At 36.8% G+C, this 57,849-nt stretch overlaps 2 protein-coding genes across 3 annotated transcripts; both read left to right on the top strand.

The window, feature by feature from the left end:
* The first annotated feature begins 16,865 nt into the window (after positions 1-16,865).
* Positions 16,866-36,045, top strand: LOC122055698 (inter-alpha-trypsin inhibitor heavy chain H4-like). Its single transcript, XM_042617250.1, has 13 exons — positions 16,866-17,429; positions 19,186-19,335; positions 19,436-19,648; positions 19,733-19,822; positions 22,167-22,283; positions 23,395-23,664; positions 23,827-23,983; positions 24,618-24,695; positions 25,910-26,010; positions 29,568-29,738; positions 30,840-30,914; positions 34,321-34,413; positions 35,534-36,045. Exons 1-13 carry the CDS (start codon positions 17,031-17,033, stop codon positions 35,855-35,857), a joined length of 2,238 nt encoding a protein of 745 aa, XP_042473184.1. The 5' UTR covers positions 16,866-17,030; the 3' UTR covers positions 35,858-36,045.
* A 3,801-nt stretch (positions 36,046-39,846) lies between these two features.
* Positions 39,847-44,532, top strand: LOC122055697 (protein DEEPER ROOTING 1-like). Of its 2 annotated transcripts, XM_042617249.1 has the most exons (6): positions 39,847-41,735; positions 42,188-42,526; positions 42,602-42,680; positions 43,297-43,817; positions 43,889-44,042; positions 44,140-44,532. In XM_042617249.1, exons 2-6 carry the CDS (start codon positions 42,521-42,523, stop codon positions 44,157-44,159), a joined length of 780 nt encoding a protein of 259 aa, XP_042473183.1. In that variant the 5' UTR covers positions 39,847-41,735; positions 42,188-42,520; the 3' UTR covers positions 44,160-44,532. The 2 variants fall into 2 exon arrangements, with proteins under 2 accessions (XP_042473183.1, XP_042473182.1); XM_042617248.1 differs by having other exon boundaries at positions 39,847-42,526.
* Positions 44,533-57,849: the final 13,317 nt, after the last annotated feature.

Below are 57,849 nucleotides of genomic sequence, written 5' to 3'. Positions count from 1 at the left end.
AACGAGTTAGGCTCGTTAACTTTGATAATCGAGCTAATAACGAGCCGAGCTCGAACTGTTCGCGAGCTTGATAATTCTAAAACGAGCCAAGCTCGAGCCTTATGATAAAAGCTCAATTCAAGCTCGAGCCGAGCTCGAGCCCGAATATAACTTAAACGAGCCGAGCTCGAGCCTAATACTGTTCGGCTTGGTTTGGCTCGTTTACATGCCTAGAAATAGGGCACTACCACACCAAATGCCCAAGGAAGAGAGGGCTCAAAAAGTTGGGGCATTTAAGGATGTGGGAAAAGAAGTGGAGGAAGAATTCAGGCTCATGTCAAGGGGGAGCTCCAAAGGTAAAGGGTAAGGTAAACCCTAATTTAAATTTGAAGTCAAATTTAAATTCCTCCATGCATGCTAGAAATAATTCTTATTATTTACCCATGCAAAATTTTGGTTTCAAATATCATGATAGGAATAGGGTAATTGTAGATCATAACCCTAAGGTGTCTATTCATGATAAATCTAGAAATGGTAGACCTAAGGAAACCCAAGGCATTAATCCCAAGAAGGGGAGACACATGCCTAGAAAGGGCAGGTCTAGGAATGTCCATGGTGGACATGTTGATTCTAGGGTTAGGAATCTAGAAAGGGAAAATTAAGCTTTGAAGGCAAAGCTTGATAAGTTGGAGAAAACCCTAGAAAGATTCAATGTTGGATCTAAGGGTTTAGGTATGGTGTTGGGTAGCCAAAGACCCAACAATGATAGATCGGGTTTGGGATACCGATCTAGTGTCTCCAAAGCTAAGGGAAAGTCTTATGCTAGGGTTGCATATGATTATAGCAAGGAGAAGCCAATAAATGGAAAGGGAAAGTCATTTAAAGGTAAGGAGAAATTAACCAAGGACAAGGTGTCCAAGGTTAAGAAAGTTAGATTTGTAGGCCAAGTGTCACCGGAGGTGCACCAATGTGGCCTAGCTATTGTGGATGAGTCACCTAAGGATGTGGCTAAGATTAAGGGCTCTAGGGGGAGGTCTAAGAGTCAAGTTCGGACCCATGACCAATGGATTTCAAGTGGGTTTTACTTGGGAGTCTAGGTTGGGTCATGGAATGTGCCAAGTGGTTTGGAGACCGACTTGAGTCTCAAACCTAGGGATTTAACACAATTGGTTTATGTTTCATACAAGAAATATGACAATTGGGGTCATATAGCATGAAAATTGGTTTTGGATGTATAAATGCCATATAAACCAATGCTAGCGATGCATTATGGGTTAGTATGGGCAAATACATCAAGAGGAAGCCAAAACTAGGACTTTAGGTCAAGGTTCAATTGAACCATTTAGCTAGTTTTGGGTTTTGTGTCAATCTTAGGATTGGTGATAGATATATTTTTGGATGTATTTTTCCCAAGTAGACATGGGTAAAACAGACCTCTCCACAAAATTTGAAGATTTTTGGATGTCTATGGAATATTTGGTGCATTTTTGAATTTGGGTCAAAAATGTTGAAAAGGGCCGAAACAGTGCGTCAGTCGACTGGTAACAGTAAAATCGAACACAGAATGGTTTTGTGTGCTGTTTCGATGAGGCCAGTCGACTGGGGCAGTCGACTGATACCAGGTTGATTCTGCTTTTAGCTTTGATTTTGACCAGGTCAGCTCATATATGTGTATGAGTTTCATGGGGGATGAACACAAGTTTAGAGTCAATTTGGATGATAAGTTTTCAACAATTGGGATATTGTTGGAAAGCTTTTTGGATGTTAGTCAAAGGGGGAGAAGTAAGGTTTAGTTGGGAAAACCTGAAATGCCTTTGCGTAGCGGGAACCTTGGGATAGGTTCTTAAAAAACCCTATGGTAAAATCCTAGCTCAATGGGGAGCTTAGGTGTAGGGGGAGCCTTGGATAGGTTCCAATGCATGGTGCATTGTTTCGGCAGTGTAAGTCTAAGTGTGTAGCCTTGGCAACGTAAGTCCATGCGGCAGTGTAAGTCCAAGTGTGTAGCCTTGACAACGTAAGTCCATTCGACAGTGTAAGTCCAAGTGTGTAGCCTTGGCAACGTAAGTTCATTTGCTTTAGCATATTTATTTGCTATTATATTTTCTCTAACTTAAACGTATTGCCAAACATCAAAAAGGGAGAGATTATTGGAGCAATCCCAATGGTTCGCGAAACCATGTGTTTTGGTGTTTGGGCAAAGGGTTTAAGTTAGGTTCACCCTTGTATTTGATATGTGTACTTGAGTTGTGCAGGACTGCAGGATACACATGTGACTCAGGTTGATGGCTTCGGGTCCGGTGAAGGATGGAGCATCCGAGGGACCGTGGACAAGGCAGCGAGGACAAGAGCCGAGGGAAGCGACTTCGAGGCATACGCGAAGGATGACATTGGGGACGAGCCGCGGGTTTGTATGCATCTGAGGGACGAGAGCCAAAGAGGAAGTAGGCTTGAAGGCAAAAGGTCAAGGCTGCAAAGGAAGTGTCAAATAAGTCGTAAGGGTGAGCGTCCGAGTGCTGTGAGAGAATGTACTCGGTACCAGTCAACTGCATGTTTCATCAGTCGACTGGCGCAGTCGACTGGGAGCGAACAGAATGCTTCTGTTCGCTTAACTAGTGTGGAGCAGTCGACTGCTAGTTTTAGCAGTCGACTGGTATCGAGCCGTTGGGATGTAACAGTCGAATTTTCACAGAGGGCAGTCAACTACATGTTTTGGAAGTCGACTAGTAGGCGGGGTTTTCAACCCGCGGCCTATATAACTAAGGCTTGGAAGCTTGGTTATCTCTGACGAAATAGAGGTGGTTAATCTCTATTAGTAGTCTACCTGTGCCCTATCTTGTAAAGAGTCCTTGGTGAGAGTTGTGGTGAGGTTTCTCCACCCACAAGGAGCTATGTGAACTAGCCGGAGGTCTTCCGGGGAGTAATCCACAGACGGATAGGGATCGTCCACCTCAAGGACACGCTGTGGAGTAGGAGTTTTATCTACGAACCACGTAAATGATCGTGTAGCTTGGTTTGCATTCTTTCTTGTCTCTAGTTTAATTTCCTTTAGCTTGTTTGTTTTGTATATTCCGCTGCGCATACTAACAAGTGTAGGAAGATCAATCGATTTGGGGGTGTCGTCTATCCAACCCCCTTCAAGTCGGCCGACCGATTCTCAACACATTCTTTGCTTCATTCACTACTTTCTTAGCCTCTTTCTTGACTATTGTATATTTTGTTTAAGTTTTCCTCGCTCTTATAAATATATAATTATTTATAAGCTATTCATTTTTTCTTCACTTTTTTTTATACTTTCTCATTCGACCACCAAGACTCCTTACTTAGTGGTACATATCCCTTTGACTCACCAAGTAAACTCTTAGCTACTATTTTCAATTTTGATATCATTTTATCTTATGTCATATTAGAGTCACCATATATTTCACCTAATATTTGTACTCCTATCTTCTCCTTAAATATATTTTACTTTCCATGCTTTAACTTTCACCACTTAATTTTAGGAGTCGTATATATTTTCTTTCTATTGATATGATACTTGATGTGTATATCCAACACTAGTAACATATGTTGGATAGTTAAGTTTTCTCCAAAGATGACCTTATAATCTTTACAAATCTTTCTATCATTCTTCCTAATCATAAGAAAGTCAATTTGTTGTTTATTATTCTCACTTTTGAACGTGATTAATATTGGTGCAATTTTCCTATGTCAAAGTTGACTAGGTTGTCTAAGCTTGAATTTGCTCAAGCTTGAGCCTTGGTATTTGAGCTTTGATGTTTGAAAATATATAGAGATTGTAGGTGCAATCGTCCATTTGGGGAGATTAGTAGAGCAATTCTCCTCTAGTCAATGATTGACCAGTTTGATGCGAAGAAGAGTCAAGTAGGTCAAGATTGACCAAATACTTGATTGGGAAGTCCTAACTGAAAGTTAGGCAAGAGCAAGTCCAACGGTGAGGTTGGCAGATGATGAAAAATCAAGCATGTTGATCAGACACTTGGTGTGGAAAGTCTTGGTGAGTGAAGCTAGAAAGATGAAAAATCCTAGTGAGTAAAGCTAGACAGTTGGAAAGTCCTAGTGAGTGTAACCAGATAAAAGACCTAGTGAGCGAAGTTAGACAGTGAGAAAATTCTGGTGAGTGAAGTCAGGTGAAAGACCTAGTGAGTGAAACTAGGCAAATGAAAAATCCTGGTGAGTGAAGTCAGGTAAAAGACCTAGTAAGTGAAGCTAGACAATGAGAAAATTATGGTGAGTGAAACTAGGTGAAAGCCCTAGTGAATCAAGCTAGGCAGTAAGAAAGCCCTAGTAAGTAAAGATAGACAGCAAGAAAGTTTTGGTGAGTGAAGTTAGGCAGGTGGAAATCCAAGTGGGTCTGAGGTGACCAGACACCTGATGTTTGGAAGTTCAAGTGGGTCATGGAGGACCATACACTTGGCACGAGATGGTAAGTCCAAGTGGATCAAGGTTGATGGGACACTTGGCACAGCTAGAAAAGTTCAAGTGGGTAAAAGGATTGACCGGACACTTGGTAACGAAGTCCCAGCAGGTCAAGGGTGACCAAATGTTAGGCACGAGCGAGTTCCAACAGGTAACAGTTGACCAAATGTTGGGTTTGGGATCCTAGACTTGAGTTAGTCAAGTTAAGATTGGTCAATTGATCAGTCGATCGATTGAACCAGAGGGCTATAATTATATTCCTTGTCTAATTACTCCTATAACTTGATCCTTTAACAAACTATTTATTGGGACCTTGATGCCTGGCTAGAGGGGGTGAATAGATGGTCACCCTTTTCGATCGCTTCCTACGTTTGTTAGTACAATGAAATACAAAAACAAACAAAAGACAACTAAAACCTAGAGGCAATTAACAAAATAATCAAATCTCTAACACGTTGATTTACGTGGTTCGGGGATTAAGACTCCTACTCTACGACTGCCCATAAGGTGGGGATCCCTCAATCCGTCGGTAGATTAATGCTCGGAACTTCGGCCAGCTCGATCCTTCTTCTCGATGGAGAAACCTCGTCACAATCTATTAGTACCCCGATATAGTTTTGATGTGATCAACCAAATCAAGTTAGGTCCTGTTATATTTTGATGCCCTATGTCTAAGTGAACAGGAACTTAAAAGCACAGGAAGTTGAGCGAAAGATGCAGCTAGCGAGAAGGACGACACGAGAGAGAGTCGACGGGCTCAGTGCGTCCGAGGGACGAGGTGCTGCGGAAGAGTATGCTGGCAGACGAGAAGGAGGTGCATGACATTTCCAAGGGACGAGAAGTCGTTCGGTAGGTTGCTTGAGAAGGTCAGAAAATGAGTTAGGGTAAGCCCTATTTCGAATGGCCGAAATCACCTAAGTGAGCGAAGCTGGAGCGAAAGATCGGGACCCAAGCGAGCGAAACTGGAGCGGAAAATCTAGACCAAAAAAGTCAATAAGAGGTTGACTTATGGGTTCGGGCACCCGAATCACTTGGGCGCCCCCAGGGCGCCTCACCTAGCGGGAGCCGGATCGAACCCGTCTAGGTGCATGAAACCCTTTCGGGCACCCGAACCATGAATGTTATCGAAACGCGGGCTACTGCGATTCGGTATGACGAGGATAAAATTATATTCACATCTAGGCACCTGGAACCTTTCGAGGCGCCCAATTAAGACTATAAATACAACCCTGATCCCAGAAGCTAAATAGAGCACTTGTAATCGATCCTAATTGAGTTTAGCTTTGTAGTTGTGATATTTGACTGCTGTAAGATGTTTCTTCGCCTGAATGAGACATTAGTGAGCTTTCAAACATCTTGGATTAGCAATCCCCAGATTGCAAACCAAGTAAATTGTCGTGCCTCTTTTTCTTGTCTATTAATCAGTTTCTTTTTATACAAGTGTTTTATTTCCAAAGTTCCGAGAAAGGTATTTATTTTTATTGTGCAGGACTCTTCACCCCCCTCTGGCTTACTACAAGGGACCAACAAGTAGTATCAGAGTGAGGATGCTTCATAAGAACTAACTGCCGACCGAAGCACTAGAGATGGCCGGACCGAGTATCTACCCACCGAAATTCGAGGGAGAATTCACGAACTGAAAGGAAAAGATGGAGGTATTCTTTAAAATAGATTTTGATTTATTACTAATTATGAAATTTGATTTTGTAGTACCAGAGGGTAAAGAACAATACCAATGGACGAACAAAGAGCAACCCGACTTTGTGGCAAACGGCAAAGCAAAGTTTCATTTGCTTAACATTTTACCACCTCAAGAAGTCAACCGAATCGGAGCCTACGAGTCAGCCAAGGAGCTCTGGGAGAAATTCCTAGAACTACGAGACAAGATCTGCTTCAGAACGAGATCAACAACCTCTTATTAGAAGAAAGCGAAACTGTTGCACACCTTCACTCAAGAATCAAGGAACTCTTCATCGGACTCACGAATTTCAAAGAAAATGTAACCAATCGAGATTTGCTTGTTAGAGTGTATACTAAAAGCCTAGCTTTTGGTATGAACATTTATCTAGAAATAAGAATAAAGGTAAGATGCTACCACTGTAATGAAGGACACGTGAAAGATAACTGCCCTAAATTAAAGAGCAAGGACAAGGATAACAACAAGGATAAAAGACCAGTCCATACAAAGCATCGAAATCTAAAGGCGATGTGGGACGAAACATCGTCCAAGTCAGAGATTGAAACCATCACCGGACTTGTGCTAGTGGCAAGTCACCAAGAAGATGAAGACGAAGTAAGCTCATCCGAAATAAGTATCGAGAGCATCGATAAAGGGGGAGCAACATCAGAAGGAAGCATCACTTTTGGGGGAGTTTCAGATTATGGGATCGACAAGGTAAGTTAGGTATGGTCTCTACCTCGTGATAAGTTATTTTAGTTTATAAAAATATTATCAAAAAATGTCTGTAAATTAGAAAAAAATGAAAAGTTAAAATTAACCTTAGCAACATTTTGTCGACTAGAGGATTTCGACAAGATAAAAATTGAAAGCAAAAATTAACAATAAAAATAGATGACCTAAAGAATTCTGCATGTTCAAATATAGCTATTTCTAATTTTAAAAATTATCAAGGACTAAACTGGCAATTTAGATATCATAAGGGCCAAATCAAAAAATTATTAACAAAATATATCCCTAAGAAATTTTTTATTAACTTAATTGAAAGGAATCTATATTGAATTCCAGAATCATGCTTAAATTGAAAAATCATTATGCATGTTTTATTTTTAATTTGATTTCATATTCTTGCTTAGAATTATCAAATTGTTCTGCATAATTTCTGTTAGAAATTAATTAAAATTAATTTTTTTCGAGAAATAAAATTTTATTACTCATCTATAGAAAAAATTTCAAATTGTTTAACCATTGTATTATTTTTCTATAAACTTTTTAACAAAATTCATATTCTTCGATTTAAAAATATCTTGCAGTACTATTTTTTACAAAGTTATTTGTATATGAACTTTATTTTTTTCTCTATCTAACAAAATTGGCCCGAAATTTTTTGATTGTTGGTGAATTTTTTTATAAATTATTTATCCAAATTAAAAATTTTAATATTAAAAACTCTTGAAAATTCAATTTTTTATTTTTTTTTCAAAGTTACTTGCTACTATACATTCTCAGAAAATATTTCAAAATTTTCAAGGTTAATAACTATTTTTAAGTATTTTTTAAAATATGTCTTTATGCAGAAAAGAATTTATTTTTGCTTAAAATAATATATATTTTTAAAAAAAAAATATATATGCTTTATTTATGACTTTCAACTGTTATAAAATTTTTTAAAATTTTTATAAATCTATTTTTAAATTTTCTAAAAATAGTTTATAAATTGGAAAAATCTAGATTTTCAAAACTTAACCTACTTGATTTTTTTGGATGATCGTCAGTTTAGTTTTTTTTCCCCTTAGACTCTATTTCATGTTATTTTCATGGAAACCCCCTATTTTTAATGAAATCAAAGGGGGAGAAGTGGAGATGAAGTTTAGGGGTAGGATAATTTATCTAATTTTTGCATTTTGTACTTACAAAATTTATCACCTTATTGTTATTTGTTTCTTGATTTACCCAAACTTAGCTTGGGATTGGTCACATAAAAAAGGAAGAGATTGTTAGTACCCTAAGGTAGTTTTGATATGATCAACTAAGTCAAGTTAGGTCTTGTTATATTTTGATGCCTTGTGTCTAAGTGTGCAGGAACTTAGGAGCACAGGAAGTCGAGTGAAAAATGCAACTAGCGAGAAGGACGACATGGGAGAGAGTCAACGGGCTCAGTGCGTCCGAGGAACGAGATGCTGCAGAAGAGTATGCTGGCGGAAGAGGAGGCACGCGATATTTCTGAGGAACGAGAAGCCGGAGCGGAAGGTTACTCGAGAAGGTCAGAAAATGAGTTCGAGTGAGCCCTATTTCGGATGGGTGAAATCACCTGAGCGAGCGAAGCCGGAGCGGAAGACCTGGACCCAAGCGAGCGGAATTGGAGAGGAAGACCCGGATCGAAAAGTCAACAAGAGGTTGACTTTTGTGTCCGGTCACTCGGATCACTTGGGCGCCCCCAGGCGCCTCGCCCAGCGGGGACCGGATCTAACCCGTCCGAGCGCCTAGAACCCTTTTGGCGCCTGGACCAGAAATGTTATCGAAACGAGGATAAAATTATATCCATGTCTAGATGCCTAGAACCCTTCGAGGCGCCCTGATCAAGGCTATAAATACATCCCTGATCCCAGAAGCTAAATAGAACATTTGTAATCAATCCTAATTGAATTTAGTTTTGTAGTTGTGAGCTTCTCCGCCTGAAGGAGACATTAGTAAGCTTTCAAACGTTTTAGATTATAACAATCTCCTGATTGTAAACCAAGTAAATTGTTGTGCTTTTTTTTCTTGTCTATTAATCAGTTTCTTTTTATACAAGTGTTTTATTTCCAAAGTTCCAAGAAAGATGCTTATTTCTATTATGCAAGGCTATTCACCTCCCTCTAGCCGGTCGCAAGGTTCTAACACAATCTTTTGATCACACACAAGGATCACACTGAGATATTTGGAGACTCTAATAGGCTTTAACTAAGTCTATTGTCATCACCCAAATCAACCATCCTAAGCTCCATTATATAGATCTTGAGGGAAAACATTTAACCTATTTTCCTGCTATCAGTTGTCTGGTAGAATCATCAGTCGATTGACCTCTGTGATAATTCGACCGTTACACCCCAACGGTTTGATACTAGTCAACTGGTCCACTTCGGTTGAGAAAATTGAAATATTTTATTCGCTCCCACCAGTCGACTAGTAAAGTCATCAGTCGACTGGTAAACCCTAAACCTAGGATTTTACTCTAAGTATAATCTCTCATGTACTCGTCCTCGCTTGCACAACCTCGACCTTGCCTTCTAGCCTCCTCCATCAGTCTTGTGTCTCTCGGATGCTTCCCCATCCTTTATGCCTTGCCTTCAAGAGCTTTGTTTAGCCTCATCCTTTCTTATCGGGTCTTCCATTGCCACGAGCTCCTTGCTCCGGGACTTCATGTAAAATACCGAAAAAAAAAGTGAATATTAATAAGGGAATTTTACGGAATTTTTGGAAATTTTTCGGGAATTTTTCGGAGCTCGTACGGATAAGTTCACGGGGTTAAAAACGGGGTCTGGAAAAGCCTGTTTAGGCTACCCTGTTTTAATGAGGAAAAGATTTATTTTTATTTTCCTTTTTCTTTTTATTTTTCTCTTATTTCTTTCCCGTGCACCCGACGCCGAAACCACCCGCGCGCCCAACTTCTTCCCTTGCCCTAACCGGCGCCGACGCCTCACTTCTCCTCTCCTTTGCCTTTCTCTCCTCCTTGCCCTAATCGCCGACGCCCCCTCCTCACTGCCGCCGTGACGCCAAGCGCCACTGCACAGAGCCGGCGCCACCGCCGGCCACCCCGTACCCTAGCCGAGCCCTTGCTCACTTGCAGTGCCCTCTCGCCATTGTCTTGTGCCCCAGCGCCGGCCGTCGTTACCTGTGTCCTAACACCGGCCTCATCTTCTCCTCTTCATTATTCTTCCCGAGCTCTGCCCTAACCCTGGAGTCCGCCGCAAGGAGTAGCGCCGACACTTCTTCCTCGCGCCAAGCAGCGTCGACCCGAGCCCTAGGTGCCGCCATCGCCGTGCCCTAGCACCGCCGCCGACACATCTCCTCTCCTCTTACCGCCGGCCACAGCCCCGAGCAGTGACGACCAAGTTGACAATCTCATTGCCCAAGTGCTGCCGATCTTCCCTTGTGCCCTAGCACTATCGCCGGCACAGTGTGTGCATCCCAGCCGCCGCCGCACCTCTGCATTCCGGCCACCAGGTTCTGCCGAGCCTTCTTCCCCATCGGTTGATTTCTGACGTTGTACCCTAACAGCGATTTTGGAGGTAAGTATTATACCTAGCTGTGGTTTTGAACTTGATCTTGGTAGAGTGGTGTTGATTTGGAAGTTTTGTGTCCGAAGGTAGGAGATTTGCTAGACTTCAGCCACTCCAACACTGTTCGCTGGGGTTTCTTTCTCCAGATTTGTTCCTCACCTCGGATCAGTGGAGAGAAAGAGGTAAATGAATAGGTTGGTTATGGAATTTGTTAATGTTAACAAGAGGTGCAAAGTTAGGTGAAATCATTGAATTAAGATGAATTGGGAATTTAGTGGATTAATTGTGTTTAGTTGTAGATCAAGGTTTAAATTGAATATTGTGGTTAGTTGTTTATTTATGGTAGGGTTATCTGGTGGTAAGTTGAAGACTGAATTGCCACTAGAATTGATTTAAGTATAGACTTAGATTTAAATGGAATTGATACTCTAGCTTCCTAATCGGATTAGGATTTAGTTTAGCTAATTTTGTTTATAATGAAAATTAGCTAAATCTGAATATCTATTGGATACAGGATTTTGACGCGAGACGAGTATCTCGGAGTCAGATTGGACCTTTCTATTTACGGAGGCGGGTACTTTTGACTTATTGTCTTTGATATGCTTAGTAATGAAAATAATATGTTGCATTAATTGTGTTTCATATTTGTTTCGGTTAATCACTGCCCAATACATGTTACCTGTTTGATTGATTGTTTGATTGCATCTCTTATTGATCTTGTACCTGATTTATCATGCTTATGGGTAGTGATATAACCATGTTTCACATGTTCAGGACCTAGGTTTGATACCTTTTTGATCAGTATGTCTTGATTTGATCTATCCACTATGGTGCCATTGTTATATGCCTAGAGGTTGGTTTAGTATATTACCATGCTTAGTGACATGCACCATTTGCATGATCGCATGCTGTGCGATAGATTGCTCCATTATTGTCGAGCACTTTGCCAGTTTTCATCACTGTTCGGTGCTCCGTTGTGACGCTCATGGGTAGCGTGACACAGCGTGGTAGCACGTCAGTTTGACTCTTCCGGTGCGCCGTTGATCCGCTCATGGGTAGTGTGACGCAGCGTGTAGCACGTTAGAGATTCCTTCCCGTCATAGTGTACCGGGAGATGAGAGCATTGCGCTCCCCCATTTATGATTTGGGGTAGGAGTACGTATGTACTCCGACAACATCCCGTCCACTCGATCACTCATCAGGAGTAGTGTTGCTGAGTGCACGGTTGTCACAGCCCTACCCACTTAGTCCCACTTTTGTTGTGAGTTGGCTGACTGGCGTCAGGGGTGACCATGACATTGACATCATATGCATGATGCATTTATTGTTTGTGTTTGTGTTTGTTGCACTTATATGCTGCACATTGCTTGGATACCTTGATTGACATGCATACAGGTCTTCTATACCTTTCGGACTGTTTGTCCTTATACCGGGTCCTGGTTAGTACAGATTCTCTCCTGTCTTCTTCGGTTTGCATTTACCTTTATCTTTATCAGGAGACTGTACGCATGATTAGTGCTAGGTGTTATTTCTTTACTTTGCATATCAACTGTACCTGCTGAGTGTTGGACTCACCCCGCCTCCATTGTTGTTATTTTCAGGTTGATGCTGTCAGGAGGGAGTTCCAGTAGCTAGTCCCCACTGCACGTAGTGCTGGTCCCTGCAGACCTCGAGGATATGTTTGGTTTTCTTTGGTTTCTTTTCTATTCTAGACTGTTTTGAACATGATATGTTTTGGATTATTCTGCTTATGGATATTGTATGGATTTTATTATTGTGATGGATTTGGATTTTATTCTACTACATGCCTGCCTGGATGGCAGAAGAGGTGAGTTCGTCGGATTTGAGCTTTACGAGTGTAGTGGAGTAGGGTGGATTTCGGGTCAGAGTATTATTTTTACTGTTTAATTATCTTAACTGCGTGGTTGTGACAGCCAGAGGCTGAATAGATTATATATAACTGCGTGGTGATGTTTTATTTTGTTGTTATTATTCCAGCCGCCTGTGGCTGAGGTATATGAGATGTAGAAAAGTTTCAGATTGTCCGCTGTACAGGGGAGATGCTGCCGAAATTTCTTCGGACAGGGACTCCTCTGGGGCGTGACACTTCAAGCTTGCCAAGTTATACTTGGACTTACGTTGCCAAACCTCCACACTTGGACTTACATTGTCAAGCCTCCACACTTGGACTTGCCTTTGTCAAGATCACACTTAGACTTTGCCTTGTTGTACCTGCATCCTACACACTCACAAGCGCATATCAAATACAACAATAATCTAACTTAAACCTTTGCCTAAATATCAAAGCACTGATTGTTCCAACTGTCATGCCCCAGAGGAGTCCCTGCCAGACAAAAATCTGGCAGCATCTCCCCTGTACGGGTGAAAATCTGAAACATTACTACATACAAAATATACACAGCCACATACGGCTGGAATATATACACAATAGAAACAACATAACCACACAATTTAATATACTCAGCCTACCCCGCTGGACAACAATGAAATAACACACAATCACGGAAAATAATAACAACCCACACGGTTGGAACACAATAAATGCAGCGGAAACACAAAATAATACGAACTTAAGACCAACAACGACGCTAACAAAATACTTGCAACCACCAGACTAGACTCCAAAAATCCACAGTGACTTGTTCAAAAGCAAAATATGCAAAATTAATATACCACCCAAACAGTGACAAAACCCAAAAATAAAACTATCCTCGAGTGTGATGAGGGACCGACAACTGTACTTGCTATGCGCGCATCCCTAACTAGACCCGAGATAGCTGGTCCCGAATCTAGTAGGGTTTACTATTGTAACGACCCGACCCATTTGGCGACCCTCGGGTCGTCGACCGTCGACCGTCGGCCGTGCCGTTACTACTAGGTTATCTAAACCTAGGGACGACTATGGGAGCTCAACCCAAGGACAACTGAAAGTCCAGCACAGTGCCACTGATAAAAGTAAAATACTTATTATCTTTTAATACTTCTAATATATAATGGCTCGGCATTTTAACAAGCACCTTGTGTGCCAAAAATCCCTAAAGTCTTGACTTTGGGATCTACTTAAGGCTTTGGCCTTTTTCTTGCTTTTCTTTATCTTTCTTATAGTTGTTAATACTTCTAATAAAAGAATGCTTCTTTAAAAACTGAAATGTTTAAACAAAAATTTGCATATAAGCTTAATCAAAATCTGCATTCAAGCTTATTAAAAATCTGCATTATAATCTTAATAAAATCTACACTTGTAAGCTTAATAAAATTCTGCACACTAATGCTTAACAAAAATCTGCATATCATACAAGCTTAAACTAAATCTAAAACTTGTTGGAGTTAAAACCTATACTGTATGCTTCGAATTGAAAGAACTCAACTAGCTGACTCTAAACATATGTGAAGCTTGCTGGAATACACGGCAACAAGGAAACATATCTAAACCTCAAATCTGTATACCTGAATGAAAGTAACATATCTAAACCTCAAATCTGTGTACTTGGAATAAATGGTAGCAAGGAAGCCAATCTAAACCACATGCTAGGATAAAGGTTGTTCAGGCTTGTTAGAATGCAAAGGAAAACTGAATCTGTGGAAACTTACATTTCTCATACTATCTGATCATAATCATAACAAGAAATATTTAAATCATGACCAAAGATAATTAAATGAACAATTTCTTCATTCACTAAATCTTTCCATTATACCCTTTCTGTCTCCACACCAAACACCAATTCCTGTCCACATTGTTGAAACTCTGAAGTCACCCTTCTAACAATCAAAGACTCAACAGCCATAAAAATCGTAGTTTAATCCCAAACTTGTAGACAACACCATAAGCACAAACCAGGATACTCATGGAGGCTCGGTAAAGCAAACCACATTCAGATGCACCAAATTCGTGCCATCTACTCCTATCTTTAAATCAAAATAGATCAACTACTCACAATAGCATTAACCTATAGACAATTAACTAATCATGGCAATTCAAACAAAATCCATCAATTCTGTCCATAACAGTTTCAAATCCATTTCAAGAACAGGAACACATAAAGCCTAAATCCCTTCACTTCACAACGAAACTTACTTCAATTGAGACTTTTGCAAACTACCAAATCTAAACCAGCCAACTATCCAATATAAAAGAACCCACGCAAAATCGTCGCAAGACCATACAAATTCACGCCACCGCCTCCCTCTCCTTCGTCGAGCTCAGCCGACCTCTTCTCTGACCCGCGCACGAGCACCACCCGGGCGCCAGCCTCTTCTAATTTAAACCTTTGCCTAAATATCAAAGCACTGATTGTTCCAACATTGTCTATAACAATGCCCACTTCATTTTTTACTATACTTTTTCCTGTGTACCATAATTTAAAACTTGAGTTCTCTATCATCTTTGTTTTCTCGCTTATCCACTTTGTCTCTTATACACACAAAATACTAATTCTTCTCCTAATTATTGTATCTACTACATCCATCGATTTATCAGTGAGAGTTTCTATGTTTTATGTTTCAAATCTTAGACTATTAAGGATGCGTTTGGTTTGTTTGTATTTTCATTTCATTTTTCAGAAAATCGGATTTTCTCATTTTTCAGAAAATAACTTTTCCGTATTTTTCGTTTTCTTAGGAAATGTTCTCTCTTTTTCTTGAAAATGGACGTGGAAAATGTAAACCAAACGCGTTTTCCATTTTCTCAAAAAATAAAAATAGAGAATAATATGGAAAATGTAAACCAAATGCCCCCTAATTTTCCTATTATATTTGTTCTTATCCAATCTATGGTGTGAGAACTCTTGTCTATTTGACATTACACTCAAGTTCTCACGGAGATGAAGCGATCCTTACCGATAAGTTATAGTCGGACCCTGCAACACAAACTCTTACATATTTGACACTACACCTGAGTTTTGAAGATGTAGCAGTTCTTGCTGAGATGTTTTAGTCGAACCCTATAATGCATTACTTTTGAGACCAATATAGCATTAGCACAATAATTTAATGAATCCATTCATTGAATATTTATCATAATTTTAATCAATTATTTTTTTTAAAAATAAATATAATTAAAATTAGTCTAATCTAATTAAATTTTAAAAATTAAAATATTATAATTAAACTATTTTTTAATTAAAACTCTATTATTTGAACAATTTTTGTAAGATTAGCTGGTGCTTGTCTTGAAACACTTACAAATGAAATGTTTTCATTATATTAACGAAGTCGTGTAATGCTCCAAATTATTTTTAAGATAATTGAGCCTAAACTTTAAATTAATCAAAGTATTAAAATGATTATTTAAGCTCAACTTATCTAGTTTAGCTAAGCTTAACGCATTCGAGCTCAATTTATTTTTATATTATCAAATTCTTAATTTAAACTTATTTAATTATTTTATTTTTTTAATCAGAATTTATGTAGTTGTTTATTTTGTAAATTTATTTATAAGAGTTTTTGTTCATACACATAAACATGATTTATGAGTTTTATTCTTATAACATTATGAGACGCTTTTACCTGGAGGAACCATCACGTTATCATATTTATTCAAAGAAATATCTTAGTATTATTCCTTTCCTACTCTTTCCATTACCTTCTAAATCTCTTATATATTTTCTAATGCATCATCTCTCCCGGATTTAAAAAGGAGATAATATTTTCTTTATCAGGTCCATCGTTGAGTCTAATATAAGAAGCATGATCGTTGAGTCTAATATGAGAAGCATGATATAATCTTATATCAGGCCTATGATGAACTTTATATTTTCCTATATCAGGTATATTCCAAGTCTGATATGATTCAATATCAGATCCGTATGACCTGATATTTTTTATATTAGGACAATGTACCTTGATATTTTTCACATCAGATTTAACATGGATCTAATATTTTCTCACATCAGGTTTAGTCTGAGTTTAATATAAACCTATATTAAGTCTGATATTTTTCATATTAAATCCATCAAAAAATATATTAAAAATAAAGGGAATTTAGGAGATTAATGGGAGTTTTTTGTTCGTTTTTTCATATACTTTTGATAAATAAAGGAAAACCACTCCTTTCGGTAAAACAGCCTGCCATTATTCTAATTATTAACTACTAAATACATATGCGGTTAAAACCCGCATAATATTAAATTATGAATCTGTCCTTTACGACCTACCATCAGCCATGCCAAAAAGGGCATAAAAGTCATTAGCACTCTCCAAACGTCTACCCGCCTTCAGTGCACTTTCCTGATAGCGGGGCCCGCTTGTATTCGTCTATCGGTACGGGATGGGTACAGATGGCCTCTTTTCGTAGAGAGGACAAGACCGGTTACCGTTTGCGGGGAAGACGAAGCGCATATAAACCGGACGGTCAACAGATCCAACGGCGAGAATTTGCAGCTACGATAACCATAGACGGCCAGATCTCCTCGTTGTCCAGTTTGGCGCTTATTTATTGTCGTTTCAGTTAATTACTAAAACGCCCTTATGCTTGGAAAGCGATCCCCCATTTTGTCCGTTCCCCTCGTGCCCCTCTCTCTGTCTCTCTCCTCTCCGCTCCGCTCCTCCGCTACGCCGTAGTTCATTTCTTTCCGTCCTCAATTCTCTCGCTCCGCGTCTTACGGATTGCGACCTTCTTGCGGGGACCCGAACTGTTGTGTCGAGATCGCACGGGCATGGCGGAGGAAGAGGAGTTCGCGAGGGCCGTCGAGGATGGGTTGAAGCTGGCGAAGCGGGTGTACGCCGGAAAGGACCGGCAGGTCACGGGGCCACCGAGACCGGTGGGAGGGATGGAAAGGAAGGCGGACTCGTTCCTTCCTTCGGCGCCGATGGTGTATGCGGTGATATCCGACCCCCGGATCGTCGACAACCCGGATATTCCCAGCTACCAGCCGCACGTGTATGGAAGGTGCGATCCGCCGGCGCTGATTCCGCTCCATATGGGAGATATCGGGATGGAAATAGACTGTCTCCTCGACTCGGCTTTCGTCTCCGTCCACGGCCGGTGGCGGGTTCATTGCGTGATGCGTAATAAGAGTTGCAGCTGCCGGTTGGTTGTCCCCATAGGCGATCAGGTAAAGCGAATTTGTTCCTGTTTTTTCCCACAAGTTTTTTGCGTTTGCTTTTCACCTAGGATTACCTCGAAGCTGCCGTTGAATATTACTTTGGCAGGTCATTATCTGTCGCTGTTCATATCAGGAAGAGTAAGTTTTTTTCTGTAAATATTAAATTGTCATTGCGGAGATGCCAGTATTATCGCCAAAAATGTAGTCCGTCTACATCCTGTTCCTACTTTTCGATAGATTACAAATGAAGATTTCCATGGTGTAGTGTGTTGATAAACAGTTTAGCACGATAGTTGCTCTGATATCATCTTGGTTGAAAGATTGAAGCTCCAATTGCTCCCAATTTCTAGCCATAGTGACCAAAGTACTAATGTATGGTTTTAGGTGGTGTTATGGCACTAGAGAAAGTAGCTTGAAATGATGAAGGTTTGTAATAATACTAGGTATACAGTAAACCTAAGATAGGATAGCTTAAGGGCTTATAAATTCCTTTCTGCTAGGGCTTGCAGTCAGCTTTTGTTTACACAGTAACGAATGAAGTGCACTGCTATAGACTATGATTTGCATAAATTTTCATTGACATTTGTTTTTTTCATTTTGCTTGATGTATTGATAATAAACAGGCGATTTAAGTTAATATCATCTTGGTTGAAAGATTGAAGCTCCAATTGCTCCCAATTTCTAGCCATAGTGACCAAAGTACTAATGTATGGTTTTAGGTGGTGTTATGGCACTAGAGAAAGTAGCTTGAAATGATGAAGGTTTGTAATAATACTAGGTATACAATAAACCTAAGATAGGATAGCTTAAGGGCTTATAAATTCCTTTCTGCTAGGGCTTGCAGTCAGCTTTTGTTTACACAGTAACGAATGAAGTGCACTGCTATAGACTATGATTTGCATAAGTTTTCATTGACATTTGTTTTTTTCATTTTGCTTGATGTATTGATAATAAACAGGCGATTTAAGTTAATATCATCTTGGTTGAAAGATTGAAGCTCCAATTGCTCCCAATTTCTAGCCATAGTGACCAAAGTACTAATGTACGGTTTTAGGTGGTGTTATGGCACTAGAGAAAGTAGCTTGAAATGATGAAGGTTTGTAATAATACTAGGTATACAATAAACCTAAGATAGGATAGCTTAAGGGCTTATAAATTCCTTTCTGCTAGGGCTTGCAGTCAGCTTTTGTTTACACATTAACGAATGAAGTGCACTGCTATAGACTATGATTTGCATAAATTTTCATTGACATTTGTTTTTTTCATTTTGCTTGATGTATTGATAATAAACAGGCGATTTAAGTTAATCCTAATAGCCTAGTTAAACAATAAATATGGTGTTTATTAACTTCTGAATTTGACACAGAGGAAACATACTTCACTAAGCCTTTAGAATTTTCTTTAGTAAGTTTAAACCATATGGTATTTAGAAAATTCGGAATTTTCCACGGGAAATATACTTAACTAACCCTTTGGTTAATTTTCCTCAGTAGGTTTTTATGTCTTCAATATATAAAAGGGATATACAACTTATAACGTCCTCAGTTGGTTTTAATATCAATACTGATATACAGCTTATCTTGTTTCCTGGACTGTTTTGACTATAAATCATGTACTGGTATAGTTCTAAGTCAAATAACGTGTAATAGAATGAATCATATGAAATTTATGCTTTCTGCCATATTTTCATGGTTGTATTGTTGTTTTGCAAGTCTTCTAGCCTTTGAATTTATTTCTTATAAACTAAGAAGGGTGTCGCTAACAGGGTTCAGTTCTAGGTGTTGAGATTGAGGTTGGTGGAAGATCATACCATACTCAGGTGATTGAAGAGGAAGAACATAACATTGGAAATACTGCTGAAAATAAAGGCAGTGGCTTCCTAAAAGGACACATATTTTACATGACAATTCCTCAGGTGATTCAGCCATAAACATCTGTCTATTGCTGGTCACATGCTCTCTTCTAAAGTTCAAATTACTTATATAGGCAATTTTTGTAATGTCTGTTTTGCCAAGGTCAATGGAGGATCAGACATTTCTATCAAAGCAAAATGGTCACAAAAGTTGGCATATAATGACGGCCAATTCTTGGTTAGCATACCTTTCAATTTTCCAGAATATGTCACTCCATTTTCAAAAGTTGTTGCAAAAAAGGAAAAAATTCAGTTAAACCTGAATAGTGGTTTCGGAAAGGAACTTCTGATCCAGAAGATAAGCCATCTTCTGAAGGTGATGACTGTGGTTTATTATTGAACATTTGGAATACATGGACTCACTCAGATCTGTTAATGACATTTCTAATTCCTTTTCCAGGAAAAAAATTGCCAAGCAGGAAAGTTAAATTTTTTGTATGAAGCAAATGTTGATAGTTGGTCAGATAAAGATTTTGAATTTTCATATAGTGTAAGTTCCAATTTTATTTTCATTTTGCATAATATTGAATGTTTCTTTCTTCTGAAGTTGGTTGTCTTTATGGCAAATCTACAATTATGAGACTAATCATGCCTCAAGGTATAAAATGTCAGTATCGTTATCAATTTGATCTATAGCACCCTCCCCATTTCAACATAGGTTGCTGATTGGTGTTGTTAGTTCAAGGTGATCTAGTTTTAGACTGGGTTCATGTCACCCATTTCAACACAAGCTGTTGGTTGGTACTGTTAGTTCATTGTGACCTAATTTTAGTCTGGCTTCACATCTCAGATCTCCTCAGACTTGGCCTTATTTTTTTTTTAAAAAAATAAGGAACATGCAAAAACAATTTGAAATGATACCTAATTATTCAAGTGTTATACTTATATTAAATAGTTGCATCACAGTGTATTTTTATAGTTATTATTATATCTAAGTCTTTGATTGATCGAAAATGCATGTTTAATCAAGATATTCTTGAAAATCAGATCTATATTATGTTTAATGACTTGAATTAGGTTCTTTAGGGTTTAAGGTGAGTTGCTTGAGAGGAATTAAAGTATTATTGATTAGGTTGGTTTGGATTCAACTTCGGCTTAATTTAGAATTTGAGTTTCAGTTGAATTATTTCGAATCATACTAAATTCAATTGTGAACAAATTAATATTGATCTAGGTAAAGATAAGTTGGGCGAGGATTCTATTAATTGTCTTCTTTCTCCCCTTCTTCACATCTACATGAGATGGAGTGTGCGCGCGCGCGTGTGCGTGTCTGCGTGAATAATTATAAAAAATTATTTTATTTAGGAGTCACAAACGATCATATGAAGGGGAGCCTTGGCGCAACGGTAAAGTTGCTGCCATGTGACCAAAAGGTCACTAATTCGAATCCTGAAAACAGTCTCTTGCAAAAAGCAGGGTAAGACTATGCACAATGGATCCTTCCCAGGACCCCGCATGGCGGGAGCTTCATGCACCGGGCTACCCTTTAAACGATCATATACAACTGCAAATTTCCTAAAATGATGTGTCATGACAAAAATACTTGCTTTATTAAATATTGATTGTTAAAGCATCTGATTGAATTTAAATATATCTTAATTAAGGTTGTTTGGGGTTTTGGATCAAGATCCTACACATGAACAAGAAGAAGATTAAATTGTAGGTTCATAAGATTCCACTTGGGATCTAGAACATTTAGATCAATTTGGATCATAAGATCCAAAGCTCTAGATTGCAATTTTTTACAACTATGGTACAAGACATGGTGATCTCATTGGTTAGGTGGCTACCATACTTGACATCAGTGTGTGGTGAGACTCTCAGACAAGGAGAAATGAGAAATTGAGTAGGCTAGATGAAAATTAATAGAAGAGGAGGAAGGGGAAGGGGAAGGGGAAGGGGAAGGAGAATAAAAGCATAAACAAAGAATATCTCAGTAGGTCACTCCCCTTTCCTGGTCACAGTTGGGAGTGAATTGTCTAATGCAGACAGGGGAAGCAGAATAAAAGCATAAACAAAGAATATCTCAGTAGGTCACTCCCCTTTCCTGGTCACAGTTGGGAGTCTGAATTGTTTAATGCAGACATGAACAACGGTATCTATAATGATTGATTGTGTATGAAATAGGTGAATGCATAAATTTGCCGAAGAATGCATTGTTTCAATTTCAGTCCACGAGTAGTGGTTTCCTCGAGTGACAAGTCGACAAGGAGGAACAAAATTTGAAACCATGTCAAGTCTTACTTCATTGCTTTACATTATCTACTAACTTGTGCAAAACCTTTCAATGCGTTATTAGCATGCCATGTGCACTTATCCTAGAGTTTTAAACTAGTTTTGCCTACTCCATATAATATGTTCACTTCGGTTTTTTTAATTAGTGGAACTATAAACGGAATCTTGCTCTTGTGCTTAGATCAATTCAGTGTTAACCAAACATTAGAGCTAGCAAATGCTTAACTAATGGAGCATAATTGACTCAGACAAATTGCATTAGTTAGAGGACAATATCACCAATTTATGTCACATTGAGTTAACATTTGTTTGTTTGAACTGTGGCCAATAATAATATTTCTTTAATACTTGAAATTTCTTTCAATTCTAGCACAAAAGGATAGATGTGCAAGATGAACTTTTGAACATAAAGTTGCAAGTCCTAATTATATGGGTTATTATTTTAACCTTTTTAATTTGAATATGCACAATAGGACAACTGAATGTTTAGCACAGTTAATTTTGTCTCTCATTTGACAATTTAGGTAAGGAAATGAAAAAATAACCTTGTGCTGTTTTAGGAAATGAGGCTTACAGTTCTTTTTTTTTGTCTTCATCAGCTTTATTCAAATGACTTGTCTGGTGGTATACTCTTAAAGTCTCCAACAACACATGATGGTGACCAGAGAGATATGTTCTGCTTTTATCTTTTTCCAGGAAGTAATCAGCGAAAAAAGGTCAGCCTCTCCACAATTTCAACAATGCTTTTTGTGTTCAACTCAAAAACTAGCATTCATTTATTTGGTTCCAACCTACCAATGATATGTGACTTTAATTTTCAACTGGGGACCATTGTTGCGTTTATAGTGTGTAATGTGGCTACAACACGACTGAGTGCAGTAGTGGGGATCGAGCTTGCATGGGAGTGGGTGGCTGTTTGGATGGGAACAGGATGCTATTGATTGTGTGGATGTGGGCTGCGACAAAATGGTGGGGTGTGATTGAAAGGAATGGCCTCACATGAAAGACAGGGAGTCACTTTGGATTTTAGTATAGAAATCAAACTAGGTTCTGCTCTGATATCAAGTGATGTAGCATCAATGCACACACAACCTTATACAAAGGGAAGACTCCCAAGTCCCAATAGAGAAGATAGTGGAAATCTTATTATTACCTATGATAATTACATAGGCAATGTGCCATTTTTATAAATTTGACCCTGCCAGAAACTAGGAAAGAAGGAAATATAATACTCCTAGTTAATTGATAAAAAATTAACAAACGAAGAAACAAAAAACTACGAACCATTGCAAATTATTTTCAAACAAGTAAAATTGAATTTGAGATTCAAATTCAAAATTATCTCTCAATCTGCATCATAGATATAAGCCATGCTAATCAATATTGAGTTTCTATAATCTACTAGGCTGGTAAATTTTGACTATGCTATTTGACATGATACAATTTCAAACCATGGTCAAGAAAACAATTATTGTTACCATAGATCTTAATATATTTTTTGAAAAGATTTACTAAACAATAAACATCTATTGTTTATATCAGAGAACTTGTAAGTGTAATTTAAGCTTCTAATTTGCTCTCTTTCTCTCTCTCTCCATGATCTTATATATGACATTTATCACCTCCCTTGTTGTACTTCCATATGTAACTCTGACCATGCAATGAATGAGCTTATCATTTTAAAGGGTGCTCACCATATGGTACTTTACATATCAGGGAACATCTTTAAATGTTAGGTTACTTGTAATTGTATATTTTCCTTGAAAAAACTTCTGCCAAATTATTATATAAAATTTCTATTCGGATGTTTTTTTTCAATTGAAGCAGGTTTTCAAAAATGAAATTGTCTTTGTCGTTGATGTAAGCGGAAGCATGCATGGAAAGTTTATCGAGAATGTTAAGAGCTCATTAGCTGCGTCACTGTTAGAGCTCAGGCCAGGCGATTTGTTTGATATCATAGCTTTCAATGATGAGTTGCATTCTTTTTCACCATGTTTGGAGCATGCTACGGAAGAAATGGTAGAAAATGCTATCCAGTGGATGAATAAAGATTTTATTGCAGAGGGTGGAACAGACATAATGCACCCCTTAAAGGAGGTAACTTCTTGATTAGCACAAACTTAACATATCTCCGTATGTTCCCTATTTGTTCAAGTTCTTACTTTTTCTGGATGAAATTTAATTGTGTTTCTAGACATTGTTGTTTGTATTAGTAAATTTAAAATATGGATTGTTGTGTTATTGTTTCTGTTATTATAGGCAGTTGGCTTACTATCAAGTACAAATTGTTCAATTCCGCAAATTTTTCTCATAACTGATGGAGCTGTTGAAGATGAGCACAACATCTGTAACACCATTAAAACTCTTTTGGCAAATAGTGGATCTATATCTCCTCGGATTTCTACATTTGGCATAGGTAAGTTATATAGATCACTAGCTTCTTATTAAGTTGCATGATTTTGTGGAAACTGCTCCATCCCAGTACTTGTGATTGCCCTGCATATGTGAAGCATCAAAATTAAATCAGGAATGTTTGCCATAAATTTCTTAGATAGGCTTCCTCTGTTTACATTTGCTATCAGCTCACACTTCATGTACTATGGGTGACAGTTAAAATGATTAACTAAATAAAGTTAACTTTGAGACCAACTGCAATGAAATTTTGAAATAACAAATTGATTCTGTTTCTCGTATATATCTTGTTCCTGTTTCCTAGCTGTTTTATGCAACCAGGATTCAGGGAAGTGATTGTCAACAATCTCTGATACATTGGAATTTGCAACTTCATGACAACATTTTTTAGTGCTAAGTGTTGCTAATAGATAATCTGCCTTTGTTTTGAATTTTTTTTATCGTGTAAGATTCATTTATTTTTGGCTTATCATTAATTTGTGGAATATGCAATCTGTATGAATCTCAGCTATAGTTCTAAGTTTTTTTATGGAGGTTTTTGTGATGTATCTTCCCACTCCATCATTGCTACTTCTTTGGAAGACTGTGCTTTATACATTGTTTTCAGAAGATTCATTATGCTGAAAACAATTTTCTAGGTTCTTATTGCAACCATTATTTCTTGAAGATTCTGGCTTCTATTGGGAGGGGGCAGTATGATGCTGCATATGATCCAGGTCAGTCACATTTCCAATTATAACAAAGTTCTTCAGGCATTAATTTGGTTTAATGTTGTCAATTTAGAAGCTATTGCTACAGTGGCTGCTTATGTGGCAACCATTTCAATTTTCATAGTAGATGAAATAAAACAAATTTTATATCATCTAAGAGCAATTAGGTGCAACCCCCCCAAAAAATAAATGATAATATGAGAATTAGTCTAAGATGACATAGTCATGCCAACGCCTAATTGATTCTATAATTAGACAAGCTGAATGAGTCAGAGTCATAGCTATGGGAGGTATATCATAGAAAACTTTGCCATCAAATGTGATTTAAGGGATATAGCCTACTTCAAAGAGTCCAATGGAGGGAAAAGATTCCCATAGCACATCTTTAATAGTTGGGACTAACGAGGCTTAATAATGTTGGTGATGATGAAATAGTGGTACTTTCGTCAAAATTATTTTAGGTTACTAAATGATTCATTTTTCTCACACAAGTAAAACTTGCTATAAATGACCTAACTTTTTTGGGATCAGCTGTATGATTCTGGTTATTTGACATTTTTTTTCCCAATTAGTCCTGTAATCCGATGATTTGAAAATATTAAGATTAACGGATGGGGTAATTTTGGGCCAGTTAGTATGCTTTCTTGTCATCCATTGTTATGTGATTATGTCTAGTATCTTGTTGTTAGAAACATTGTGAGGGGAATGAATAAAATCTGTTTCTACACAATTTTGTTTATGAAAAAGTAAGTGGATCAAAAAGTTGCTTCTACGTTTGTACTATTCCAGTTTCCTATATTGTTTGTAAGACCAACTGCCTTTTCGGAGCTGTACTGGAAACTATGTTGCCTTTTAGGAATAGGAAAATCAGATAGTTATATTTTTAGCTTACTTCCTGGATTCATTGTGTACAAGGTAGAAACACCATGTAATTAAATTCTTCATTTTCTATGAAATTATGCAGACTACTTACATGTTACAGCTTTAAATTTTTATATGGCACAAGATTAATCAACAATTATTGTCTACTACTTAAACTATTACTATAGTCTATATATACAGCTAGAAATAAATTTGGGTTGAATGCCAGTCTTTAGATCTATTTATATTTTGAAATACTTCAGTTGTATATTTGGTTAAAGTTTTCTTATAATATATAATTTTTAACTTAATATTTCTATTCATATTCATTATTAATTTCTCCATATGCTTTTATATAGATTCAATAGGAACACATATTAAGAAATGGTTTTGTAGAGCTTCATCAACCATAGTAGCAAACCTGACAGTTGACAGCTTCACTGACCTTGATGAATTTGAGGTATGTTCTGCAGATTCAGGTGATCTTTATGAGAGTTTCTTATTATTTGAAATTGATTTTGCAGAAAAGGGGAGACCATGTTCTTGTTTTTGTTGTTTGATTTCTGACTATCTTCTTTCATGTCTTCCAAAATCTTGATGAAATTTGCAACTTGAAGTATAAGAAACAATGTTTAAAAATTCTGTGTTGATGCCAGATTCAGTATCAGTCCATAAAGATACATTCTCCTAGATACTACCTTCCGATACTTTATTTACTTCCAACAACAATGACAGTTTAACTTTAGCATACTATACGAGTAGGAGAACTTCTCATAATGTCTTCTTATTAGTAGTCTCTACTAATACTAGAATGTCTCTTTCATTGATTACTTTATATAATAGTTAGTTAATTATTGTTGAAGGTGTGATGCTCCATGTCCATTAGTCTCACATATACCAGTGCAATGGTCCATTATATAAATTGTGATATCTTTCCTAACAGCTCGAGCTTTTGTGCTTGTGGTTAGTCAATCAAATTTAACATGGCTTGAGAGCATGAAGTCCATGGCTCAAATCCTCCTATGTAGGGGGAAAAAAAAGCCTGTAGCTTTGAGTCATGATGAGCGTGAGGGGGAGTGTTAGAGGTAGCATGTTCTATGTTCATTAGTTTCACATGGACAAGTGCAGTGGCCTATTTTATAAAGTGTAGCATAGGTTCCAACAGCTTGAGCTTTTTAAAATCAGTGATTAGCTAATCAACTTTAACAGTTATAGATAGAGTTGTGTACATATATTATATAATTTATAAATTATTGTCATATCTATGCCTCTAAATAACTTAAAATTGTAATATCTAATTGAAGTTTAATTAGGGTATAAAAACTTAAAAATTCGGTTTCATAGGGTTTAAATTTGTCTTGCTTGATGCAATGGTAAAGCCAATATTACTTATATGGATGGTATGTAGGGTCAACAATGTTGCCTAAGTGACTTGTGAAAAATTAACTCTCACCCATGCTAGTGGGTCTCAATTTTGGTTCACAACCACAATGGTACAATAGCTCGTACCAACCAATATGGGACAAAACTTTAATGTGTGAGAGTTATTCGCATTACATGTAACACATATAACTTGTATTGAAATTTTCCATGCTTTGTTATTCTTGATTTATATGGTGCTTTCTAGTCATATGGTTCTATGCATGTGATTCCATATGGTTCTATGCAAGTGATTCAAAAGTTTTTGATTTGTGGTCTGCAACAATTATTTAACTAGTTGTTCATGTAAAAACATTAACGCTGCCAAATTAGATAGTTCTAGTCTACAAAAGTTTATTAGGAAAGTAGAACAATTGTGGCAATTTAAAACAGAAGGGTTAACTGTAAAATCTAACTTGCCTTTAGAATTTTTAACAATGATACTCAAAATTGCAAGGCCATTCAAACATACAATTCAGTTTCATAAGAGTCGAGACTTTATAGTGGACAATACTAGTTAGATTCAATTATATGTTGGCCCCTTTTGTGGTATATTTCTTTAGCAAAATTGCCTTAAAGTTTGTTTGCTTTCCTTTTAGGGTTTGTGCTTTGGTTCTAGCATATTTCATATTAATTGCAATACCTTTGCATACTAAGGGCCTATTCCTTGGAGGTAGGAAGCGGGAGGGAAAGGAGAACGGAAAGGGAGGAAGTGAATATAAGGAAAGGAAAAAATTATTTGTTTCAAGGGTTAAAATCTCAAGTTATGCAGGTGTTTCAGTCTCTAATCAAAAGAGTTTTGATCTTATGTTGTGCTGATAAAGTTATTGTCGTGTTACCTGGAGGTCACAGGTTCGAGTCTCGAAAATAGCCCCTTGCAAAGCAAGATAAGGCTTTATACAATAGACCTTTCTCTGGGACCCCACATTAGCGGGAGTTTTGTGTACTAGATTGTCCTTTTTTTTTTTTATAAATATTCTTAATTATATAGTATTAATTAATAATAGACCTAATTAATTATATATAATTATATATAATCAAAATAGATAAATAATTAAATATTGTAATTGAAAGGTAAGAGACCCAGCTACAGTTGTGACTCTCCCCATGATTCCACCACCCAGTTTGATACCGACCGTCATCGAATCACAATGTCAGCAAGATTGCAAGAAGTTGCCTCTGATCCTTGCATAAGTTTTGTCCTCAGATTTTGTGCGAATCACTTGCTTGACTCCTTTATAGATCCGTAGGCCACCTTCCTCTGTGGCGCCACCTCTCTCAATTCTTTGTTATTTTTGGGTATGTCGTATTGTGTATATTTTGGTTCCATTTATGTTGTCTTTCTTGTCTCCACCTCCCGCTCCTTGATTTTGATTCTCGATTGCAAATTTGTCTTTGTCCTTGCGGAACAAACAGACTCTGAGGAGAAAGAAGAAGGGGAGCTAGAATGACTCCTTTGTCTTGTCAGTAAAGACGTTGTTCTGCTTCTCGGCACAAGAACTGAATGGAAAGTCTTAGCTATGTCGACTGTCACAGCTTGAAATTTTAATCTATGGTTTATTTGATACTGATCTAAAGGAGAGGTGGGGAAAAGAGTGAAATGGCAAAAGTCCCTTTCATCTTCCCCCATTCTCCTTCTTGATGAATTCAAGAAAGCATCAACAAGGAGCTTCTCATGGTGAGGATATACAAGAGAACTATGACAGTGTGATGGATTTACAGAAGCTATAGATGTCGGCGAGGACCTGTGGGTGGATGCTTTTAGCACAATGGAGTAATGCTTGGAATCAAGGGATTGGCTGATGTCAGGTTTGGAGGTGAACTTGGAGTTGAGGACAGTGAGTCACGCATTGGCATTGTCAAGCTTGCAAAGAAAGTCAATGATGAGGCATTCCTCTTGCTGCTATGTTGGAAAGCAAAAGAGTTATAGAAGATGACCTAGAATCATCTTAGTGGTTTGATCTTCCACGGAGTACAACCTCACTGAGCATCAAATCAACATGGACGACACTATATATGGGTTCAAATGGTTTGGAGAAATTGGCTGGGTAATTTTGACATTTCAGAATTGACTGGTCACTGGTCCATTTCCACCGTTCTGCCCAGTTTTGTATGAACATCTTTTCTGTTCTGCTTCCGTAGATAGCCATTATCTTCTCTTCAGTTGTTCAAATATCAGTGAAAGGGAGTGCCCATTTCGTAAGCTCAGTTTCCCTCTCCACTAAAATGTGGCATTTACTGCAATTAGGCAGGCCCCCAATGAATCAGTTATTTGGACCTTATAGTTGTTTCAGTTTAAACCACTTTTTATATACTTAATCATGGATAGTCTGATTTATCCAGGTTATCACAAAAATTGAAGAATCTAGGTTGTTCCTTATTTGGCATATTAAAGATTCGTTGCAATTTTCTTTGGGTGCCAAACAAATTAGTAGTTTGGACCTTATAAACTCAATAATGGATAATCCAATTTATGCAGGTTAGTGTCAAAATTTATGAAAAAAAAAATATATATCAAATTTTCTAGCATTTACCTCATTATCTGGCTGTACATTTCTCTGATAAAACAACCTCAAAGACTGTTACCTGTCCTTTCAGGTTTACTCTATTAATATTCCAGATCTTTCAGCTCAATGTCCACTGATAATATCAGGCCGATTTTATGGAAGGTTTCCGGAGACTCTTCAAGCTAAGGGAATCTTGGCTGATATGACTGATATTGTTATCGACTTGAAGGTGTACAACACAAAAGATTTTCCTCTTGAGAAAGTAAGAAACACATTTAGTAAAATTTCCTTTGTTTTCCATGAAAAGAACCTATGGCCAAATATTTTAATCTGAACATCCTTTGCAACTGTGACATGAATTTCTTATCAAAGAATAGTATTCACAATTTTGGCTGCATGGTATCATCTGGTAAAAGTGGCCTGATCTTGGATTCAACAAACTACGATATGTTAGTACAATGCTAGTTGCCCACACAATAATCACTTAGCATGCTGGCTAAATGTTTGCATCAATCAGAAAGTAGTATTTATGTGTGGAAACCAATGCTGGTTCCTATTTAGCTTTCTATTTGTTTGAATCTAAAATTTCACAATAAGATTTAGGTTTAAGAAGTAATGTCTGATATTGAAAAACTTAGTCTTGAGAAGGAACCTTTATGGAGTTTTTGCTGCGATTGCCTCTAAAATTCCTTAATCATTAAAGTGATGTACAAAACCTGTATCTAATGCGGATTTCTTGTTTATCTGCATAAATATTACCACCCTACATTTCCAAACAGTATATTTTTTATCCCAGTAATGCTTAGGTGATTATGTCTCTTTCTATCAGATATTATGCATGGATGCTTGTGCACAAGCTAGAAATTGATATTGACAGATGACAGGCTTGAAGATGGAGCCTTAAGAAAATGGAAGAAAACTCATACAAGAAAGCTAGATTCTATTAGGGGGTTAAGAAAATTCAATGGCAAACTAACTTGTGCACGAGAGCAATAACCATTGCAGCTCTAACCATGTAGACTTAGAATGCGTAAAATCTGCTAGGATAAAACTGATCTTTAGAGGGCAAAGATCAGATCTTTAAACTTTGACAAGGTAGTTATATGATCTTACTGTTTGACTTTGAAATGACTTTTAAAAACTTTTAAAAGGTAATCACATGAACTTACTGTTTGACTTGGAACTGGGTTTTGTTATCAGAAACATGCCGGCACTGTAATTTATAATTGATACCACAAATAATTGTGGCATCAAGATTTGTTTATCCCTTTATATATTTTTATGTTCATGTATTGGCTGTATCAGATTACGACCACTTTCTACATACCCCTGTATAATAGTATTTTTATCAATGTACTCACAGGCTTTGGTCAAGCAGCATATTGATCTTCTTACAGCTCAGGCATGGTTTACTGAGAGTAAACAACTTGAGGAAAAGGTTGATGCGACTATACTATTAAACTTTCTCTGTCTTACCTTGCTTTTCTTGTCCCACAAATCTTATCCTATTCTTTCATGTGTGTTTTAACCTTACTGTGGATCAATTATTGTTTCAGATTTACAATGTAAGCTGTAACTATTTCTGTTGGTCATTATTATCCTCATGTTCCCTAGAGCAATATCTAGCAACATTTACTTTGATGTTTAGTTGCTCTTACAGAAAAACAAAACTGTTGAAATTTTTATGCATGCAATTATTTTCCCAGTTATATTGCATCTGCAGTCACTAGAGGTATATTAGTGCTAATATGGAATCAACTTATTTTTTATTAATAGTCCAGCTACATGTGTCCACCTGTGTTTGATACTTGATAACAATTTCATCGTTATGTTTCATTCAGTTCAACACAAAACTATTGCTATTATGTCCCAGACTAGGTTCATTCTAGTTTACCTTTTTAACTTTGTATATTCTAGTTTAATGTTCAGTTAAATTCTCTACAGTTTGATTTTATTTATGCAGTGCATTTATGTTTCTCTTGATGCAAAGGTTGGACCTATTCAAGCCTTTGCTCAAGTTGAAAAAAAAAGAAGAGAAATTGCATGTGTGCATGAAAGATAAAAGAAGCCTAAATGATGAAAGGGATGATGCCTAAAATTGTTCTTTTTTATTATTTCTTTGATCTCTTCTAGTTATGTTATTCGCCACTGTTCTTTCTGTTGATCTCTTGTAGTCATGCTATTCACCACTCATCAAACTTCCGCTTAGCTTACTAGTTCATTTTACTTGGACTTACTTGCCTTTGACTTCTTAAATTGGGAATTACACACACCTATATGAAATCTTTATTGGAAGTTTGGATCTCTGTTTCCATTATCACTCTAGTTGAATCGGCCTTGTTATGAATGAATCACAATGGATAAAGAAATCTACCAAACACTAGAGTTGGATTGAATGTTGATTGGGGGAAGTTGGCTAGAATAGATAGAGGTGAGAGGAGTTTAGTCAAATCAGGAATTGTAGCTGGCTAGCTCAACCAAACTAGGAGGAGCTCATTCAAGGTGGACTTAAATCAGTCAAGGTGAATTTTGCTCAACCAAAGTGACTGAAACTTGTGCCAAGCTGACTTGGAAACTGTTGGACACCTGACTTGGAGAGAGAGAGAGTTTAGGACAGGAGCTATTGTGTGTGTGATAGAATTAGTTTGGGTTGGACCTTGATGGAAGAGTTACTGGGTCTGGGTGTGTGATAGAATTAGTTGGTTTTAGGTGGAGATGAATGAGAATGGGATGGGTGTGGATTGAAGTGGAGATGGGCAACAAATCGTCACCTTGAGTTGCCTAGAGTTATTCTAAACCTTCAAAGTTATTGCAGCGTGAGTTGCCATCCGATTCCCGAGTTACATGTGGAATCCCTGGACTTTGACTGTTGACTGGCTTGACTTGACTGTTTCCTTATATTATGAACAAGCAGATTCAACCCTGCTCACACAATTGATCACCCATGTCTGAACACGTGTCTGCTTGTGCATAGAGTTTACTAATATCAGACTTGGTACATTACTAAATTATACTAGAATTGTGGGCATCATCCTCAAGTGTCAGACTGCCTTATCAAACTGTCTAAAAGTATTCATGCATGTAAGCCTTATATATGACTGAAATTAATCCTTCACTCTATTGCAATTCCCAGAAAATTTCTCATTGTTATTGTCCTAATGCAGTAATCACAATACATTTTTTTTTAAAAATTAATTAATTCATAAAATGCAATAAAAAAGTCTCATTGTTCTCCAAGTTTAAGCAATCTGAATATAAAAGCAACAGTATGTCTGGAGCTTTGTAGGTCCATAATCTCTAAATAAATATAGTGAGTAATTTTTTATTAGTAGTACATTCTTTAATTTAAAATACTACTGCCTACGTTGGCTTAAAGAATGTCCATTTTTTTCTTTGAACTTTCTAGTGACAAACCTCTTCATCACTGCATGCATGTCCATGAAAGATCTCTTATGAGACATGAACTCTTTGATTCTATATTCATTAACAGTTGTCTGATTTTAGTTAATCAAAATTATTTAGATCCACGTGTTCAGTAAAACTAAACACATAAAAACATGAAACTCTATAGGAATATAGGGTCTGTATTTTTATGGAAAATAATTTATGTGTAAAATATTTTCCCAAGAAAATGTTTTAGGGAATATCTATTATGTTTCCTTGTTTGGCAGTGATACAAGGAAAATATTTTCCCTTCCCTCCCCTGCACACGGGATGGTTGGCAGGGACAATTGTCAGCCAAGACGGTTGATGGTTACCAACCGTTCACCTATTGACCAATCAGCAGGGTCGGTTGGCAATCATCAGTCAATCAATGGGGATTGATTGGTCCATCCCAACGGGCAGTCAATTGCCATCAGTCAATCGGTTGTTGTCAATCAAGTAGGACACTTGTTGATCATTGATCTTGGCCAGTTGAGAGATTGGGATGGTCAATGGCTGTTGTCAGCTAGTAGGTATGGTTGAAAATCCACGGTCACCGGCCAATGATTAGTCAACAAGGATGGTTAGTGGTCACCTTCCAATCGGCAAGAACAATTAACCATCAAGGATGGTCATCAGTCAGCCTACCTGCCAACAAGGTTGGCCCACCAATATTCTTGGCTGTATGCAGCGGAGGGACCTAGGGGAGAAAGAAGAGTAAGTAAACTGCTTGGGTGGGGGAAATGTTTTCTGCGTGTTTCAAGTGAGTCATTTTTTTCCCCAAAATGCTCTATTTTACATTGACAATAATTTTCTGCCACATTAATAAAACATTTTTCAAGAAAATAATTTCCACTAAGCAAACAAACCTAAGTTCCCTAAAGCAGTTTAATCTAACTTTCTTCATAAAACAACGTCAAAATGGGAAAGCTAGGGAAACTGATATCAGTCTTTGGCTTAGCAATGAGGTTGCTCCTATCAATTTGGAGACTGGAGTTAACAACCTGCACCATCATATTTTCTTTTGAAAAAATTATTTGATATATTGAGCATATTCCATCAGTTTAATTTTCAGTTTTCCATTCAAAAAGTTCCTTTTTTTTTGTTTTTTTTATTCCTCTTAAATCTTAAAGTTTTGTATTTGCCGAGTAAGTTTCAAGTCATTGTTCCTTCTTTAAGACATGACCAGTAATTCTCTAACACTAAAAAATTCAACAAACATTTTGAAAAGAAAAGATGATATTTTTTCTTATGCTGAGATTTCTCTTTTATAAGGCATGTCATTTCTTTGCTGTGTGTGTCTGACTAATGTAATCCGCAGTGTACCCATGATAAAGTTGAAATATATTTCAATGTTCATGAGAAAGTAGACGAGTGGTTCTTATAATCTCGTATTTTTTTCTATTTACTTGATTTTACAGGTGGCGAAATTAAGCATACACAATAGCATTCCTTCAGAGTATGCATGTATGGTTTTACTCCAAAGGGACACCGTAAAGGAGGCAGTAAAACAGGTACAGGTTATCTGCTATTGCACTTATACCTCATGCAATGTGGGATTGCCAAATTTCTGCTAGAAATAGTTCATCTATTCTCAAACAAAATGAGAAATAGGTCTTGTGAATGAAAAAAATCCTCATCCTTATTACTTTTTTCCTAGAACATCTCCCAATTTACGGCTAATAGCTAACAACTTGCATTAAAAAATAATGACATGACATGTTTTAGCTATCAAATAGGGATTTGGCAACACCTGTGCTTTAATTGTGTTCTATGAACTACCAGGATGCAAAAAGATGAAGGTTTGTTTTTAAAAACTGTGCATGATGTTCCTTCTCATATGAGTGCATGCTTTGTCAGATCAGATAGCTCACATTTTCATATGCAGTCATATTGCTTTGATCCCCTGTTGGCCTCCTCAAATAAATTTAGTTGTTTATCTTTTATTTAGTCGACAGTTTAGATAAGAGAGATATTAGACGAATCAAGTTTAATGCAAAATTTTATTTCAAAAGTTTTGGAGTGTTGGCTAGTTATTTCAAACAGGAGAAACCAATGAATCATACTGGATTCAAATGAAAAGAGGGAACAGGGTGATAATTATTAATGCAAAATACCCAGTTGGTCTCTAATAAATTTAGTTGTTTATCTTTTATTTAGCTGACAGTTTAGATGAGAGAGATATTACATGAATCAAGCTTAATGCAAACTTTTATTTCAAAACTTTTGGAGTGTTAGCTAGTTATTTCAACCAGGAGAAATCAATGAATCATACATGATTCAAATGAAAAGAGGGAACAGGGTGATAATTATTAGTATCAATTAAATAATGTAGGTAAAGGGTATTAGTTTAATTCTCGCACATTATTTTGCAACCCATAAGTTCTTCGTGATCCCCTATTTCTATTAGAAACTTGGATCTTATCTAGTATATGTCATGAAGAGTTTTGGCATTTTGTTATTTATCTTACAGGCATAAACTATTTATTATTGTTTATTACTTTATTTAGTGATGTTCTGAAAAACTATTCAGTTTCGTTTACCTTGTCCTGATACGCTTCTTAGAGCCTAGGAGTTCAGCACCTTTTTTCCTTTATCAAACCCCAAGCTGATGGATTTTGTTGAACTGGACAGGCCAAGAAGAAAACTTCCCGAATGCGTGCAGGCCAAGGATACAACTTTCCAACTGTGGTGCATGGAGTGACCATTGGCTTCGGAGATCCAACAGCGACCAAAGAAAATCGCCAAATAGGGGCTCAGAAGGAGCCCGAGATCCTTACCGTCTACAAAACCATTGGCTGCTGTAGCAAGATAGCCTACTGCTGCTGCTGCCCTTGCTGCATAAACACATGCAATAAGCTTAACGATCAGCTTGTGATTGCATTGACGCAGCTCTGTGCTGCTCTATCATGCCTTGCCTGCTCAGAATGCTGTAGTGAGTTATGTGGCGCCGACTAGTTATATTCCTCCCATGTTGTATCTTCGTATATTGTATCGATTTGTTACGTTTATGCATATGCAGTTCTTGTTCTTGTTCAAGTTGCAAACTAATGTTTCATAGATGAGTGAGTTGTATAATATAATGCCTCTTGTATGTATTCATGGTTCCTGTAAAAATTATGAAAAAAAAAAAGAATTATTGTATAAAATTGATTGACTACAATAAGTATTCATAAACTTGTGAGCATTTAGATATGAACACTTAGTTCTTATCTACCACACTATTTATCTTTTACTAGTAGGGTACTTAAGTTTTAAAATACCTGAAAATCTCACTTAAGTTTTATATTTATAAAAGAGTGTTCTTATTTTTTTAAATATCGTCTCTTTTAAAAGTATAAAATAATAATAAAGAAATGGTGCTTGAGGTTGCTACCGGTTGCTGCCGCAGTTGTCTGGTTGTGGATGGGTTGCAAAATTGTGGTCATCAGTTGTGGCCTCTAGCTGCAGCATCGCGACAAGGTTGTTTGCGGTCTTTTAGTTAGTTGTGGTGGTAAAAGGTGACTATGCTTGTCCCCATTGATGACCTTCTAGTTGTGAAATCACAATTAAGAGGTTGGTTGTAGGGGCAGAACCGCCTAGTATGGCAGTTCCTGATTATGGGGGCTGCTTTTGCAGCCCCCAATCTTTTTCTCCGGTAAATTTTTATACAGGAGGTGATGAAGCCGATGGTGTTGGTGGAGAAATGGAACCAACATGAGCTCTAGGCCTTTCACCTTCCGTCCCCTCCCCGTCCTTCTTCCCATCCAAAAGGATACGTTGAAGTGTGTCTGTACATGCGATCGACGACGGTAGTGACGGATGACTTGCGCAGTGTGGATTCAGCCCCCCTTAAAAAAAATTTTTAGTTCCGCCCCTGGTTGGTTGCCACTTAGTTTTGATTTTGCAGTCGGGAGGTATAACTAGTCTGATCACAATTTCACAGTTTGGGCCTGATTTCGTATCAGGAAGTTATTCGCGATGGCCTTGCTGCAATTTCTCAACTAGGAGATCGATCGTGGCCGGTGTAATTGCAATTTCATACTTAAGAGGCAGTGATTGGTGGTAGTGACTGGTCATCACGGTTGTTAATCTTGCAAGTCAAGTTTCAATATTTCAAATCCTTTAAATACATAATTTTAGTCAAAATCCATTCATATCTTCTAGTAGATTTATGCATTACCTCTTACTTCTATCATATCCTCGAGCTTCAAGTTCATGGCCTTTTATCTGTTCAGAGTCTGCTTAATAATATTGTATCAATTAGCATAAAGTCATAACTTCATATAGGAGGCTCGGAACCAAAGTTGCACATCATCTCTAACTTCTCTTACATTCTCTTCTTTCACTCCATATCTAAGTTTCAACTAAAATCCATTGATGATCTTATCCCACTTTGATTAAACTCAATCAAAGTCTAGTAAGTTTCTTACTTGTCTTTAGTCCCGCCATGTCCTAAAACCTCAACTTCCTGACCTTCTTATCTATGAAAGTTTATTTATAAAAGTTCAGTTTGTGTGCCAATTAACAGAGTCATAACTTCATATACAAAGCATCTCTAGATTCTCTATACTCCCTTCTTCTATTCCATGTCCATGCCCAGGTTTGTATTTTAAATCCTCTTAGGTCGATTAATAAGTTTCAATCAAAAACTATTGATAGCCTTAGCTAACTTTAATTGGATCCAATCCAAGTCTAGAAGGTTTTTACATTGCTCCTGCCCTAAAGCCTTAGCTTCATGATCTTCTCATTTATGTATAGTCTGTCTATAAAAATTTAGCATGCGCTAATTGGCACAAAGTCAAAACTTCATGTAGGAGGAGGTCAGTTCTTAAAGTTCAGTACCACTGTATTATGGGTTCGAGAAATCAAAACACTATGGTATTGATTTTAAAGATGCAACGGTACTTTAGTAGTGTTGATTTTCAAAACTCAATACTATTGTATTACTACAGAATCGAGAAATCAGAACATGGTGTTGATTTTGATTTTGAAGGTTTACCACCACTTTGATGCTAGTTTTCAAAGTTCAATACCACTGTGTTGTTGGTTCGAGAAACCATAATATTATAGTGTTGATTTTGAAGATTCAATACCACCTTGATGTTGGTTTTCAAAGTTCAATACCATTGTATTGTGGGATCGAAGCCTTCAGAACATTGTAGTGCTAATTTTGAAGGTTCAACATCATTTTAGTACTGATTTTTAGTATCACTGTATTGCTGGTCCGAGAAATCAGAATACTTTAGTGTTGATTTTAAAGGTTCAGCCCCATTTTAGTTGGTACTATTTTTAAAGTTCAACACTGCAGGGTTTGTTTTCAAAATTCAACACCAATGCATTATTGTGTTTGAAAAATTAAAATATTATACTAGTGATTTTAAATGCTCAGAATCATCACTTTTGTGATCGTTTTTAAAGTTCAGCGTTATTGATTCGAGAAATTAAAATATTATGGTGTTAATTTGATGGTTGCGTACTAATTTAGTGTTGATTTTTAAAGTTTAATATCGTTATATTTTAGAGTTTGAGAAATCAAAATTATATTGATTTTGATGGTTCAGTATGTATTGAATTTTAAACTTCAGTATTATCATACTACATATAAAAAAAATAAATCATTTATAAGCTATCTATTTTTATGTTATAATTGTCCCACTACTTTGGTGCGATGATAAATAATGGGATGAGCTCACTTACCTCTTACATATTGATATCTATATAAGTAATTATTTCAATAGATCTTAGAATCATTTTCCAATGGGTATCAAATACCTCATCAGGTATTTAACTTTCTCATATAAGATAAAATGCTTTTCGTAATTTACCTATTTATATTTTATTATAAACTAATTGATACAATGATGAAAAGGGTCTCACTAAAAATGGACCAAAGTAGGGAAGAACGGCTGACGTAGAGGTCAAAGTCAAGATAGTTAAAAGTCCAGGTCCACTGATTGGGTGAAGTTGGTTGAACAGGCCTTCAAGGCCGATCGAACTTGACAATCCGAACGATCATCCTATGAAAGCTTACAACTGGAGTTAAGTGACTAACCATAAATCCCCCGGCTCACCATCCCCGTCGAGCAGACGGCGTGTCCGATCGAACGAAAGGCAGCCAAACAGCCAAGTGAAGGAAAATAGTTCTGTTCAGTATAACCGAGCTAGGACAACCCTACCGAGCGACCTCTTGTCGACCTACAGTGGGATCCATCTACATATCTCATCGTACCTTTTTGGATATTTATGTCATTGATAACAAAGCATGCCCAACGGGTAAATTGTACTTACAAGTTTCAAGTCCATCACATCAGAGATTTGTGTGTTCGTTTAAGAAAAGGTGTCAGGAACACTTTTTGATTTATCTTTTCCTCAGACACTTTGGAAAATATACATACGCTTTGAGATGCCTACACAGACACCACAATTGTAGCAAAAGATGAATACGCTCGCCCCCAGCGCCCCCGCCAACCCGTCCCAGGGTCAACACGGAGGAGGTAAATCACAGACGGCTACTAACCTTTGGAATAATGATTAGCACATAAGGGAGATATTTATCTCGATACACAGACACCACAATGACATTATAAAAAGGAGTTTCGTGGAGGTATACGAAATCTTATTATATTCTACACTCTCTGCCATAGTTTTTTTATACTATTCTTCACAAAATTAAAAATTAACTTAAATGTTAGAGGGTTAACATCAAAAATTTCTCCTCAGCCTGATACTAACGCTCCCGATTTTACAAGATAACAAAAAATATATCAACCGTAAAACCACATTCTCAACCTATCATTTTTCTCACCAATCTGAACGTATACTAGGCATTTTGAGAATTTTAAAACTTGCATTCGGCATTTTAGAAAACGTTCAATCTGCTGATTCGACTGTTTTATTTATTTATTTATTTTTTTAAATTGCAGATCCAATCAGAATTGTTAAAAGAAACCCTACTCGAAGGCACGCCACCTGCAACAGTCGGTCACTCCCCCTGCAGCACAGTAGCAGTCGGTCACTCAACCTTTTGCGATGATGTCACTGCTTAGCTCCGTCCCGCCCTCCAAGCCAGCCAACTCGCATTTTCGGAACCCTAAAACTCCACATTCTCCCTTCTCCATTCAGCGAGCAGCGCTATCACATGCCTTCGCTTACTGATTCATCCTGTGTGGCAGCATCCTTCGCCACATTCTCCATTCAGCATCGTGCATCTCGGGGAGAATGATGAGAAGCCCTGTCTGCAGGACCACATGGAGGAGCTGCTTCTCTCCCACCCCCCAAAAAGATACGCTTTTTTCGAGATCTTATCATCTTTTTTTTTTCCCCTCTCCAAGTTTATCATATTCATATTCATATTCATATTCTGACTTATGCTATCAAGATTTGACTATTTCAACTAGATGATCTATCAACCTAAACAAACTGGTCAATCTGTTCACTACTGTACAGATAATTTATAATTCTTCCTTGGAAATGTTATCTGTCGTATCTACAGTTAAATATCCGAAAGAATGACACTTGGTTGGTATGGACATCTCAAGGACTGCTTTTTACAATTTGCAAATCTTTCGTGTTTAGTTTCTAAACCTCAGAGCCTGCAATTAGTTAACAAACGCAGGGATTCTTAAAGATGCCATGTTCAAACTCCTAGTTAGCTGATCACTGCTTCATCATTTTTTTATGCACCTTTTAGGGCCGTAGGTGAAATAGACTCCCCTAATTGGATCCCTTCTGTGGCCTAAACATCATAAACGTGTCCGAGCAAGCATCTGAATAGTGTTATCCTCGTGATTAATCCTTCACCCTAAAGTAAGATTATCTATCTTAATCATGTATTCTGTCCCCTGCAAAGTTTGGTTAATTAATATAGGCACCAGCTATATGGATGGACCAACGACGTGGATTCATAAAGGACGATGTAATGTCAAATTGTTTTCTAGCATCAGTATTCTGAGTGATAAGCACGAGCTAGTGTTATCCTGACCACACGCTCATAGAGCTGGGGAAGGATTATATATCTTAATTTGGTAGATTTAAGAAGTAGGCAAGGCTCAACCACACCATCAATGTATAGCATATAACACAAATGAAAAACTTAAATTTAAGTCGACTGTTAATAATTGTTATGGATTTGTAGCCAAATTCTCATAGACTTGTAAGGTTCAGGGAACATAGTATTGGATCTACTGGTATAGAAACTTGCAGTTTGTTGTGATTCCAAGTGTACCATTTCTAAGATCTAGTGCCACACATAGGAAGTTTGATGGGACAAATTTAAATATAGTTGTTCATCATAAAATTTATTTTCAATCTGCAATTTGGTTGTCCTTACCATCCTGGCAATTAGAGTAGTTGAGTGCTATCTCAGAAGCCTAAGGTCACTAAATCATTCTTTAGAAGCCTAGCACAATTATCAGTGGCTTAATACATAATTACATGCAAAAACATTGATGTAATATGAAATTATAATTGGCAGCCAAGGTAGAAGCAGGCTTAGAAGAGAAAAAAGTGTTGAGTTAATTTGACAGGAAATGTTCAACATAGAGGAACTTGGGATGCAAGAAGTGTTATGTTTTGTAACCTTTCATGTCCTATGTTGGTTTTCTTGGCATGAGATTGGCAGGTTGGGGCGGCATGAAGCATACAAGAAGAGTACATGTGCCTACAAGAGAAGATTATATCCACAATCTACTAAACATTGTCTTGAACAGCTCCATGCAATCACATAAGAGGATGTCTATGCATGTGCATGTGATTCATCACGTCGTTATACAAATGTAGTTAATTATATATTGCCGTCGTCGTCGTCGAGTCAGATTACTTAGATGGAAGATATAAGGAAAGTGACATGAAAATGGTACGTAATGATGGAGCTTCATACATATTTTTATGAGCTTTTCTCTTCCCCTTTTAGCTTTCCATCCAAATAAATACAACCTTAATCAACAACTATCAACATGTAAGTTGGCACTTACGGAAATTTTAGTCAATGGTTGAAGCAAAAAATCTTTCTAGGCTATGCCACAGCAATCAAAATTTTTGTCATGCATTCCAAGTTGGCTCAAATCAAAACTCTTTCATTTTTTTTCCTTCTTTTTTGTCTTTTTATAAGTGCTGGTTTGGTAGCAAATTAGGAATATTTCTTAGACCATTTTGGATAATGGATGAAAAATTTCCAGAATACTAGAAAAACAATTGGTTAATGTTTAGCGCTGCAAAGTTGCAATTTGGATTTATCACTTGAACATGTATCTGCAAGGATTTTATTTTTCATGGTTACTTTTTTTTTTTCTTCCTGTTTCTTTACAGAAGTATTGTTCTGAGGGCTGCCGGACCAGTTGCCGGAGAAGGATTCAGCAATCTAAAAGACTAAAAAAAATTTATCTTCAGGAGTTGAAGTATTCATCTAGGGAATTGGACCTTTAACTATTCCAATGGGGAATGGAGATTAGTCATCTGCTACTAGAGAATTCCTTTCTGTCTATTTAACCGTCCTCTCTTTCTTTTCTTCAATTTTATCCACTGCAGTGGGGTGCCCACATACTTTCACATTCTTGGACAAGAACAAGGAAGGCTTTTGGGTCTAATTTCTCCTGTCAAGTGATCCTCAAAGGCATATTGCTGTTTGGTTGGATTGAAACCATGAGAGTAAGGACCAGAAAACACTTGAACTAGCTTTTAAGCCTGCTGGAATTTTGGTTTTGATGTTATTCCTTGGATTAGATCTTTAGCTGGGTGCAAAACAAGTTCAATGGGAGGCAGGAGAAGAAGAGATTTGATGCAGGAATGAGCTCGGCCCGTTGTAAGTGATGCTTTCATCTCTCATGAAAAGATATGCTGCTTAATTTGTTTTCGTTGGTTCTCCATATATTGTTCTTTTCTTTAAAAATTTATTTTCTTTTAGAATGAAAAAGATGTATATGTTGCTATGATACTCAGTTTTTTTATCTTTATCGAAACACTTCTGTTTCTCAAAATGTGTTTTCACTCAACTGCACTCAAAAATATTATCCTACATTTTAAATATTTGAATTTTTGTTGCTTACTCTAAAAACTTAAGATATTAGGAAATAACTAACATTAGTATTAAGGTATAACATCCCTAAGGAGCAAGGCATCCATGAATGCAGACAAATCACAAGATACGTCAAGACAACCATTGACATCGCATAAAGGAATTCATACATAGTCATTAAACAATTGAAAAACAAAATCATGATAAGCTAAACTCACTCAAATTCTATGGCATCTTAATTGATTAGGTGAACATAGTCTTAACAGTTAAAACATGCTAGCTCTTAGATTCTTGTTTTGTATTATTTACTAGGGAATTTTCATGCAAAGATGTGTTATAGTATCAATCAACCGTCACATCGCATTATTGAGCGTAAACTCATATCTACTAATATGTTCTTCAGATGATTGCATGCCTGATACTCTGGAAGAACAGAGTGAGCAGCCACGTGCATTGCTGTCAATTGGCACATTTGGAAATAATGAGTTGAAGGAAGAACCTCAGAGAGATGATCAGCCTCCGAATCTGGACTCCTCAGACAGATTATCTGATTTCACTGTTGAAGACGTTAACAAATTACAAAAAGAACTAAAAAAGCTACTCTCACGCAAGTCCAAGTCCAAGTCCAAAACTAGTGTTGGATCGGAGATGGGTGAAGAAGATAGAGCCAACTTGCCATTGGACAGATTCCTCAATTGTCCATCGAGCTTGGAGGTTAACAGGACTGCTACCGTAAACAACGGGGATCTGTCACCAAACACCAAGCTCATACTATACAAACTGAAAGATGTGTTGCTAGGTAACCACAACCCGATTAAGAAAAAATCTATTTCCTTTCTTCTGGAGAAGATGTTTATGTGTGGCAGTGGCTTTGCACCTGCTCCAAGCTTAAGAGATCCCATAATTGAGTCAAGGATGGACAAGGTATGTTTCCATTCATTGTTTTTTTTCTTTATTTTTAATTGAGGCAACTAACCAATAGATTAAATTAACAGATTTTAAGAGCAATTCTCACAAAGACGATTTGCCAGCACTGTTCTGCACCAATTCCACCAAAGAAATATCTTGAGAATACACCACAAGAGCAAGCACACAAAGAGGAAGAGGAATGCAGGAGGAAATCTAAATGGGTCAAAACAGATTCAGAGTGTTAGTTCAACCACCACTGCTACTTAAGTTTTCAGCTCTTGTTTACTTTTTTTGCAAGTGCATTCATGGATTGATTGTGTGTTTACCTTGCCTCCAGTTATTGTCTTAGAGATCTAGCAACCAATTGTCGAAGATGAACTCAGAGACCTATGCACGTCGCGTAAGATTTCAAACCTAATACCCAGAAGCAACAAACACAAACATGCTTTGCCAATTTGTGACTGAGACTGCAGCTGCTCAGTGACAGTGGGAACAATGGAATTGCAAGCTTTATATCATCAATGTCAATGCCACGCAGAGATTTTTGAATGTTTTGAATATTGTTTGATGGGTCCTCAGTTGTGCATATCTAAAGGGAGTTGAAAATAAATAGAGAAGATTGTAAGTTTTTTTTTTTTTGCAATTCATAACTTGGTAACTTTATCTTGTTTGTCATTGTTGTTAATTTTTCGTCCCACTAAGTTATAATAGGTTATAAATCTTTATCCCACTAAGTTATTGGATTTATTTCTTTATTATATTTTTATTTATATTTAATAAATTCAACTTTTTATCGAACTTGGTAAATAAGTTTTCAAAGTGCCTAAATTACGAATCATAGTTTTAAAATTATTAAATCACGTATCCATTTTCCGTTACCCTCATCCTCAAATCAATTCTATGTGTTTAAAAAAATTCATCAGTCAGTCTCGATCAAAATCGACTGATGGAGCTAGAAATTTAGAAATAATATGAAATTAATTCTTATATGTTCGTTTAATTCTCCTGATTGTAAAAATACTATTAAACATTAATTTGACACAATATATTGAGAGTAGTAATTTTTTAAAATACGAATGCATTCAAAAAATTAATTCATATTTAAAAAATTACCGTTCTCAATATATTCGGTCAAATAAATATTTGATAGTATTTTTATAATCGAGAGAATTAGACGAACATATAGAAACTGATTTTATATCATTTCGAGGTCTCTATGTCCATCAGCTGGTTTTCGTCGAAATCGATTGATGAACTTAGAGATCTCGAAATGATATGAAACTAGTTCCTATATGTTCGTCTAGTTCTCTTGATTGTAAAAAAACTATCAAACATTAATTTAACCCAATATATTAAGAGCAGTGATTTTTTAAATATGGATATATTTAAAAAAATTAATTTATGTTCAAAAAATCACTACTCTCAATATATTGAGTTAAATTGATGTTTGAGAGAATTGATATAATCATAAGAACTAGAATAACTCATAGGATCTGGTTTCACTCTATTCCGAGCTCTCTAAGTCTATCAACCGATTTTGACCGAATGAACCTACATTGATTTTATTTAGGTTCTTTTGACCATAGTTAAAAAAAAATCACTACTCTCAATATATTGCATCAAATTGATATTTGATAGTATTTTTACAATCAGGAGAACTAGACGAATGCATAGAAACTAATTTTATATCATTTCAAGGTTTTTAGGTCTATCAGTCGATTTCGGCCTTGAAATGACATGAAACAGTTTCTATATGTTTATCTAGTTCTCCTGATTATAAAAATACTATCAAATGTCAATTTGACGCAATACATTGAGACCAATGATTTTTTGAACACGAATATATCCAAAAAAATAATTTATGTTTAAAAAAATCACTGCTCTTAATATATTATCTCAAATTTATGTTTGATAGTATTTTTATAATCAGAATAATTAGATGAACATATAGGAATTGATTTCATATCATTCCATGATCTCTAGATTTATTAATCGATTTGGATCAAAATTAATTGATGAATTTTTCAAATAGAATGAAATTGATTCAGATGATTTATTTATTTATTCATTGGATTCAGTAAAATGTTATAATAAATTTTATCTCATTAATTATGTTTTTTTTAGTGCAAGTCTCTTTCCATATTAACTGTCGAGTACTGTATAACGTGTGTATCTATTATAGTATCAAATCAATTGATTTCCGAATTTGATCAAAAAGCTGATAAATCTCTATCCCACTAAACGTCTGGATTTAATTGTTTTTAATAATATTTATATTTATATTTATCTTTATTAATTAATTTTGTCTCTTTATTAGTTCACAGTCTCTTTCTATCTTAACGTGTAAATCTATTAGGTCTCTTTTCTCTTTTATTAGCGTGTAATATTTATTATACTCTGACATATATTTGTCTAATATAATATAATATAGCATTAAAATAAAACGGTTGACCTACAGCCAAATACGTTTTTGACTGCATTGATTTTTCCTCCGTTTTTGTCGGGATGTGAATGCGTTGACTTGTTTCAATATGTCCACGGCCGAGTGGTTTGACTATTCGGATGCCACGTCAATAAATTGCAAAACTTAATTAATTCGGATTTAACGTTCTGTCTCTCTGTCACGCACCTTTCATTTTCGGCCTAGCCCTTTTTGTTTTCCGGCTAACCAAATGCGACCCGATGTCGATTAGGGTTTGAATTTTCAAATGTCAGATCTCATTTAAGTCCTAACGGAAGCCCTTTTCTATTTTCTGGACCCACGTGGGAATCAGCTGACTTCAACGTGTCAGCAAGTGGGAATGTCTGGGATGAAATCATCACTTTTTGATATAAAGTATAAATATGATTAATTGGAGTTAAGAAAAAAAAAAAGTGACATAAATCCTTATCGTTCCTTCCTTTTTCAATCCCTTTGATTTTCGTTATCTTCTGGAAAGTTCATGCACGTCTTTATAACGCGTTAAAAATTTAATTGTATTAAAAGTGTTTGAATCCCTGAGTGAGAATATCAGAGTATTACTCAATTATATCTCTATCCTTATGATGATTAATAAAATTATCATGTGCACTTTTTGATTTGTTTTGATGATCAATAAAATTTTTTTATAAAATCGAATCGATCATTTAAAGATAATCAATAAAATTAATTATTATTATTATTATTATTTTAATGATGTGTTACATCGCTTTAATTGAATGGATAATCAATAAAATTAATTATTATTATTATTATTTTATTAATGATGTAATACATCACTTTAGTTTAGTATTGTCTACGTCTTAAAGGAGATTTGTGTTTAAATATATTTAAAAAGAATTTTATTTTAATCTTAATTAATTTTTCATTGAAAAATATTTTTATTTATAATTATAAGGGTTACTCAGGTCAAAGCTATTTTAATATTTATTAATATTGGTATATCAATTTTAAATGTACTATGATGTATAATTTTTATTATAATTAATTTAATATTAATTAAAATTATTTTAACATAGTAAACAAACTATTTAAAAATATTCTAACAAGCGTGCTTCTAGAGTCCCAGCGTTGCTCGTTTGGTCAACGCGAAAAAGGACGATGGCGAACCAATAACGGAATCCGTGACGTCATCACCGGATAGATATTTCGGCATTTTCCCAACCCGTGCGCACGTGACTTCTAGAATTTCTCAAACAAGCGCTACAATTTCAGATTTTTTCAAAGACGTATTTTAAAAAAATATATAATTTTATTATTATTTTTTTTTTTTAAAAGTACGATCGTGTTAATCGAGCGAATAGGTTAGGAGTGTAGCCGGGATTTTAGACCAAGAGCGATAATTTTAAAAAATTTCAAATATTAATGTACATTCGTTTTTATCTTTCAAAAATCTAAATTTTAAATTTAATGAGTTAAAAATAAATTTTCATTCAAAATTTTTGATTTTGACTCTTGATTCTAGTTAAAATAATGATTGGTTGACCTCTAGAATTTATCTATGATTTAAAATCGAAAAATCATTTATAATTTTATTTTCTCATAATATTTAACATAAACTTTTATTCTGATCTAAATAATCATTCTAACTAGCAACCTAATAAAATAAAATTTATAATAATCTCATTTTTATTCACATTATAGTCGATAATATTCTTTCTTAGTTCAGAATTATTAGAATACTTATTCGAATAAGCATTAAGAAGTGGAGAAGACAAAGGAAGAGGTGGTGGTGGAGTGGGAGATGTCTTGTTTGAAGTAGGTTCATCTCATATTTTCTTAAAATACCTTAACATTACTGTTTCACCTAATTTATTATTAGCATAATATTTTAGAAACATAATATGTTGGTCCCTTTGGCGGCCGGCTAGAAGGGAGTTGAATAGCCCTGTAAAAATAAAAAGCAAACTCTTCTCGAACTTTTAAAACTAACACTTGCATATAATTTAAAAGACAATAAACTAAAAAAAGAGACATAAGAGTTTACTTGGTTACAACCTGGAAGGTTGTTAATCCAAGGAGAATGGAGCGCAATAGATATCTCCTTTCGGACAGAGAAGCCTCTTATAGCATCCAAGCACAGAAAAATAAGAAGCTAAACAATGAAAGCATACAAGTGTTGTAATCAGAATGGCTTGTCTTGTTGAGCTTTTTGGACCAAGACTATATTTATAGCATTGGTCAGGGCGCCTGGAAGGGCTTCAAGCGCCTGGGAGGGGATAAAACTTTATCCCTTCTCGCATAGATCGCGTTTGACCGCGATCTGGATAACATCCAGGTCCGGGCGCTCGGAAGGGTTCCGGGCGCCCCAAACTGGTCCAGGTGCCCGAAAGGGTTCCGGGCACCCGGACCAAGAAATTCAACAGTGTTGACTTTTTTAGTCCGGGCCCTCTGCTCTGGTTCAGCTCGCCTTGGTCTGGGTCTTCCACTCTGGCTCCGCTTGCTTGGGTGATCTCGGCCATCCGGAATAGGGTTCACCCGAACCTAACTTCCGGCCTTCTCGAGCATGCTTCCGTTCCGGCTTCTCCCCCCTCAGAATTGTCGTGTGCTTCCTTCTCGTCCTCCAGCGTACTCATCTGCAGCTCTTCGTCCCTCGGACGCACCGAGCCCATCGGCTCTCTCCCGTGCCGACCTTCTCGCTAGCTGCATCTCTTGCTCCCCGAGCAATCTTCCGCTTCGGCTTCTCGTCCCTCGGAAACTCCGCATGCTTCCTTCTCGTCCGCCGGTATACTCTTCCGCAGCGCCTCGTCTCTCAGCCGCACCGAGCCCGTCTGTTCTCTCCTGTGTCGTCCTTTTCGCTAGTTGCATCTTCCGCTCGACTTCCTGTGCTCCTAAGATCCTGCACACTTAGACACAGGGTTAAAACACCACGGGATCTAACTTAACTTGTTTAATCACATCAAAACAACCTTGGGGTTCCAACAATCTCCCCCTTTTTGATGTGACTAACCCAAGTTAAGTTAGGGTTAACCAACATAAATTAAAGGTAATAAATCTTGCATGAAAGTGCAAAAAAAGATAGAAATTTGCAAAGCTACCTCCCCTAGACTTAATATTCCCTTCTCTCTCTTTGATCACATAAAAAATGGGATTCGTTAAAATGTCTAAGGGTTCATTTTCAAGACAAATAAGAGAATTTAAACTCTGAACTTATCAAGTTAAAATGACATGAAAAAAAATCATTAATCTCAAACATAAGTTTAAAAAAATGATAGTGAAAGCATTAAGTCAATTTTTGAAAATTTGAAATATTTCCTGAAAAATAGAACACGCATTTTGACAAAAGAAAATACATTTTCAAAATTTAAACAAATTGTATAGAAATAAGCCTTTAAAGCAATTGAATAAACTCAAATGAAATTTTTGTAGTAAAAAAAATTACGAAAAGAATAACGCTAGCATACTCTTGAGAATAAGAAAATTTTAAGTTATTGCCAATTCTTTTCATTGTGATAGTTAAATTTTCATTTTAGTCTATTATAATTTCTCAAATTTAAAGTAGAGAATTTTAAATATACAGAAAATTTTAAACTCTGTATTTGTTCCTCTAACATATCATTTTTTATTTTTAGTTTGTCAAAATTCGTTAATCGTCAAACTGTTGCTTGAGTTTCTTTTAACTCACTATTCTCTGTTAATAGCTTTTTAGGTTTTAATTTGCAATTTTTTTTTCAAAAATATGATTTCTAATTTGCAAAAAATCTTTCGACAATATAATTTATGATTCGAAAAAATCTTTTGACAATATAACTTCTACTTCGCAAAAATCTTTCGACAATATAATTTCTAATTCGAAAAAAAAATTTCGACAATATAACTTTTCCTTCGCAAAAATCTTTCGACAATGTTTTGATTGAATTAATCAATTGGTCAAGAGATGGAGACCATACATGACTTACTTGTTGGATCGAGATGCGCTAGAGGGGGGGAGAGAATAGCACTTGTGACTTTCACACGTTTCGGAATCGTAAAATTCGTTCGAGAGTTTAAGCAGCGGAAATAATAAAAAGGAAAACAATCACAAACACACGACCTAAGAATTTACTAGGTTCGGAGCCTAGGCGACTCTTACTCCAAGGCCCACGCTCATTGAGCGTTTCCTTTGGGCAACATCTATAATCGTGAAAAGTTTTATAGAAATGCAATACAAGTACAACAACAACAATCTTATACCAACAACAAAAGAATAGTAGAATCGCAGCTTCTGGTTGTCGGGGAGTAGCTACAACACTTCAGGGTCGTCTCTTGAGCAGCCAACAGTCGGAAGAAAGTTTTTTAGTTGATTCTTTACTCTATTGCTCGAACACCCCTTTTATGCACTGTCGAAGGTGCCTCAAACCTCATCTAAGGCGCCTCCAAGCCTCCCGAGTCAGCCGCGTGGATCAGCGTAGAAACCTTCGTCGCTTATCCTGCTTGAGGCACACCTCCATGGCTAGTCCAAGGCGCCTCCTGCTCTAAGGCACCTGCAGCTCCATCCGAGGCGCCTCCAGCTCTTCTTCGCAGCCAACTTCTATTTTGCACCCGAGGCGCCTCCAAACTCCATGGAGGCGCCTCAGACACTGTTCATCCGAGGCTTAGCTTGTTCCTTTTGTACTTGTAAGACACGTTAGTGTTGGATCAAAAGTGCTAGAGGGGGGAGGGTGAATAGCGCTCGTGGCTTTCACTCTTTCGGAATCACAAAACTTGAGTAATAACGCAACGGAAATATAAAAGAACACAATGCAAACAAAAGGTATTTACTTGGTTCAGAGCTTGTGGCGACTCCTACTCCAAGGCCCGCGATCGTTGATCGCTTCCGGTGGACAACAACTATAAGCTCGTTAATGTGTTTACAAGATGAAGTACAATGATTAAAAGAAGCGACTAAATTATACCAACGACAGTAGGAAAAACTGAAGATTCGGAGCTCCGGGTCGTCGGTGTCAATTCGCAGCACTTCTAGGTCGTCTAGTTGGCAGCACGTTGAGGAAAGGAAGCTTAGAACTTGATTATCTGAGTTCTGCCTTGAGACCTTCTTTTATACTGTGCTGAAGGCGCCTCCAAGCCTGTCTAAGGCGCCTCCAGGTCGCCGAGTCGCACGCGTGAATCAACACATAATTGGTCGCACCTTATCTGGTTTAAGGCGCCTTCAAGCCTTGGTCCAAGGTGCCTCCAGTTCCTCTGGACAGCTGGCTTCGGCTTGCACCCGAGGCGCCTCCAAGCTCCATGAAGGCGCCTCGGACACTGTTCATCCGAGGCTTAACTATGGTTTTTTTTACCTGCAAGATGTGTTAGCTCCAAAACAATAACTTACCCTGCAAGACAAATATTAGCACACATAAAATATAGTAAAGACAGTAAATGACAGTCTCCGAACTGTCCGGATTTGACTTCAGATTTCCGATCGGAAACCCTAGGTCGACCCGACGCCTACTGTTCCCTCTACGGGGAATGCGTCCTCACCTACTTCACTCAGGAGAGTTACCTGATGTCAGTCTGGTCCTCCAGACCAACTGGACTTTCTACCTAGGGTTACCACCCCCTAAGACCTAGGGTTACCGCCCCTTAGGGTTTTTCTCCACCTAGGGTTACCACCCCCTAGGACCTAAGGTTACCTCCCCTTAGGGTTTTCCTCCACCTAGGGTTACCGCCCTCTGGGATCTAAGGTTACCGCCCCTTAGGGTTTTCTACCACCTAGGGTTATCACCCCCTAGGACCTAGGGTTACCACCCCCTAGGGTTTTCACCGTGCCTAACTACAGCTAGGACTTTTGCCTAAGTGTCACTTAGGACTTTCCTGCAAGCTCCATGAACATATTAGATAACAAGTAATCTTAACTTTGAATCCCTTTGTCATTATCAAAACTAAAGTTCGATCGTCGGATGCTTCCCGCACCAACAATCTCCCCCTTTTTGATTATGGCAACTAAAATTCAAAGTTAAGAAAAAAGATGCAATAAATAAAGGCATAACTAGCCTAAATTTAGCATAAGGGAAAAAATAAGTTAGTCCAAGAGTTTTATAAATTTTGTAGAATGCTCCCCCTTAATAAAAGCTCTCCTTAAATTTATAAATTTTCAAACTTTCTTTAATTTCCTTTTGAGTTTCTTCTACTCTCCCCCTTTACCATATATCAAAAATAAATAAGTAAGAATGATCAATGACCTTAGCTTATTTTGAGAAACTTAACTTTTCAAAAAAGTTTAGAGAAGGAAAAATGGAGGGTTAACCAAAATTTGATAAACACTTAGCTTTTTTAGAATTAATAATCATTGTAGAACCTTTAGCTAAGTGAGAGAATTTTTTTTTGAAAACATAACTTTTTCGTTTAAAACTAGCTAAGATAAAATTATATTAACTTTGAAAAGTAACTTAGCTATTTTTTTATATCAAAATATTTAGTTAAACTTTGAACAAATACTTAGTAAATCTTGAAAAAGCTTTTTGGAAAGATATTTAGTTAGATTTGAAAGCTCTTTGAAAAATATTTAGCTGCTAAGACTTGAAATGTTTTTGAAAGTACTTAGTTTTGAAAGGTACTTAGCCAAAATTTGTGCAAACTTAGGTTAAGTTTTGAAAGATTGAAACAAACGATTTTCGAAAGGCAAGTTTCGAAAATAGTAGGCTAAGTTTTGCAATTGGAGAGGCCTTTTTGAAAAAATATTTCATAAAATTTTTAAAGCCTTTTAAAAACCATTAATTTCGAATAGCCTTTTTTAAAAAAAAAACTTTTAAAAAGTTGGGTTAACTTAATTTTTGAAATAAAATTCAAAAAGTCCTTTGATATGATGGCTATAGAAGTTGAAAATAAATTTTTAAGAAATTGAAAATCCTTAAAGGCAATGGAGGAGTTTAAGACCCTAATGTCCAAGCATGAGCTGAGTTAAATTATTCAATTTTCTTTTGCAAGGTATCAGAGCCCTAAAGCGCAAGCTGAGTCAATTTGCAGTGTTAATATTCTTAACCAACTGTCTAACCTTTAGCTACTGACTGAATGCCTAGAGGGCAGCAGTTTTCACTTGGTTAGTCAAGTTAAGTTAGTAATCCAGTTAGTTTTGACTAATGCTAGATCATTTAACTTGATTAATGTAAAGTTGGTTTTTAACATCCAGACTCACTATGATGCACAGATATAAACATTCTGGAGTCCAGGCTGTACCCTATGTATCTCACGTCGTTCTAAGTTTCTTTCAAACACAAACAAATTATGCCTAGTGTGTTTGTGAGATGCTCTGGCTGAAGCTAGGGGAGCATGGTATCTAATGGGAAGATTCTAGGCTAAATTCAAATTTTGAAAGACTAATAAAGTTGGGATTTTGAAAATAGTATTTTTCCTAGAATTTGAAAAATTAAAGAATTTTGAAAAAAAAATTTAAAATCAAGATCTATTCTACCCAGCAAAATAGAAGACCATAAAGGACTGGTATGCAGAAATAAGCAGAGTAACGGGCTTCTTCTAAGCAAAAGTACAACTAGACGAGGAAATAAAAGTGTCTGTGTCCAACATCCAAGGTATAATGCATGAGATGAGAGCGTCAAAGAGTAGGGTCATCAGCTGGAGGTGGTGCAAGGGGCTGCTTCGGTGCAGGCTGTCCCTGGCGACGTATCTCATTCCGTAGAGAAGCGAATCCGTCAGCTATCTCGGATCATAGGGATCGGAGGAAGAGATGACAATCTAGAACAGCCCATTGTGTCTGAATGGACTGAACCTCGAGACGAGCGAGTCTGTCCTCGATGGAGAGTGGAGCCGAAGTCGAGGGTCCGGCTGAAGTGGAAGGCCCGGCGGAGGTAGAAGGTACTGGATCTCCGAAGAACTCCTCGGCTAAGAAGTCGGGCCACTCCTCTCCCTCGCCCGGTGCATCCTCGGCCTCTGGAGCAATAGGAGCAGCGACTAGCTGTGGCCGACCCTTCCAGGCTAGAATCCCTTCAGTGATGACCTCTATACTGGCTAACCGAAGACTACGCTGCCCTAACTCGTCATATAGTGTAAGGGGGATAAGTGTCCCTACGGTCGTGTCTATCCCGAGGGAGGAAAAGATCTGAGTCAAGATATGACAGTAGGGCATGTGGACAACTCTTGATGTGACTGTACTAGAAGCATGTATGATGTTGTGGAACATATGCAGTGCAATATCTATATCTAAATACTGACTCAGGGCGTACAGAAAGAATGAGTGAGAGGATCGCATCTTCGTGACGTCCCAAGATGTGATCGACAAAATGCATGCTGTCAGGACTCTATACATAACGTAGTCCTGAACCCTAAGAATTGTTGACCTGAACTCAGTCAGGCCAAATGGTCTCTCCTCCCCGAAAAAATGCATATGGATGGTGTCTAATGTGATATGGGAATAGGGATCACCGAATAGTAGATCCCTACCCGGGTAGCATAGGAATGTACATGTAGACTCCCTAAGCTCTAAACTAGTGAGAATCAGGGAGGGAGTAAACTGGATGTCTGTTCCACCAACTCTGGTGGAATACGTGCTATCATCAACTTTCTCGAGGTTGTGATAGAACTATGCACACAAATCCTGGTTTATTATAGTGTTGCAGTAAACCAGTTTCCCTAACTGATAGTGTTATATCATCTGGGTCGCGGGGTGACAAAATTGGGCAAAAAATGACCTACCTACGTACCTAGGTTTAATGGATTCAAATATAAATCTAGCAAAGTCTACCCTATGCCGCTCAGAGGGGAATCTAGGATCCGTAGACGGGATCCTAGTCGGTGTAGGATCAACATGTCGGCGTTTTTTGATTTATGCAAACATATAATATAAAATGCATAAAAATAACATATAAGGACAATAGGATGGTTGAAGATATACCTAGGAGGCATTGTAGGATGATTGAGAGGGAGGAGGTGGGGTTGAAGGTGCCTTAGGTGGGGAAATCACCGAGTAATTCACCTCGGTAGCGCGTGAGGAAACGAGTAGAGAAAGGTTCTGTTCGTGGTGAATTTAGGTATTGAAGGCGCCTTAAAGAGCGTTGGAGGCGCCTTCAATGTGCCGTTGGAGGTGCCTTGGAGATGGTCCGAGGCGCCTTAACTGAAGTCGACTAGACTATTCCCGCCGTTGGCTAGGGCGCCTCCCTTGTGTGGGAGGCGCCTCCGAGAGGCTTCACGTGCCTTTTTTTTTTTTTTGATTGAGTTTTGTAATTTAAGAATGATTTGAAAATAATTAAAAAAAAATAATTTTCGTTTCGAAAATAGTTAAGTAATTTTTAATTTTGAAAAATATTAAAATTAATTAGATTTTGAAAAAGTATTAATTAATTAAATTTGAAAATTTTTAAATTAATTAAATTTTGAGAAAGTATTAAGTTAATTAAAAAATATTAAAGTTACTTAAATTTGAAGAATATTTAGTTAAATTTTTAAAACATGTTAAGTTAATTAAATTTTGAAAAATGTTTAGTTAATTAAATTTTGAAAAATATTAGTTAATTAAATTTTGAAAAATATTAGTTAATAATTTTTAGTTAATTAAATTTTGAAAAGTTAATTGAATTTTGAAAAATATTAAGTTAATTAAAATTTGAAAAATATTTAAGTTAATTAAATTTTGAAAAATATTAAGTTAATTAAATTTTTGAAAGATATTAAGTTAATTAAATTTTGAAAAATGTTTGAGTTAATTAAATTTGAAAAAATGTTTAGTTAATTAAATGTGAAAAAAATGTTTAGTTAATTAAATTTGAAAAATATTAAAGTTAATTAAATTTGAAAAAGAAAGAATATTAAATTAATTAAATTTGAAAAATAAATTTTATTTAATTTAATTTTAATTTTAATTTACATTTAATTTAATTTAATTTTAATTTAATTTAATTTAACTTAATTTTAATTCAATTTAATTTTAATTTACTTTAATTTTAATTTAGTTTTAAAGTTTTGTCCTTAGTCATTTCACCCGATCTAGATTTCTCAATCAGAGAATCCTATAATTTTGTGAGATGAATTAAGTTCAATTGTAGGGTTTGTTTTAACTTTAGGTTAGATTCAGGTTTAGCTTTGGGCTCAACAAATAAGCATTCTTTGGATAAACTTCTGGGTTATGGTGAGTCACTTGGACATCATTAAAGTAACCATGCCTTCGAGATTTTCCAAATAGTCTTATCCACTGAACTTAGTACAAAACCTTGGTCTAACTAGTTAGGATCCACAAAGGGTAGCTTCGGTCAGTTCCACTTAGCCAAATGCACCAGGTCGAAGTCATATCTTCCTAGACTTGCATAGACTAAGCTTCCCTAACGTACTATCATCCAATACTTCACCAGTACCGCGGGTCAAGTTAAACTTAGCTCTTTTTATTCTAGTCCTAATTACCCTGCCGGGTAGGTTGTGTTTAGTTACCCTGTCGGGTAAGTTACTTTTTGGAGGTGCCAGATATTCTAGAGCCTCCATTACTAAATTTCCTATAAGATTAAACTAATTTTAATTTAATTGATTATTTATTAAAATAATTTAATTAATTTATTTTTAAAGATAATTTAAATAGTTTAATTATTTATTAGTTAAAATAACTTTTCTTTTTGCTCCCCTTGGATCATAGCCCCGATAAGGTCTATCAAGGTAATGTACTTGATCCTTGGGGACCCAGTATTGACCAAGTCCAACTTGATTGACCAGGTTGGACTTGGGTACCCATGCTTGGACTAGTTTACTATTTGGTTTGTTGACTAACGATAGGTAAGACCGATATTTCCTTCTAGATTTAGAACCTAGTCCAGTTCTATTGTAAACGGCTCTTTGAGTCCCAAGAATTAGGTCCAGGTTCTTGGACCCCAAAGAAAACCGTTCTAGAGTAGTCTTCAAATCCTTGACTTGACTTCTCAGGTTGAAATTCTCTTCCTTAAGTTTTTGAACTTGAGTTGAGGTTCCAGTCTGAGCTGGATCAGTCAATGATTCAGTATTAGTCACTTCTTTAAGGACTGCTACCTCCTTTAGAAGCGACTTGATTCGAACTTTGGACTTAGCTACTTTATGCATTAAGTAATTGATTAAACTGTATAAACCACTTTTACTTACAGAGGGGTTTGGCCCTTCGGAAACGGATGCGGATCCGTGGCTTCTCTTGAACTCGGCTTCCGATTCGTCCTTGCTTTTGGTGTAGTCCCGGGCTGTCAATGCTAGGAGGCTCGCCTGCTCGACTTCTTCGTCGTCGGATTCCTCGGAAAAAGATTCGTCCCAAGTTGCCTTCAGAGCCTTCTTCCTTCTTGGTTTCTTTGGGTCCTTTTGATTCGGGCAGTTCGCCTTGATGTGCCCCTTCTAATTGCACCCGTAGCAAGTCACCTCGAATTTGACCTTTGAGCTTGTTTGGGCTTCTTTGATCTGGATGGACTTTTTGACATCCTTTTTGTTGAAGCCCTTCTTTTTGTAGAGTTTCTTCATCAGGTTGATGAATTCGGTTGTGAGCTCATCGTCGTCTTCCGAATCTTGTTCCTCTTCTGATTCTTGTTCGGTTCTACGTTTTAATTTTGACTCACGTACTCTTCCTGTACCTACAATCAAAGCCAACCCTTTCTCGGCTGGACGTGAGTTAGTCTGTTCGTGAAGCTCAAACTCAGAAAACAACTCGTCCAATTT

The sequence above is a fragment of the Zingiber officinale genome, chromosome 3B (genome assembly GCF_018446385.1).
Source record: "Zingiber officinale cultivar Zhangliang chromosome 3B, Zo_v1.1, whole genome shotgun sequence".
NCBI classification, from domain to species: Eukaryota; Viridiplantae; Streptophyta; class Magnoliopsida; order Zingiberales; family Zingiberaceae; genus Zingiber; species Zingiber officinale.
Note: the sequence above shows the minus strand (reverse complement) of the source record. Positions and strands in the feature narration are given on the sequence as shown.

Excerpts from the sequence above, each read along its gene's own strand:
- LOC122055698 (XM_042617250.1), top strand. The coding sequence starts at position 17,031 with ATGGCGGAGGAAGAGGAGTTCGCGAGGGCCGTCGAGGATGGGTTGAAG. Across the intron at positions 19,336-19,435 it reads TTTACATGACAATTCCTCAG|GTCAATGGAGGATCAGACAT; the intron begins GTGATTCAGCCA and ends TGTTTTGCCAAG. Across the intron at positions 24,696-25,909 it reads TGATGCTGCATATGATCCAG|ATTCAATAGGAACACATATT; the intron begins GTCAGTCACATT and ends GCTTTTATATAG.
- LOC122055697 (XM_042617249.1), top strand. Across the intron at positions 42,681-43,296 it reads AGGAATGAGCTCGGCCCGTT|ATGATTGCATGCCTGATACT; the intron begins GTAAGTGATGCT and ends TATGTTCTTCAG. Across the intron at positions 43,818-43,888 it reads TTGAGTCAAGGATGGACAAG|ATTTTAAGAGCAATTCTCAC; the intron begins GTATGTTTCCAT and ends TTAAATTAACAG.